The sequence below is a fragment of the Myxine glutinosa genome, chromosome 5 (genome assembly GCF_964187855.1).
Source record: "Myxine glutinosa chromosome 5, kmMyxGlut1.1, whole genome shotgun sequence".
Taxonomy (NCBI): domain Eukaryota; kingdom Metazoa; phylum Chordata; class Myxini; order Myxiniformes; family Myxinidae; genus Myxine; species Myxine glutinosa.
In genome coordinates this window covers 54790567-54849149 of record NC_136265.1, presented here as the reverse complement: position 1 = coordinate 54849149, position 58583 = coordinate 54790567, and the positions used below count along the sequence as shown (strand labels likewise).

Sequence of the window (58583 nt, the reverse complement as noted above, 5' to 3'; positions counted from 1 at the left end):
TAGAACTCGGTCCAGGTATCCCACACTTAACATTGACAAAGGGGTTACTTACCTTTATACTCCTTCATTATGCGAACCTTCCCTATGCGATGCTAACCTTCGTTAAGCGGGGGATACCTGTATTTAAATATTGTTGTGGATCTCAAACGACAGCCTTCCCCTTACCAAGGGGGGATGAATCCCCTTGTCTTTTATCTAGCCGACGCGATCCGGGGCTATGACGTTCCTTCTGGTCAGCGCTGAATAGGGTGGTAGGCCGAATTGTTCCTATTACCTAATTACCAGCGCCTCCCAGGAAGCAAGGAAATAACCCCGCCCGAACCACGGTTGTAGTGGAAACGCCGAGCGACAGCGAGCCATGATCCGGGCCGTTAACAGGTACTATACCCAATCCGAGCAGTTGTAATCGTGCCACGCTTACCCAATGGAAGAAATCACTAATACGGTCGGATTAAGAAGAAAGGAAGAACAGATTGGTTTATTAACCCAATGTACAGTGAAGAAGAAGAAGCAGAATACACAGTGCAGCCTTAAGAACAGTCTTAACTTATCCCCTGGACAAATGGGCCCGCACCCACAGACACACTCACATGGGGATGTAGATGGTCAAGGGTTGAGGGTCCAGGGATGGCGTCCACAGCTTGTCCTCCGGGTCCCCGACTCGTACGGCGGTGTAGATGATAGGACAGACGGCAGGCGCTCCCAGTGTGTCGTTGGCGCGGATCGGACAATTATAGGGTGGAATGCGGCGAAAGGTAGGCTGGCGGTTACTGGCGACCACGGTCGCGTATGTAATAAAGGCACTCAAACGCGCTGCTTGATGCGTTTGCCTCACGAGGCCTCCTGAACAGTCCTCTTGCAAAGCGCATATATTCCTTCAGTCCTTATCAATTCTTTCGCACGAGTGTCCTCTTCACCTCTTGATACCAGCACATAAGTCCTCCACACAACAATTCCAAGGCTTGGCTTCCCTCACAAGTCCTTATGCAACGCGAAAATTGTGCAAGTCCTTTGTAATGCGCGAATATCCTCAAGTCACAAGTCACAGACTGGGCAAACAAGTGGAACATGTCTTTCAATCCTGACAAATCTCACACTCTTACGATGTATCTCCAAAAAGACCGACTGGACAACCCTCCCATCTACTTTCTGAATAATCCTCTCCAAGAAGTTCTGTCACTCAAGCTTTTGGGTCTCACTATCTGCCATGATCTTTCCTGGGAAAACCACATTTCCAAGCTGGCCTCCAAAGCCAGTCGCTGACTGGGCATCCTCCGTCGTGTGGTCCTTCCTTGGCACACCTGAGCTCCTCACCACATACAAGGCTTTCATCCACAGCTCAATGGAGTACTGCTCTCCCCTCTGGGCTGGTGCTCCTGCCTCACACCTAGCTCGTCTTCACGCTGTTGAAACCAAAGCGTTCAGAATCATTGGAATCTCCCGCGATGACGCTATCTCCGAGGGCCTTTCACTTACTCACCGCAGGCAGGTTGGTGGTCTTTCCGTCTTCTACCGACTCCTCTCCGGCCTTGCTCCCCCAGCTCTCTCTGGGCTCTGTCCCCCAAATATTCCTACAGGTCGCACAAGATCTGCCTGCAACCCTCTTATGGTTAAACTGCCAAAATCAAGACTCTCTGCTCACCTTCACTCCTTCATTCCTCTTTTCTCCCGCCTCTGGAACAAACTCCCTCACTCCCTTCAATCCCACTCCTCCCTCCAGGTCTTTAAAACGGCTGTTTACCACCATCTCTTATCTTCCCCAATCCAAAACCTTGATCTTTTCTACCCCCGCTAATTTCACCCCAAATCCACTTTTTTGAGGTGACCTTTGACTTCTTTCCTGGAAGTCCTTGGTGTCCTTGCGTTTTATACCTATCCTGCCTCCCCCCAGGCCGTCTCCCTCCCACACATCTCCCGATGTCCCTGCTCTCAAATGTGTTTGTGTGCTTCCTCCCCTTCTCTCCCCATCTTGTCGACCACTCCCCTTTTTATATACTTTGTTTGCTTGTTTGTTTGATTTGTTTGTTTGATAAATGTTAGCTCTTTCACGAGCCTCGACTCTGTATACAAAAAAAAAAAGGAAAAAAAAAGGCCTTCCTGAAGGGCTTTGTCCCTTCTCCCAATAGCGCCGCCCAGCGAACCCTCTCGAATTTGCCAGACGCGCACTGACCACGCCCCTCACACCATTCCACCCGAACCCTGGTTGGTCGTTTTGGCTCTTACCGGCTCTGCCCTTGACGTCTGCTTGACGTGGCCACACCCCGACCTCGCGCTCCTCCCCCTTTTCCAGGCATACCTCGTGACATTTGGCTGGTTTGAGCATCCTAATGCGAGGGCAATAGCAGCAATGGGGCGCAGACTGGATGCTGCCCAACGAGGTAGATTTGGAGGGTGGGCCGCAAAATGAATGGGACCTAAGCTTATGATTTATTTACACAATGCAGGTATCACTATTGGGAATGGCCTACTCTTACACATACTATGACATAACTAATGTTCTAAGGTGGCCTACGTGTTGCATGTGGACTAACTATGGGGGCAAACCTTTAACCTTTATTAACCAATATGTACATTTCCCAGAACCGCAACAATATAATAAATCATGATATTCACCAAAATCCGTTATGTTAAATGTGTTCCATATTTTCATTGCATGTTCATCGGTTTCATCAGAAATATCAGTATAATTCAATTTGTTATAGAAATTATCCTTGCGTGGTAATTGTGTTTCATTGAATTTATCAAAGCTATTCTTCCTGAGGATGATAAACACCTTTTCTGCTTCATACTACTTGTTCGCCAGGTTGCTCACTTGCACACATTGCGGTTCTGTCTCTTCGTACCTCATTAAACTCTTTTTTTTATAAGTTGGAAAATGTAATTTTTTTAGCTAAATGTGATCGAGAATTTGCCATTAATTTTAAAGAATCTAAAAATCCAAATATTTGTTTTATGAATAAAATTTGATTTTGTAAAAATTAATGTTTTATTCATCTGTGGATGGAATGGCAGAGGTATAACCGAGAAAACAATGCATTCATAAATAGAGTATCACACCGAACGCTGTTATGAGAAAAGAAGAAGAACCACCTTTAGAGGCCATTTTTCCCCGCAGAGCACGGATTGGCCTTTTTCGGGCACCATGGTCCCCTTTTTGAAGCAATGTTTTATGGCCGGATGCCCTTCCTGCCGCCAACCCTGTTAGTCGCCTCTTGCGACACACAGGGAATTACCAGTGAATTGGTACTCAATTTTGCTTCAGGCCTCAGCCCCCCTTGAAGGATGACAGGAAGGATGACAGGCCTCAGCCCCCCTTGGCGTGAATTCAGCGATCAACCGGGATTCGAACCTAGGATCCCAAGCCGGCACCCTAACCGCTAAGCCGACACAGGATCCTAGGATCCCAAGCCGGCACCCTAACCGCTAAGCCAACACAGGATCCTAGGATCCCAAGCCGGCACCCTAACCGCTAAGCCAACACCAGGCTGTTATGAAACAATAAAATTTGTTTCTTATTTTTAAGACCAGGAACTACTCCTCTAAATTTTCCTGTTATAGTCAGGCAGATAGGTGTAACAATTGTGGGTTTATACGTACAAGCATGAAATTTGGCACAGTCATAGATAATAGTCTAATGAATAATTCCAGATATGGACCCACCGCGATATGGACCCACCCAGATATGGACCCACTAACACAGTCCTATGGTAGCCGTGGCGGCCATTTTACAAAATGGCCACTTTTAGCGGCCATTTTACAAAAACAACAGCCTGAAATCTCAAGCCAGGGACAAACGTGGGAAAGGCATTCGAAGGAGAGTTGACGGATCCACTGTTCTTCCAGGAAATTGGCAGCAGTTCCTGAGAATTGATGCAAACAAAACAGAACTGTTTGCCTTCTTGACAAAACACATCACACATCTTGTATCAGATAAGCAGATAGTCACCACGGATGGTTCAGATGTGACGTGCATTCCCGCACGCGACACCAGTCATCTTGCCCCATGTGACCATGAGGAGGCTGATACACGAATGATGATACATCTCGCGGATGCAGTCCGTGATGGATTTCAGAAAATTCTTCTGCGTACGGTGGATACAGATATAGTGGTATTGGCTGTGGCAGCAACAACCAAACTCAAATTCCAGGAGCTTTGGGTGGCCTTTGGGACAGGCCAGCACTTCAGGTATATTCCAGCACATGAAATTGCAGCATTCCTCGGACCAGATAAGTCACAGGCCCTCCCGATGTTCCATGCATACACAGGGTGTGACACAGTCTCGTCATTTAATACACGGGGCAAGAATACAGCCTGGGATACCTGAAAAGTATTTGACGAATTGACGCCAGCGTTAGTTCATCTCTCCACGGGGACAGCAGACATCTCTGATGACGTTGTGGCAGTGCTCGAGCGGTTCACCATTCTTCTCTACGATCGCACCAGCAATCTCGTCAACATAGACGAAGCTCGACAGGCACTCTTCACGAAGAAAGGACGAGCCATGCAAGCTATTCCCCCTACCAGAGGAGCCCTGGTACAACAAATCAAGAGGGCTGTGTACACGGGTGGCCACTGCTGGGGAAACATGCTCAAGGTTGTTATGGATCTGCCCTCACCTGGGGATTGGGGATGGATCGATCCCCACAACTGGAAACCCCTGTGGTCCATGCTTCCTGAAGCCAGCATTTCATCAAGGGAGCTGATTTGTTGTAAATGCAAAAAGGGTTGCAAGGGACGATGCAAGTGCAAACAAGCTAGTTTGAAATGTACCGCTTTGTGCCAGTGTGGTGGAGAAAATTGTGACGTATAAACAAGATCAAACTGGAACTATCTAGTAATATAAGTTACCGTTACAGTGCTTGGTGGGTTAATTGACATTGCTGGCAACACAAATGCAAATTGTGGTCATTTGGAGAATACAATTATGGCATATATGTGTATCTAGTCATTTCATTAGAACATAAAGAAGCATTTGTGTCGTCCGGTAAAAAATAATCGCGGTCAAAACGGCCATTTTGTAAAATGGCCGCCATGGCTACCATAGGACGTTTTCGCGGTGGGTCCATATCTGGAATTATTCATTAGATTATTATCTATGACTGTGCCAAATTTCATGCTTGTACGTCTAAACCCACAATTCTTATGATGGATACACCTATCTGCCTGACTATTATGTGATAATGGCCTCTAATGTCTTTTCCTAAAGGAAAAAAGGGGCCTTAAAATTTTTAAAAAAATAATATTGTTGCGGATCTCCTGAAGCCCGTTCACATTAAAATGGGGGATTAAACCCCTTTTTTCTCCTTGGGTCTTCGTGTCCACGAGGCTGAATCGCCACTTCCGCAGCGAGCGTGAAAAATGGTATCGGGTCGACGCCGCACGTACCTTTGACCCATGCTGCCATGAAAACGGGGACCGGACGTCGCACAAGCCACGCTTAATCGATTACGCCCGAGCGGTGTGCGTATCACATGACTCGTGCCGTTATTTCTATTGAACCCGATTTCTATTCCTTGAACCCGAACCCAATTTCTATTTTCAAAGCCCAGACAAGGGGCCCACTCACTCACACGGGGAAAAAAAAGGAAGGAGGTTCGCGTTCCCAAACGCGTCCTGGCGTCGTCCACTCCGGACAGCTCGCTCGGCGTGGCCCTCTGGTGGTCATGGCACGTGCAGGGAGCGCAGGCAAGGAGGTCGCGCGTCTGTGGCCCGGAGCAGGTCGTCTTCACAAGCGCGATTAATACAGGTAGCAGAGCGCAGGGCACAGGGCAAGTTCGTGTACAACGACAATAACAGGCAATTGTTCAGGGGCTGGGCGATTGACTGACTGACTCAAGCTCTCACTCAACTCGACTCATGGGCTGCGCGGCTCTCAACTCAACTCGACTCATGGGCTGCGCAGCTCTCAAATGAGGTGGGGGTACCCGGGGCAGGGTTTTATGGCTCCGCCCCGGCCTTACTCGAATGTTCCAAGCCCCACCTCTCGTCGCCGTGCTGAGCCACGCCCCTCGAGCTCTGATTGGTGGCTCACGCTTCCCGGCCACTCCCCCTGCAGCTCCTCCCTTCGGCCTTGTCAGACTTGTTCAGGCCGAGCATGTGGCATTTCAGTGCCAAAAGAACACCTAAGTTCACTGGCCTGCTCAACACAAAACTAACACAGGAAAGGAGACTACCTTACATTTACTAAGAAATAACTATACTATCGTGAGGCTACATGTTGTGGTGCGTCTACCCATGAGGGGGGTTATCCATTATTCCAAAACCACAACACTGCACCCCTCTCTCACCAGACTCGTCCCGCGTCAAACCCACCAATGGAACGACAGGTAGAGCCTGGCATGCAAAATTAACATTACGTTTAAATGTGACACATAGGTGTGGTTCCCCCTAGCATTTACTCTGACCCATGTGTGCGACATTTGTAGCACTAGATATGTCCCTCCTATTGCGTTGAGCAGCTATCTAACAGTTTCACACCCACAACTACCCGAGTATTTCCGGAATTTCAAACTACACACATAGCCGGTGGGCACATTCTTATATTTACAAGCACGTATATTTACAGTTCTATGACCCAGGACCTGTACTTTTTGGAAGAGAAGATTGGAGGGGAGAGAAAACAAACAAAACATTCAAAAATGGCACTTGCTGCTTGCATCTTGCTTCTTCCGTGTGCGGCGAACAAACCGGCTGGCCCTGACCGGCATACAGGCCATTTGAAGCATCAGGGGCATCTAAACTTACACATCTTCGTCGTCCCGAGCACACAATAATAAAAATGCTTTTATTTGCTTTTCATTGGCCAGCAGGGCCGTTCTCACGTGGTCCAACTGCGTGGCATCAATGCCACTCAACAAGTGGTCCGAAGGTGCAAGATGATTTTGCAGCAAGATGCTGCACAGCAGAGGTGCGAGGCCACAAGGCTTGTGGTCCTTAAGTGTGACAAGGTGCAGCAAAATGTGTTTGGCAGCAAAGTGCTGCACATGTCAGCTGCATTGAGGAAGCAAGGGTGCAGCAAAAGTGGTTTGGCAGCAAAGTGCTGCACAGTTCGGCTGCACAGGTGGAACAAAGGTGCAGCAAAAGGACATGGCAGCAAAGAGCTGCACAGTTCGGCTTCCAAAATGGTCCTGGGGTGGGGAGGAGAGACAAAGCACAACAAGCAAGCGGAAAAGACGCAGTGGCACATAGAAAAACAAGGTGACCAGGCACCACCATACCTGGTGCGATGCGAGGGATGCGGTAGAGCGAGCAGAGCAAACTCGTCCCTAACCGTCCGTACCCCCCACCGTTGGCTACACTACCCTAGCCCCCCTTGTATTTAGAATCCGTCTCTATGTCTTGTCTCCCATATCCCCCTCTATCTCCAAATTCGTCTCCCAATCCCTCCCAAGAAGGAAGGGATGGAACAAACACAATGTCATTTTTACGTCGTGATGCGTCTCACCACTCAATCAGTCTACAGAGCCTTGGTGTGGAGCTCGTCCTCCTCAGTGAATGGCCGTGGGTGGTGCGAAGGGATTTCTCATCCTAACTACACTACTAATGACATTACCCTTTTACACTACCCGGGGTCGTACCCTGCCAATCGGCCTCTTTAAACTATGTGGTTCTCAGAACCCGAATTCCCATTGCCCAAACTGTGGTGCCCTCCGAATTTGGGTCTCACCCCCAACGAATTTTCTTACTGTGCCCTCGCACAATTTCGGGGCTGGGTCGTGTGGCCCGACCAGCAGGTCGAACTACCTGCGCACCTCCACCACTGAAGCCGCCTCCCGAGCTTGCCTGCTCCTGTGACTACCTAACTGGGGAAGGCCCTCCCTGGCTCTTACCCCCTGATTCCCACCTTGGCATTGGGCAACCCGGGGCCTCTCCTGGGATCCTCAGGCCCCACTCGACAACTACCCTAACCGGCTCCCAGAGCCTACCTGCAGCCTCACCTGGCCGACAAACTACCAGTGGCGGAGTGCCTCAATAACCATACGCACTAAGTAAGCCACACTCCCAGCCATTCTACAGACTACTGCACCCAACAAAACACTACTATCCACGACCCGCACCACAGGTGTCAATATCCATACAATTTACCTATGCCCTCGACCTGGCTTTACACTACCCCCCAGGCTTTCGCGAATGGGTTCCACTCCTCCCCCATTCAATCCTTCGCACCATGCATTCCACACCTTTTACTCCACACTATTACTTTCACACCATTTATCTCGCACACCAAAAACACAATTCCATTTGTTCTCACACACAACTCCGGTTATTCTCAACCATAATTCATCAAACACACAGCATCATCTACCTAACTAATTCCCCTACAACTCGTGCTTCCCCGTCGTCCCTTTCCACGATGCACTCCCTTTTCTTTATCAACCACCTAAACTGTCCACGTCCCCACTATAGTTGAGGTGTCACTACTTAATTCTCATGTCCCTAAGGTCTTCTAATTCCCTATCATTATCCTAGCCCTCCCTCGGCTAGCTTCGGTGCCCCATGGAGGCAACCATTGCTGGCACCCCCATGTGCCTGTCACTGCCATCCCCCGAAACTAATGCTCATGGCCCCCCCGTGGGAGGAATGGTGACACTACCATTCCCCCATGTGGGATACACTAATCCCCCCAGTCCTCTAAACTACGAGCCCCTCCATGTGGAGGTATCTTGTCATGGCTCGGCCTCGAAGGGCCGAGCGATCCATGCAGGTGGTTGGTCGCCTGTATGGGATGTCCGTCCGGCATTTTCGATCCAAGGGGGGAGGGATGGATGGGCCCAGGTTCAGGGTTCCATCCCTGAGCGGGGCCTCGCGGTCCAACGCACGGTGACCCAGCCGGCCACGGTCGGAGCACCGCACCCGACAAGGTGCGTGGCTCCGAAAACTTCTACCTCCCCTTGAACCCGGCCGACCGGCCTTGCCGCCGAACAGCGCCAACCATACCATGCGTGGGCCGCCACGGCCCCCGCATGAGCCGCGCAGCCCATGCGGGGGCCGTTTTTTTTACACACTCAGGTGTGCACTTTTCCTCCACACAGTCCTTTACCGCACAACTAGGCGCACACGCGCCTTCCACACACTCCGGTGTCGCACACTCCGGTGCACACCTTTCTTCCATGCACTCGGCCCTCAAACACTCCGGTGCACACTCGGCCATTGCACACTCTACCCACACACTCTCCGGTGTGCATTCTCCCTCACACTTCGTACTCGTACACTCCGGTGCACACTCGTCTCACACACTCGGCCCTCGCACACTCTGCTGCACACTCGGCCATCACACACTCCAGTGCACACTCTTCCATTACACACTCGGCCCTCGCACACTCTGGTGCACACTCGGCCATCGCACACTCCGGTGCACACTCTTCCTCCACACACTCCGTGACAAACTCTCTCACCACGCGCTCAGGCACGGATTTCCTCTCACACCGCACAATGTGCCCTTCGCAAATCGTGCCACCCTCACTCGTACACCGCACAAAGGGCCCATCGCAAACGCCCCGGTCTCGCCTCTCTCCCAAGCGCGCCGTTCGCGCCAAACACATTCGCGCCATTTTGGCTACTTACCTCGGGGCCCTCCTTCTCCGCCAGCATCTGCAAACTTTTTCTTGAGTTAGCAAGCCCGGCATCACGTTGCAAATACAGACTTTGTTCAGGCTCCATTTCTTCCTTCCGTGACTTATTTTCTGTTTCTCCCGTCTTTTTAACCCCAATTATTTCTTTTTCCTCGACGATCGTCAGCGCCCTCGAAATATCCTCCTCCAACTCAACCTTCGCCGGCGCCCCCAAAATTTGATTTCCCAATGCGACGATCGCCGGCTCCTCTCCACCCCGCGACTCCCATAGCCCCGGTAAACTTGGCTGTCCTTCGCTCTACCTCGCTCCCCACGCGTTCCCCGCACTGTCACCTCGTCGCGTACCACCGCGATTTTCCCGCTCAACCTGCGCCCAATGTCCTCCCCTGCCTTCTTCATGTCCTTTTTTGACTCTGCCCTCATTTTTTCCATTTCACTCCTGGATTCTTTTATTTCGTCCCCCAATTTTTCCATTTGACCACCCATTTTGTTTTCCAACCCATTTAACCCATCTTTCATTTCTTTCATGTTATCCCCTTGGGTGTCCATTTTGCTTTCCAGTCCATCCTGCATTTCTCTCATTTCTCGGGTGGATTTGTTCCCCTCGGTATCCATTTTGCCCCCCATTTCTTTTATGTCCTCACCCGTCTTGACCATAAAGGCCCTCATTTGTGCCATAAATAGGCCCCAGTCCACTGGCACCGTGGGCTCGGCTTCCGCCATTTTTGTTACCAACTGCAGCACCCTCATCTGCTTCCCCTTTTTCTACCAACTCCTCCTGTTGGTCCTGGGCCATTAATTCTTCCTCTACTACCCCCACCGGCATTTGACCACCTTGGCCAGCCATGGTACGAATTTAATTTGGTTTTACAAAAGCTACATTTCGTCCACTCGTAATTTTAAGCACGTGAAGCGCACTCTAGGTCCAATTATCTCACTCCTAGACACCAATTTGTTGCGGATCTCCTGAAGCCCGTCCACGTTACAAAGGGGGGATTAAACCCCTTTTTTCTCCTTGGGTCTTCGTGTCCACGGGGCCGAATCGCCACTTCCACAGTGAGCGTGAAAAAGGGTATCGGGTAGACGCCGCACGTACCTTTGACCCACGCTGCCACGAAAACGGGGACCGGACCTCGCACAAGCCACGCTTAATCGATTACGCCCGAGCGGTGTGCGTATCACGTGACTCATGCCGTTATTTCTATTGAACCCGATTCGAGCGTTTCTATTCGTACTATGCTAGGCCAATGGATGGAAGGGACGGGAACAATCAAATTGAAGAGGAAGAACACGATTTATTATTTATGTACAGGATTCGAAGAGACACAGAGCAGGCACTTAAACAATGTTAACTTCCCCAGACAAAGGGCCCACTCACTCACACGGGGAAAAAGAAGGAAGGAAGTTCACGTTCCCAAACGCATCCTGGCGTCGTCCACTCCGGACAGCTCGCTCGGCGTGGCCCCTCTGGTGGTCACGGAACGTGCAGGGAGCACAGGCAAGGAGGTCGCGCGTCTGTGGCCCGGAGCGGGTCGTCTTCACAAGTGTGATTAATACAGGTAGCAGAGCGCAGGGCACGGGGCAAGTTCGTGTACGACGATAACAGGCAATTGTTCAGAGGCTGGGCGATTGACTGACTGACTCAAGCTCTCACTCCTCGACTCATGGGCTGCGCGGCTCTCAACTGTGGGGGTAGCCGGGGCAGGGTTTTATGGCTCCTCCCCGGCCTTACTCGAATGTTCCAAGCCCCACCTCTCGTCGCCGTGGTGAGCCACTCCCCTCGAGCTGATTGGCGGCTCGTGCTTACCGGCCACTCCCCCTGCAGCTCCTCCCTTCGGCCTTGCCAGACTTGTTCAGGCCGAGCACGTGGCATTTCAGCGCCAAAAGAACACCTAAGCTCAGTGGCCTGCTCAACGCAAAACTAACACAGGAAAGGAGACTACCTTACATTTATGAAGAAATAACTATACTATCGCGAGGCTACATGTTGTGGTGCGTCTACCTACGAGGGGGGTTATCCTTTATTCCAAAACTACAATGATATATTTGGGTTCATAAATATTCTGAAAAATATCTCTGACAACGGAAGAATGACATAGTTGGCAATGTCATCATATTTTTTCCCATTAGTAGTCTAGCTTTAACCCTTAATAGGTAACCTTCATCCGCAGTAACATCTGGGCAACTTGGGGTCTTTCGGACCCCACCTAGGGAAAGCAACTTTCAAAAAAAATGTTGAAATCATTTTACTGCGATAACATTAAGTACTGTACATATCAAATTGAAGTGGGATTCATTAAATTCTTGTCTATTTAATTAAATATTCATTAGTATTGATGGCCATGCAGACTATGTAGCCTTTGTATGAAGTTGACGAAGTTGTTTTATGGAGTAAGTAGTCGTATGACTATATGGTTGTGTAGTTATGAAGGTCATGTGATGATGAAATAGTGGGGGTTGGGAGAGGGAGGGTCTCCAGAACCGTCATATCTGTACGACTCCGAGGAAAGGCCAACAGGCAATATCAAAGGCCTTCTTGGTAGCATCAATGAATAATGCATCCATGTCTGAATGATGATCCCTGCAGTTTTCCTGAAACTAAATTACAGTAACTAGCAACGGTACCCGCCATACGGGCAGGGCTTCAATTGGGAGGCCCAAATGAAAAGGCAAAATATCAGATCCATGCGTTTTTGTAAAACCCTCAACTGACAAGTATGTAAATGCCTTTGTAGTTGTCACTAGTGATTTTGGATGCTTTACACTTCAAAGCTGTGATGAAGTTGGCATTCTTCAAGACATCATGAACTGCTTCTTGGTGCCAGATGTTACAGAAGATCAATGTGAGACGGTCAACGAACACATTACTACCACACATCCAAATGTCTGCAGGGATACCATCAGGCCCTGGGGCCTTCCTTACCTGCCTTCATAGCACCAAATGCTTCCAATACCTGTTCACATCAAAATGGGTAGAGACGTGTCTACATTAACATGTGTCACGTTTTCAAACAAACATAATAGAGCTGTTGATAATCCCAGCAAAATCATGCTCCAGGGCCCGTATTCATAAACGTACTTAAGTCTAAGTATAACACTTAAGTACCTCCTAAATTAGGTTTTACGAACAACTCTCCCTCCCACACATTCCCGATGTCCCTGCTCTCAAATGTTGTGTTTATGTGCTTCCTCTTCTCTCCCCATCTTGTCTACCACTCCCCTTTTTATATACTTTGTTTGTTTGTCACTTTGATTTATTTTTGTGATAAATGTTAGCTCTTTCACGAGCCTCGATTCTGTATACAAAAAAGTGGTATTCAATATGCTACTTACCTAATGTATTACACTCAACTTCATGCTTATATTTGAGACACCTCCAGGGGTGTCTTAAGTGAACGTAAGTTGGCCACACACTGTATATTCTGTCCACTTTCGACCAGACAGCGAAGAGGAATGGCTGCATTGCTTCTGATAGCACAAGAACGGCTGGTTCGACGGCATGCAATTTGTCGAGAACGAGTATTTAGTGACCGACTTCATCCACTAGATGAGTACGATGATGTCGAACTATACCAACGATACCGCCTTGACCGGCAAACGATTTTGGATGTTATTGATGTTATTGGTGATAATCTTGATCCATAGACATTGCGAAACCACGCATTGCCAAGGGAACTTAAGGTTTTGGCAGCTATACGTTTCTATGCGACCGGAGCCTTTCAGCTGACAGCAGGAGATACAGTGCATGTATCACAACCAACGATGAGTCGAGTTGTCTCTCAAGTCACCCATGTATTGCTTCCTTTACTGCAGGCTGTCATGAAATTGGATCGAGACATTCCCACCATAGTTGAAGAGTTTCATGAAATTGCAAATTTTCCCGGTGTTCTTGGCCTAGTTGACGGGACACACGTTTGGATTTTAGGTCCCACCCAGCACGAGTGGCGATATGTTAACCGAAAAAACTATTATTCAATAAACACTCAAGTAGTGATGGATGCTAGATACCGATTCAACAATGTCGTTGCCAAGTGGCCGTGAAGTACCCACGACTCAGTTATTCTGAGGGAAAGTGGACTTTCCACAATATTCGAGGAACGGAATGGTGATGAAGTGCTATTAGGTGACAGTGGGTACCCCGTGCGACCATGGTTAATGACACCATTCTCAACCCAAATACGCCGCAGCAACGTAGATACAATAGAGCTCACAAGAAAACAAGGTGTTTGGTGGAAAGAGGATGGGACAGTGGAAAAGACGCTTTCATTGTCTTCACGGGATGTTGAGATGCTCGCCACAAAAATCTTGTGAAATCATTGCAGTGTGTGCACTTCTTCACAACATTGCAATTGACAGAGCTTTGCCTGATTTTGATGAAGAGCCAATCGCACTGCGGCCGCAACCCGAAGATGACCCGGAAAATGTAATTGTTTTAACGGACAAGAACAATGGGGCTGCAAGAAGAGATCAAATTGTCAATGCTCATTTCTGATAGATGTAAGTGAAATGAAAAGCATAAAACAAATTTAATAACGCTCATTCATGCATGTATTTCACATGTTAACCTTAGTCGTTACAGTATTAAATCAAAGATTAGTGTAGACATGCGGAACCGGTACATCATTACTTCCATAGGTCGCCGGCATGAAATTTCTGGGATAGGCTAATTTTTGCTTCTTCAATTGCAATACCTCTATTTCTAACGACAGCTTGTTTTTTTCCAATCGCAGTTTTTCAATTTCTAATGTTGCTCGAGTCTTCTCAAGAGACAAAAGATCTTTGTGCATCTCTGTGATATCTCCGGCTTCATCAGCTTTCCGCTTCGTTTTCTTTTCAGTTTCCTCGGCCAAAGGCGGGCATGGATTCGGCAATGTTGCAGGCGGTTTGCAGCTTCTCGTTGCTGTGAGACGTGTCATGGAGGCGTCACTGTTTGTTGATGGACTGTAAAACAAATACCTTGTGTCAACTCGACCATCATTATAGGACATTCCATGGTATATCATATAGCCTACATCATTCTACCACTGTACATATCACCAAATAGGACAGCTACCTTGTATAAGTATACCTAATATAAGGATATTGTAATTTCTGATAAGAGGACAACCGGCAAGTGTCAGCAACACACTCTAAAGCGAGTAAGGAAGGGGGGTGGGGGGGATGATTTGTAGAATAAACAAATAAACACTCACCGGTACTTTTGAATGGTACTGGGAACAGCGGATGTCGATTTCGAAGGAGCATCCCATGTCAAAGGAGCATCCGGTGACAAAGGAGCATCCGGTGACAAAGGAGCATCCGGTGACAAAGGAGCATCTGGTGACAAAGGAGCATCCGGTGTCAAAGGAGCATCCGGTGACTTGGCGTGGTAGGCATATCCTGCATCTTTTCTTGAACTGTCCACACCACCTTCTATACCGTGTACAGTTAGTTCATCTTCTCCGAGGATCGCGCCGACCTTCTGCGATATTAGGGATGGCTCCGCTGGTGCTGGTCCACCTCCTATAAAAGGGAAAATGATTTTGTAACAATAAAAAATTATTTTGCAATTAATGTAAAATCAACTACAATACAGAAACCAACTCAATAAAAATGGCACAACGGAAGATTGAAACCATTCTCACCTGTTTCAGCAAGTTCTTTTCTGTACGCGCGGTATTCATCCTTCATAACTGAGCACATGTTCTGCCATTTTTTCAGGTAGTCCTTGTCACTCCTTACCACGGTAGGATTTCTTCTATTCATGGCCCCGGTTATCTTAACCCATGCGTCATGCTTCTTTCTGTTCGAAACGGCGGCAGAAAACTTCGATACGACGACACCAATATGCTTTTCATACTCTTCGCACAGCCGAAATTTTTCAGCATCAGTGAAATTTTTCTTTCGCTTCGAAGACGTAGAGTTCCCTGCCATGATGAAGGGTGGAAAGAATGCCTAAGGTCTTCCTAGCGACTTACAACAGCATTAAATAATAGCATTTGGTTTTGAACCCAGTTATGTAGTCCCGTCCTTATGTCATGGCACTCAGCCAAACCACAGAAACTGACACAATCGTGCAAGAAATGTGATCATTAACCCTAGCAACAGCCAGTCAAAACTGTTAGGTGTTATGCCTATATGTAGGTGTCACACTGAGTGAGGTGTAACACTTAAGGTCATTTATGAATACCGACATAAGTCTTAGTCCTAGGTAAGTGTCACACTTGGAGTTTAAGTGTACTTAACATAAGAACGTTTATGAATACGGGCCCTGGGGATTATGTAAAGTGAATGGAAAGTATCCCGAAGTTGTCACCTGCACCTTTATTTCATTCCAAAAACCACAGCAAGATTTGAGAACAGATTTGAGAAGAAAGTTTCCTTCGAAGGTAAGCCAGGTAGACAAAGAAAGAGAGAAAAAATAATGGGGAAAAGGAAACAACAATACAAAAGAATGTGGACCAAGCTCTTTTGGTTTCAACCACAAACGTTCTAGCCTGTTTTCTTCATGCTCTTTTGTTTGCGTTTGGTGGATTTTGTTTTCCTCGCTCGTTGGTTGTCATCTCCATGTCCAGTATGTGTTTTCTGATGACTTTTCAAATGTTCCAATCGACCAAAGAACTTAAGGCACACAGAACACTCGAATGGCTTCTCTCCCGTGTGTATTTTCTTATGTCGAAGCAAGTGTGAGGAACGAGTGAAAGACTTGCTGCACACAGAACACTTGTGCGTCTTCTCTCCCGTGTGTGTTTTCTGGTGGTGGTAAAGGTATGACGAATGACGAAAAAACTTGCAGCACACAGAGCACTTGAACGGTTTCTCTCCCGTGTGTATATATCGATGATTTCTTAATATTTTTTTGTCAGAAAAGGCCTTAAGACACACGGAACATTTGTATGGCTTCTCGCCAGTGTGCGTTTTCTGATGGCTCTTTAAATTTGCCAATCGAGCAAAGGCCTTAAGACACACAGAACACTTGAAAGGTTTCTCTCCCATGTGTATTTTTTTATGTCGATATAAATTTGATGAATGAGCGAAATATTTCCTGCACAAAGAACACTTGAAAGGCTTCTCGCCTGTGTGTATTTTTTGACGACGATATAGATGTGATGAATGACCAAAGGCCTTCCTTTGTTGAGGATACGTGTCGAGCTTATCTCTCGTGTGGATTCTGCGATGCCTTCTTAATGTTCTTTGATCAGCGAAAGTCTTACCGCACACAGAACAGCCGAAGGATTTCTCTCCCGTATGTATTCTTTGATGATTATTCAAATACAATCTCCGAGCAAACGTTTTACAACACACAAGGCACTTATATCGTTTTTTGCTGATGTGTATTTTTTGATGGAGTTTTAATGATGATAATGTAAAATTTTGGTTGCACAACGAACATTTGTGCGGCTTCTCAATTATTTTGATCTTCTTCATTTTCTTGACACAACTTTTGCAATTGTCATTGTTAAGCAAGCCGCTAGGTTTGTCAACGTCCTGGCAAGAGGTCTGCATCACGTACCCATTGAAATTAACTTCCATGGAGAACAACTTGGAACAGTTCGAACAAGAAACCATTTTCATTTGTTTCTCTGCAAAGACAATTCAAAAAAGCATCAATCATTGATTATACATGTGACTTAGTATTCGCACTCTAATTTGATCGAGTATTGGGTCTTATGAGGGAAGACCTATGTCTATCTCCATATTGTTTGGCTTCTGGGGATAAATAAATCAACCTTTACTAAAACGATAGTTATCTTGTAATATTTGTTCAGTTAAGCATATTGTATTGCATGTAAAAACGACAAATGCAATGGGCTGGTCACCTCTTAAGAATGAGCGATTTAAGGATCCCAAAACAGTTATTTTATGGGGAACTGGCTGTGGGCAAACGTGGCATTGGGAAACCTAGAAAGCGCTACAAGGATTGTCTAAACGCTACACTAAAAAGCTGTGATATTGACCCGGCCAAGTGGGAACCACCAGGCCACAGATCACTCATTTTGGAGAAGGATTGTCAACAAAGGCATCTCAAAATTGAGATGTGAGCATATCCACCAGGCTTGCTTGAGGAGAAAGAATTCAGACCAAGCGGCATCAACCAGATTCCAGTGCGACACATGTGGGAGACCGTGTGCAACTGTGGCTGGCCACGCTGCGCATTCTCGTGCTTGTCACAAGACATGATAACCCAACAGTCTTCGTCGGACTCGACGTGACTTCCATCATCATTGCATGTAAATGGATATGCGTTGTTAATAATGTGTTAGCTAGGTGTCCCCACACACACTGTGTATATATATATATATATATATAATTGTGAGAAATAGCAGAAACTCCACACTACAAACTACAAGTAGGGTGCCTCATTTGCATAAAATATATGACCGGAAGAAATTAATTGGGTTACGTACCAAGCTTCAGGACGATCTTTATTCGTGACAAACTTACAGCCAAATAGGCCTTCTTCCCAGTCTCAAGGAGACTGTAAGTAGGTATACAGGGAATTTAATTATTTTATTTAACCCAAAGGCATTAACTGTCCATGCTTTAAAAGAATAAAGCAACTGCATGCCGACTTTTGGCACACCCTGTATACACACACGCACACATTTTATCCTCGCATCCTCTACTCTTTAACCATTTTCACACACCTCACAGCACAGAAACTCCTTCGCGTCTTGTTGTTGTTTTTTTTGTTTGTTTGTTTTTTTTAATACTGAATCGAGGCTCGTGAAAGAGCTAACATTTATTTCACAAACAAATCAACCAGACAAACAAAATATATAAAAAGAGGGAGCGAAAGACAAGATGGGGAGAGAAGGGGAAGCACACAAACATAACATTTGAGAGCAGGGAGATGTGTGGGAGGGAGAGGGCTTGGGGGGAGGAGGCGTGGGAAGGGGGGGGGGGGAGAAGTATAAAACACAAGGACACCAAGGACTTCCAGGACAGAAGTTGGTATTTCAAAAAAGTGGATTTGGGGTGAAATTAGCAGGGGTAGAAACTGAATCCGTCCGTCTGAATCCGTCCTGAAGCTTAGAAACTGGTTCAAATCAGTCCGGGGTGCATACTGTTGACGCAGCGTGCCAAGGTGGGCAATCAATTATATAATTAAGCCCCAACAGCATGCCAAAACCCAGTATCACAACAAACCACACCACAGGGCCCATCTCAACATGCCACCAGAGATCAGGAGAAGACACCATAAAAGGGGCGCACACTAGAGGGTCATATATTGGTGGAGAGCCTGGGCTTGTTCAATTCGTCTCAAGCGATAGCTTGAGCTTGTTCTTCGAGAGCTCATCTTGGGAACTTGAGGAATATGAATGAATGATCGTTTTGAGGCCATTTTCCCCGCTAGAGCGGGGGTTAGCCTTGCGGGCCCCATGACAATCATGCTGTTTGAGGCAATGTTTTTTTTATGGCCGGATGCCCTTCCTGACGCCAACCCTTAGTCGCCTCTTACGATGCGCAGGGATACGGTGTACCTATTCTAAACCGGGGTACACACCGGGATCTTGGGAACTTGAGGGACTGGAGAAAATCAGGCCCGGGACTGGTGGAGGATCAGCACTGAAAAGTCCGGTCATCTTCAGTCCTCTTTGTCATTTTTCTATCAGTATAATGCTCTTATTTGTGTCTTTGGACTTAGTGCCATAACTTAATGGTCAGGAGTCCACACTGCGCTCACCTTCAGCCCTGGGGTGTGCGGTGCTACACCACGGCACGGACACAGCGGAGCGGAGCCAGCACTGGGTCGAGAAAGATCAAGATATAGAGACATCGAGCTAGTCATTGGGGATGTCAGCTCAGCTGAGATCACGAAAGGTGTGACAGGACTCAGATAGTCCCCTTCTTCATCTTTCTTTCTCTCTCATCTTTATCTATCATTTCATTGTCCCGGATGTGCGATTGGCACCATATGTATGGTATAAGTGATTGCTTTAGGAATCAGATGGCGGGTTTTAGGGATCAGCCACAAAGAACATAACCCTAACCCTAATCTTGCATCGAAAAAATAAAAGCCATTGTGTTTTGAAAAAAGAATAATAATAAAAGCCATATCAAGCCTCGAAATGCAGAGCTTGCACAGGAATGTACCCAAAATTGTAGCCGAATACAATGCAGTGTAAAATGACTCGAGTGTCTCAAGATTAAGGTGTACGTGAATGCAACGGTGTGCAGCTCGGTCAAATGATCTCAAACGGATTGCAACCGGATTGTGTAGCATTGTGCGATTTGATAGTCACAAATGTGACTTTCAAACTTTCACTTGTCACAGTAACAGAGGAGCGGGACATGGGTAATGAACGTAGAGCAGCAACGAAGGCTGGAAAGGGTGGAAATGCGAATGGTTCGGTGGATGTGTGGAGTATCGTTGAGAGAGAGGAAGACAAATGATGAATTGCGAAAGATGATGGGAATAGAGCCTGTGATGCATGCTGTGAAGAGAAACAGGTTGAGATGGTTTGGTCATGTGTTGAGGAAGGATGAAAGTGACTGGTTGAGAAGAGTGATGGAAATGAATGCAGAAGGAAGTAGAGGACGGGGAAGACCGAGAAAGACTTGGCTAAAGGTGATGGAAGAAGAAATGCGGGCAAGGGGGTTAACAAGGGGAGATACAGAAAATAGGGCAAAATGGAGAAGATTGTCATGGGGCCCACAAAGCTAACCCCCAGTCTAGCAGGGAGAATGGCCTTAAAATGACTGTTGTTTTGTTGTTGTACTTGTCACAGTAACCTCACCTGATGTTTGTCTTAGCTTCATTTCAATCTTAACAGCTTGGAATTAGTTAACAGAGTCTTTGTAAACTTTAGGACCAACGAGTCCTCAAAAGTAAAATGCATTATTCATTTAGGATATTTAGCAGGATTTGGAATTTCATCATTGTATCATAAAGATAACAAATTAGACAAGTAAAGTAGTGTGATATGTTCAGTACATGGCTCCACTTACTTTTTAGAGGCCAGACAGCATTGCTGGGCTCCCTCAGAGGAGAGTCACATGGTTCTTGCTTTATGTGCCAATTACTCGAAGGATCTTGAAAAGTCTGAAGAACATCATCTTGAAATTTCTCTGTTTTCAATTGATGAACGTCACCTGCAAATGATGTGATGAATCAGTTATTGGGTTGAATATACAACTGAGTGCATTGAAAAGCAAACATAGTGGATACTTTGAAGTACCACCTGGCCAAACCTCCAAAACAATACCAGCAATAATTTCGAAAAAGAGTAAAAACTAATTTCTCGGCATCAATCTAATCATCGTTTGGAAAATTAGAAATACGCTTTCCCCTGCTTTAACCGAAAACTGAAAATGCATCGTCTTTCTTTTAACATTTAAAGGTGGGACAGGTGCAGGGGTGAAAGATAATCAACAAGAGGTTACTGGTAAAGTTGGTTAAATATTCTTCTTCAGGAATATTAATATTGCTGCGGTTATGAAATGTTATGCTGCGGTTATTAAGGGAGTTACATCCAAAACGTTTTTTTTTTGTTTTGTTTTTTATACAAGATCGAGGCTCGTGTAAGAGCTAACATTGATCACAAAAAGACAAACTGACACATAAAACATGATAAAGGGAGCAGGAGAACAAGATGAAGAGCAGGGACATCGGGAGATCTGTGGGAGGGAGAGGGCTTGGGGGGAGGAAGCATGGGAAGGGGGGGTGGGGTGGCGGGGCTATTTCAGGATCCATAAAGGAACCCTGGTGTTTATATATATCCGTTGTATTATGTTTTGTTAGATAACCTCTTCCATCGTATCACTGGACAGGGAAACGCGTTGTGCTTGTGTAGCAGATTTGAATTCCCTTTGCAACACTTCTTTTTTAGATCCCACTCTCTTCTTATATCTTTTCCTATCTCTCTCCCCTTCTCCACACCTTTTTACAGCACATCCATGCACACAAACAACACGATTTACAAAACCAACATCACACCTACAAAACTCACGTTACCAATCAGACCTCGGTCCTGTGCGGCGAACTCATCATGGTGCTTGGGTGCCACTTGGTCTTGTGCGGCCCTTGCACAGATATGCAATGAGGTCAGCAATGCGATCAATGCAATGCAGCAATGCAGTGAGTATTGCAATGAGGTCAGCCTGACAACAGCAACACTCCAACGAGAAGGCAGAACCGGAAAGAAATAAGCAGCGCTTCGTCCTCAGACCACATCTCTCCGAGGGCTTTACAAGTCCAGGAATCCCAGGAATCAGAGATGTGTGCATCCAGGGAACAACGAGAGCCAGATGGGATCTGCGAGGAGCGAGCCGTGCGAACATAAGCCCCTGCAAGGACGGAATTTGCTGGGAGCGATCAAGCCAGCCGTGCAGCGAGCGGAAAAGTCACCGAGTTCTTTCCCTGGACGTGCAAGCAGACACACACTGACTTACACTATCTCCTCTTTCTGTCCCTATTTCTAACCGTTCAACTGGAAAGCACAAAAGCAATCAACAGTTGCACTCTTTACCCATTCAGGGCTGGGTTACTGATTCACATTCACGATTTCCTCCATCGCATTATGAAGCATTCACTCATATCTCTCCTCGCATGGTGCATCACACCATCATCTTCTCTTTCACGTTGGGGCCATCGTAAGCCCTCAGCCCTATGTTGGGTTGAGCAAGGAGTCACCACCAAGCCCTGCCTTCTCCTTCTTCTCTCTGGCTATCCCTCTTACTTGTCTAATTTTCCAGAGTGACTAAGGTGTCGATGTCTGTTGTTTCATGATAAGGTGACTGTCTAAAGGGCTTGTGTGTTTAAGGGTAAAACATTATTTTGTGACACTACGTTTCTTGTATATACATGCCTGTTTGTGAACATGACCAATCGTTTTCAACCTGCCCAATTGTCTCTTTCTGCAATGGTTACACATTTGTGTGCAAATTGTAGAAGGGATTTTTCCCCCACTGTTTCGCTATGGTCAGAGACTAGCAAACATTCCACTTACAGTTCTGCTCGGCCATTCTTGATTCATAGGAGTGGAGCATAGTTCCCTGTCTGGGGGGATTCATTTGCCGGGAAGGTAACGTGGGAATTGAACGCAAGGACCCCACATAAATTAATCGTCTCAGGTGGCGTCCGCCGTCAGAAGGTTCTTCATTTTCTCCTTCATGATGACCCTCCTTTTCACCTTCTTTACCTTTATCCTCGTTTCCCTATCAATCCTTGAACCTCCATCACTTTCACCACACAGTAGGTCAAACATGTTGTTATGGAAATGGTTTAGTGGTAATTGGGTTTTGTTTAAAGTAGTTCTTTCATTGTAAATGTCAGAACAAGCATGATGTAATCCTTGTAATTAACGAGACAGTGTCAAGTTAAAGTGTCGAGGAAGTTAATATCTCCCTTGCCCCCATGTTTATGTCTATGCCCCACATCTCCACCCCAATCCCTCGGTTTACATTATTTTTGAGTAAACTTCCATTCTGCAGCACCAAAAGTCCACGTGGCCCAAATGAGAGAAGGGGATAAGAGGCCACATTGGTTCATCTTTCATGGCTCGAGTGATGGAGGGACGTGCAAGTCCACGTGGGTGGGAGATCAGCCTAGGACGCCACACATCTTGGCAGAGGAGGCCACACAAGTGATATATTTTAGTTTCATTAGTAACGAACTGTATGGCTGCCTGCGGCCGTGTTCTCTTCTCTTCTCTGTTGCCCCATTTCTCATTGTAATAAATCCCTTTCTTTTCCTTTTTTATATACACTAGGGCATGCCCGTACTATATATATATCTAAAATTATATCCCCCCCCTCTATTTACATGAAATGGTTTGGTCCAAAGCGAACGGCTTGCGAGTACGGTGACAATCCCCCCCCTCTATTTACATGAAATGGTTTGGTCCAAAGCGAACGGCTTGCGAGTACGGTGTTTTTTATCGGACCCGTGGAATTATAGATAGTAGTTTTAATTAGTTTTAAAACATAGTTTAACGCCAACATAGTTTGCCAACGTGAAATAAATGAATACGCTCTCAAATGTGCCGTCCGAGGCAGAGTCTGTTCGGCACGTTCGGCACACGTGATAGCTCGCTGCTCTCTGATTGGTTGAATCGTTTTTTGGACATAGCTCGGTAACTACTTGTCCGATTAATATGAAACCTTGAAAAGGCACATCCTCGGGTCCCCAGCAATATACCTGGCAAGTTTAAAGTATATCGGACCCGTGGTTGTCGAGAAACAGCGGTCACAGACATACATACATACATACATACATACATACATACATACATACATACATACAGAGATTACTGGAATTATAGATAGATAGGCAAGGATCATGGAATAGCTGGTAAACTGAACGGATCAGGACGTAATAGGATGCAAAAGAAAATTTAGAGAGACGGGTGAAGCACCAACAGCAGAGTAGAAGGCCAGATATAGGCAGACCTTGACAAACAAAGGGTATGGAGAGGAATGGGGGGGCAGGATAGGATGCATGAGGTGGAGAAGATGGATATGGAAGGAAACTCTCATGAAGGAAAACTGGAAATTTGGAAGGAGGAGAGATTGGGGCGGGTTAGAAGGGGATTTACGAGGGTAAAAATATCATGATTTCGGATTGGGGACGATCTGAGATGGTGGTGAACAGCACTTGGAACATGTCTTTCAATCCTGACAAATCTCATACTCTCACTATCTCTCTCCGAAAGGACCGTCTGGCAAACCCTCCTATATATATATACTTTCTTAACAATCCTCTTGAGGAAATACATTCATTCATTCAAATTATTGGGTCCCACTATCAACCATGATCTTTCTTGGGCAAATCACATTTAAAAGTTGGTCTCCAAAGAAAGCCACTGTCTGGGAATCCTCCATCATACAAATTCCTGCCTTGGCACACTGGAAGAGGATGTGGAAGTTGGTTCCACAGGTGGGAAAAAGAGGAACAAATGAGTGGAGGTGAGCAGTGATCCTGGATTTTGGTAGTTTCACCAGTAGGGAGTTGATAGTGGACCGTGTGTGCCCTGAAGAAACCGAGGGGGGACACAAGGCATAGAAAGAACAGAGGGTGCAAGACCAGAAAGGAGGCTGTATAAGTCAGAGAGACCACCGACCTGTCTGTGATGGAGAAGTGATAGGCCCTTAGACTCAGCTTCAGCACGAGAGATTCCAATAATATTAACAGCCTTAGTTTCCACAGCATCAAGCTGAGCAGGTTATGAGCCAAGGGAGCCAGCCCAGAGGGGAGAACAGTACTCCATAAAGCTGCGGATGCAGGCATTGTAGGTGGATAGGAGTTCAGGTTTGCCAAGGAAGGACTTTGTACGACAGAGAATGCCGAGTTGGCAGCTACCTTCTTTTTTTTCGGTATATAAGATCGAGGGTCATGAAAGAGCTAACGTTAATGACAATAAAACAAACGGACACATAAGACGACATAAAAGGGAGCGGGAGACAAGATGGGGAGAGAGGGGGAAGCACACAAGTACAACATTTGAGAGCAGGGACATCGGGAGATTCGTCTTGGGGGCAGGGGGGAGGAGGCGTGCTTGGGGGGAGGAGGCGTGCTTGGGGGGAGGAGGCGTGGGAAGGGGGTGGGGTGGTGGAGGTATAAAACACATGGACACTGCTAGGACTTCCAGGAAAGAAGTCGGTATTTCGGAAAAGTGGATCTGGGATGAATTAACAGGGGTTGAAAAGATCAGGGTTTTGGATGGGGGAAGATAGATGGTGGTGAACAGCTGTTTTAAAGACCTTGAGGGATGAGTGGGATTGAAGAGAGTGTGGGAGTTTGTTCCAGAGGCGGGAGAAAAGAGGAATGAAAGAGTGAAGGTGAGCAGAGAGTCTTGATTTTGTCAGTTTCACCAGAAGAGGGTTGCAGGCAGATTTTGTGCAACCTGTAGGAGTATTTGTGGGACAGAGCACAGACAGGGCTGGGGGGGGGGGGGGCTAGGCCGGAGAGGAGTCGGTAGCAGGCAGTAAGACCATCAACCTGCCTGCGGTGAGTGAGTGAAAGGCCCTCACAATCGGCTTCATTGCGGGAGATTCCAATGATACTGAAAGCATTGGTTTCAACAGCGTGAAGTCGAGCGAGTTGCGAGGCAGGAGCACCAGCCCAGAGAGGAGAACAGTATTCCATAGAGCTGCGGATGAGAGCCTTGTATGTGGTGAGGAGCTCAGGTGTGCCAAGGAAGGACTTCGCACGATGAAGAATGCGCAGTCGGCGACTGGCTTTGGAGGCCAGCTTGGAAATGTGAAGCTTTGGCGGACCACTTAGTAATGAGAACCCTGTGGTCACTGTGGTCCCGGGGGCTCTGTAGCACATTACTTGGAACTTTACCAAGCCATGTTATCATTATTCTCATGAAGCCTTTTTTTATTAATGTGGTTTTAATAATTTGGTTATAAAAGGAAGAATCCCTTTAATGATGATTTTTACATCTGGTAATTACAAACTAAAAAGCATTAGTTTAGTGTATTAATCATTAATTGGATCCCAGTTACAGTTCCTCATTGGCAATGTAAGTCCACCCTGTTAAAAATTTTTACAGCTGCTTCTGCTTTTGGTTGAAATTTTTAACGAGAACGCAACCATAATAAAATAAATAATGGAGAGTGATGGGTTTGATTTACTTTCAAGCAATGGAGCAGGATCGTTGGACTTCTTTAGAGGAGAATCACACGGTTCTTGCTTTACACGGTCAGTGCTCAAAACCTCCGGGAAATTATGAAGAACATCGCTTTGGGAACATTCTGTCTTCACGGGAAGAGCTTCATCTACAAACAATATCACGTCAGTCAATTAGGGAAAGGAAACGCATCAACAAGTGAATCCCAAACAAAATAAGTAAATAAAAATTATAAAATTTGACAAGACAAGAACAAATGTTTAAAACAAAACAAAGAAGAAAGAGCAATCAGAGATTTCAGACCCTTGCCAGGATGTGTTTCTGTTCAGACCTTTGACTTGCGAAGCCAAAACATCCACAAGCTCAAACTCGGATTCCACCTTCACCTTCACGATGAAATCTGCAAACACATGAGGACGTGAAAAACTACTTGTGATAATTCCCCACTTTCACATAAAAGTAAAAATCGAAGTTGGAGGTGGCCATCCCAACTTATTAGAACGTTCCTATGCACACCCGGAGTACAACCACCACGTTTCATCTTATTTTACACATTGGTAAACGAGTGCATAAAATGAAGAGCACGAATGTAAATTGGCCAAGTGATTTTCAATGATTCAATGTATTTATACGGATATGACAATACATACCATAAACTGCTGGGCCTTGCAATACACTCTCCCACAGAGCAGACGCACGATACAAACACACAATTACATGGAGAATTTGGGGTTTTATTCTGGAGTTACATGATTTAATGACAGGATTAGAACGACGCTCTTCGACGTCACGACATCGACCGATATGCGTCCGCCCACATTATTACGTCATTATAATACTTGTACCAAGTTTGATTTAAATCCATTCAGCTGTTCTCAAGTTATCACATTTTACCTGATATGACCGCTGACCTTTGACATTTTGACCCCAAAATCGAATCATTTCATCTTTACCTCATTATACATACATGCACCAAGTTTGACCAAGATCCTTTCAGCCGTTCTCAAGTTACCGCGGTAACGAAAAGCTATCAGGACGGACGGACAGATGGACAACCTGTCCTTGTGAGGGGGCTCGGGTTATCATGGTTTGGTAATAGTCAAAGTGGGAAATTGTGAGGGGGCTCGGGTTATTGTGGTTTGGTAATCGTCAAAGTGGGAAATTGTGAGGGGCTGGCGTTTATAGTGGTTTGATAAAGCCAAAATGGAAATTGTGAGGGGCTCGGGTTATTGTGGTTTGGTAATAGTGAAAGTGGGAAATTGTGAGGGGGCTCGGGTTATCGTGATTTGGTACCAAAGTGGGATATTGTGAGGGTGCTGGGGGTTACAGTGGTTTGGTACCAAAGTGGGATATTGTGAGGGGCTGGGGGTTATAGTGGTTTGGTACCAAAGTGGGATATTGTGAGGGGCTGGGGGTTATAGTGGTTTGGTACCAAAGTGGGATATTGTGAGGGGCTGGGGGTTACAGTGGTTTGGTACCAAAGTGGGATATTGTGAGGGTGCTGGGGGTTATAGTGGTTTGGTACCAAAGTGGGATATTGTGAGGCTACAACAACAACAACAACATGCATTTTAAAAGGCCATTTTCCCTGCTAGAGCGGGGGTTAGCCTTGCGTTCCCCATGACAATCTTCTCCATTTTGCCCTATTTTCTGCATCTCTCCTTGTTAACCCCCTTGCCCGCATTTCTTCTTCCACCATCTTTAGCCAAGTCTTTCTCGGTCTTCCCCGTCTTCTACTTCCTTCTACATTCATTTCTATCACTCTTCTCAACCAGTCACTTTCATCCTTCCTCAACACATGACCAAACCATCTCAACCTGTTCCTCTTCACAGCATCAATCACAGGCTCTATTCCCATCATCTTTCGCAATTCATCATTTGTCTTCCTCTCTCTCAACGATACTCCGCACATCCGTCGAACCATTCGCATTTCCACCCTTTCCAACCTTCGTTGCTGCTCTACGTTCATTACCCATGTCTCGCTCCCATAAATCATAACACTTCTCACACATGCAGCATACACCTTTCCCTTCAGCTTCAACGACACTCCCCTCATCATCAGCACGCCACTCAATTCCCGAAACTTCTTTCATGCACATCTCACTCGAGCAACCGTTGCCGAGTCTGATCCACCTTCTCCATTCAGCATGTCTCCGAGGTAGCAAAATGTTTTCACACCTTCCAGCTTCACGCTGTCTCCAAGATCCAACTCAACATTTCCTCCATCTGCAGCTCCCTCTGTGCACACCTTACATTTGAATGGAGCTGCCACACTGGTTAAGGACCCTCTCAGACCACTACATTTTTGATGAACCCACTCAGCGCACATTGTACACTGAATGGAGTTCACTCCGACACCCTTCCTACACACAGCACAGGGCCACTTCCCAGTTCTTTCCACCTCACCACATGCTTTACCACTTGCATTTACCACTTGCTATCACCTTCGTCTTTCCGATATTCACCTTCAGACCTTTTGTCTCCATACATTCCTTCCACGTGTTCATCTTTTCCTTCAGTCCATCCATACTTTCCGCAATCAACATCAGATCATCTGCATACAACAACTCCCACGGTAAACCCTCCTTTACGTTCTGAGCCAGCACCTCCATCACAGCTACAAATAGTAGTGGACTTAATACCGACCCCTGATGCACTCCCACCTTCACCTCAAACTCACCACTGTTCCCGTCCTTCGTCCTTACAGCTGTGCGCGCTCTTTTGTACATTGCCATCACTACTCTGATCAACCATTCCTCCACTCCTAACTTCCTCAATGCCCATGTCAATACTTTGCGTGGAACCCTATCGAATGCTTTCTCCAGATCAACAAACCCAAGAAACAACTTCTTCCTCTTCTCCATGTACTTCTCGTGCAACTGCCTCACAATAAAAAGCGCGTCTGTCGTTCCTCTTCCTGGCATGAATCCAAACTGCATTTCGTCGATCTTCACCTTCTTCCTTATCCTCCTCTCCAACACCCTTTCCAATACCTTCATTCCATGCTCCAATAACTTTATCGCTCGGTACGAGCCACACTCCAGAGGGTCACCTTTCCCCTTGCATAGAGGGACGAGGGTACTCAGTTCCCAATCCACTGGAATGCGGCCTTCTTTCACCACCAGATTACAGATCTCTGTCATTCTCTTCACACCCCAACTTCCTGCTGCCTTCAACATATCTCCCACAACTCCCGTCGAGCCTCCCGCCTTTCTACCCTTCATTGCTTTTATCGCTTCCTCAACTTCCTTCTCAGTTATCTTCTCTGCCGGTCCTAAAACTGGGTTACTCTCTATGTTGCCATCCCATTCATTCTCTGTATTCAACAGCATTTCCATATATCTTTTCCATCTTCCTTTAATTCCATCTGGGTCGACAACGATTTGTCCCACTTCAGCCTTCAAGCAACTCACCCCCATCACATCACACCTCTCTTTCGCTATCTGCTTAGGATGCTGGGGGTTATAGTGGTTTTGTACCAAAGTGGGATATTGTGAGGGGCTGGGGGTTATAGTGGTTTGGTACCAAAGTGGGATATTGTGAGGGGCTGGGGGTTACAGTGGTTTGGTACCAAAGAGGGATATTGTGAGGGGCTGGGGGTTATAGTGGTTTGGTACCAAAGTGGGATATTGTGAGGAGCTGGGGGTTATAGTGGTTTGGTACCAAAGTGGGATATTGTGAGGGGCTGGGGGTTACAGTGGTTTGGTACCAAAGAGGGATATTGTGAGGGGCTGGGGGTTATAGTGGTTTGGTACCAAAGTGGGATATTGTGAGGAGCTGGGGGTTATAGTGGTTTGGTACCAAAGTGGGATATTGTGAGGAGCTGGGGGTTATAGTGGTTTGGTACCAAAGTGGGATATTGTGAGGGGCTGGGGGTTATAGTGAGTTGGTACCAAAGTGGGATATTGTGAGGAGCTGGGGGTTATAGTGGTTTGGTACCAAAGTGGGATATTGTGAGGGGCTGGGGGTTACAGTGGTTTGGTACCAAAGTGGGATATTGTGAGGGGCTGGGGGTTACAGTGGTTTGGTACCAAAGAGGGATATTGTGAGGGGCTGGGGGTTATAGTGGTTTGGTACCAAAGAGGGATATTGTGAGGGGCTGGGGGTTATAGTGGTTTGGTACCAAAGAGGGATATTGTGAGGGGCTGGGGGTTATAGTGGTTTGGTACCAAAGTGGGATATTGTGAGGGGCTGGGGGTTACAGTGGTTTGGTACCAAAGAGGGATATTGTGAGGGGCTGGGGGTTATAGTGGTTTGGTACCAAAGAGGGATATTGTGAGGAGCTGGGGGTTACAGTGGTTTGGTTCCAAAGAGGGATATTGTGAGGGGCTGGGGGTTACAGTGGTTTGGTACCAAAGAGGGATATTGTGAGGGGCTGGGGGTTACAGTGGTTTGGAACCAAAGAGGGATATTGTGAGGGGCTGGGGGTTACAGTGGTTTGGTACCAAAGAGGGATATTGTGAGGGGCTGGGGGTTACAGTGGTTTGGTACCAAAGTGGGATATTGTGAGGGTGCTGGGGGTTACAGTGGTTTGGTACCAAAGAGGGATATTGTGAGGGGCTGGGGGTTATAGTGGTTTGGTACCAAAGAGGGATATTGTGAGGGGCTGGGGGTTACAGTGGTTTGGTACCAAAGTGGGATATTGTGAGGGGCTGGGGGTTATAGTGGTTTGGTACCAAAGTGGGATATTGTGAGGGGCTGGGGGTTACAGTGCTTTGGTACCAAAGAGGGATATTGTGAGGAGCTGGGGGTTACAGTGGTTTGGTACCAAAGTGGGATATTGTGAGGGGCTGGGGGTTATAGTGGTTTGGTACCAAAGTGGGATATTGTGAGGGGCTGGGGGTTATAGTGGTTTGGTACCAAAGTGGGATATTGTGAGGGGTTGGGGGTTATAGTGGTTTGGTACCAAAGAGGGATATTGTGAGGGGCTGGGGGTTATAGTGGTTTGGTACCAAAGTGGGATATTGTGAGGGGCTGGGGGTTATAGTGGTTTGGTACCAAAGTGGGATATTGTGAGGGGCTGGGGGTTATAGTGGTTTGGTACCAAAGAGGGATATTGTGAGGGGCTGGGGGTTATAGTGGTTTGGTACCAAAGTGGGATATTGTGAGGGGCTGGGGGTTATAGTGGTTTGGTACCAAAGTGGGATATTGTGAGGGGCTGGGGGTTATAGTGGTTTGGTACGAAAGAGGGATATTGTGAGGGGTTGGGGGTTATAGTGGTTTGGTACCAAAGTGGGATATTGTGAGGAGCTGGGGGTTATAGTGGTTTGGTACCAAAGTGGGATATTGTGAGGGGCTGGGGGTTATAGTGGTTTGGTACCAAAGTGGGATATTGTGAGGGGCTGGGGGTTATAGTGGTTTGGTACCAAAGTGGGATATTGTGAGGAGCTGGGGGTTATAGTGGTTTGGTACCAAAGTGGGATATTGTGAGGGGCTGGGGGTTATAGTGGTTTGGTACCAAAGTGGGATATTGTGAGGAGCTGGGGGTTATAGTGGTTTGGTACCAAAGTGGGATATTGTGAGGAGCTGGGGGTTATAGTGGTTTGGTACCAAAGTGGGATATTGTGAGGGGCTGGGGGTTATAGTGGTTTGGTACCAAAGTGGGATATTGTGAGGGGCTGGGGGTTATAGTGGGTTGGTACCAAAGTGGGATATTGTGAGGGGCTGGGGGTTATAGTGGTTTGGTACCAAAGAGGGATATTGTGAGGGGCTGGGGGTTATAGTAGTTTGGTACCAAAGTGCGATATTGTGAGGGGCTGGGGGTTATAGTGGTTTGGTACCAAAGTGGGATATTGTGAGGATGCTGGGGGTTATAGTGGTTTGGTACCAAAGTGGGATATTGTGAGGAGCTGGGGGTTATAGTGGTTTGGTACCAAAGAGGGATATTGTGAGGGGCTGGGGGTTATAATGGTTTGGTACCAAAGTGGGATATTGTGAGGGGCTGGGGCTTATAGTGGTTTGGTACCAAAGTGGGATATTGTGAGGGGCTGGGGGTTATAGTGGTTTGGTACCAAAGTGGGATATTGTGAGGGGCTGGGGGTTATCGTGGTTTGGTACCAAAGTGGGATATTGTGAGGGGCTGGGGGTTATAGTGGTTTGGTACCAAAGAGGGATATTGTGAGGAGCTGGGGGTTATAATGGTTTGGTACCAAAGTGGGATATTGTGAGGGGCTGGGGGTTATAGTGGTTTGGTACCAAAGTGGGATATTGTGAGGGGCTGGGGGTTATAGTGGTTTGGTACCAAAGTGGGATATTGTGAGGGGCTGGGGGTTATAATGGTTTGGTACCAAAGTGGGATATTGTGAGGGGCTGGGGGTTATAGTGGTTTGGTACCAAAGTGGGATATTGTGAGGGGCTGGGGGTTATAGTGGTTTGGTACCAAAGTGGGATATTGTGAGGGGCTGGGGGTTATAGTGGTTTGGTACCAAAGTGGGATATTGTGAGGGGCTGGGGGTTATAGTGGTTTGGTACCAAAGTGGGATATTGTGAGGGGCTAGGGGTTCTAGTGGTTTGGTACCAAAGTGGGATATTGTGAGGGGCTGGGGGTTATAATGGTTTGGTACCAAAGTGGGATATTGTGAGGGGCTGGGGGTTATAGTGGTTTGGTACCAAAGTGGGATATTGTGAGGGGCTGGGGGTTATAGTGGTTTGGTACCAAAGAGGGATATTGTGAGGAGCTGGGGGTTATAATGGTTTGGTACCAAAGTGGGATATTGTGAGGGGCTGGGGGTTATAGTGGTTTGGTACCAAAGTGGGATATTGTGAGGGGCTGGGGGTTATAGTGGTTTGGTACCAAAGTGGGATATTGTGAGGGGCTGGGGGTTATAGTGGTTTGGTACCAAAGGGGGATATTGTGAGGGGCTGGGGGTTATAATGGTTTGGTACCAAAGTGGGATATTGTGAGGGGCTGGGGGTTATAGTGGTTTGGTACCAAAGTGGGATATTGTGAGGGGCTGGGGGTTATATTGGTTTGGTACCAAAGTGGGATATTGTGAGGGGCTGGGGGTTATAATGGTTTGGTACCAAAGTGGGATATTGTGAGGGGCTGGGGGTTATAGTGGTTTGGTACCAAAGTGGGATATTGTGAGGGGCTGGGGGTTATAGTGGTTTGGTACCAAAGAGGGATATTGTGAGGAGCTGGGGGTTATAATGGTTTGGTACCAAAGTGGGATATTGTGAGGGGCTGGGGGTTATAGTGGTTTGGTACCAAAGTGGGATATTGTGAGGGGCTGGGGGTTATAGTGGTTTGGTACCAAAGTGGGATATTGTGAGGGGCTGGGGGTTACAGTGGTTTGGTACCAAAGTGGGATATTGTGAGGGGCTGGGGGTTACAGTGGTTTGGTACCAAAGTGGGATATTGTGAGGGGCTGGGGGTTACAGTGGTTTGGTACCAAAGTGGGATATTGTGAGGGGCTGGGGGTTATAGTGGTTTGGTACCAAAGAGGGATATTGTGAGGGCCTGGGGGTTATAGTGGTTTGGTACCAAAGTGGGATATTGTGAGGGGCTGGGGGTTATAGTGGTTTGGTACCAAAGTGGGATATTGTGAGGAGCTGGAGGTTATAGTGGTTTGGTACCAAAGTGGGATATTGTGAGGGGCTGGGGGTTATCGTGGTTTGGTACCAAAGTGGGCTATTGTGAGGGGCTGGGGGTTAGAGTGGTTTGGTACCAAAGAGGGATATTGTGAGGAGCTGGGGGTTATAATGGTTTGGTACCAAAGTGGGATATTGTGAGGGGCTGGGGGTTATAGTGGTTTGGTACCAAAGTGGGATATTGTGAGGGGCTGGGGGTTATAGTGGTTTGGTACCAAAGTGGGATATTGTGAGGGGCTGGGGGTTACAGTGGTTTGGTACCAAAGAGGGATATTGTGAGGGGCTGGGGGTTATAGTGGTTTGGTACCAAAGAGGGATATTGTGAGGAGCTGGGGGTTATAATGGTTTGGTACCAAAGTGGGATATTGTGAGGGGCTGGGGGTTATAGTGGTTTGGTACCAAAGTGGGATATTGTGAGGGGCTGGGGTTTGTAGTGGTTTGGTACCAAAGTGGGATATTGTGAGGGGCTGGGGGTTACAGTGGTTTGGTACCAAAGTGGGATATTGTGAGGGGCTGGGGGCTACAGTGGTTTGGTACCAAAGTGGGATATTGTGAGGGGCTGGGGGTTATAGTGGTTTGGTACCAAAGAGGGATATTGTGAGGGGCTGGGGGTTATAGTGGTTTGGTACCAAAGTGGGATATTGTGAGGGGCTGGGGGTTATAGTGGTTTGGTACCAAAGTGGGATATTGTGAGGGGCTGGGGGTTATAGTGGTTTGGTACCAAAGTGGGATATTGTGAGGGGCTGGGGGTTATAGTGGTTTGGTACCAAAGTGGGATATTGTGAGGAGCTGGGGGTTATAGTGGTTTGGTACCAAAGTGGGATATTGTGAGGGGCTGGGGGTTATAGTGGGTTGGTACCAAAGTGGGATATTGTGAGGAGCTGGGGGTTATAGTGGTTTGGTACCAAAGTGGGATATTGTGAGGGGCTGGGGGTTATAGTGGGTTGGTACCAAAGTGGGATATTGTGAGGGGCTGGGGGTTATAGTGGGTTGGTACCAAAGTGGGATATTGTGAGGGGCTGGGGGTTATAGTGGTTTGGTACCAAAGTGGGATATTGTGAGGAGCTGGGGGTTACAGTGGTTTGGTACCAAAGAGGGATATTGTGAGGGGCTCTGGGTTATAGTGGGTTGGTACCAAAGTGGGATATTGTGAGGGGCTGGGGGTTATAGTGGTTTGGTACCAAAGTGGGATATTGTGAGGGGCTGGGAGTTACAGTGGTTTGGTACCAAAGAGGGATATTGTGAGGGGCTGGGGGTTACAGTGGTTTGGTACCAAAGAGGGATATTGTGAGGGGCTGGGGGTTATAGTGGTTTGGTACCAAAGTGGGATATTGTGAGGAACTGGGTGTTACAGTGGTTTGGTACCAAAGAGGGATATTGTGAGGGGCTGGGGGTTATAGTGGTTTGGTACCAAAGTGGGATATTGTGAGGGGCTGGGGGTTATAGTGGTTTGGTACCAAAGAGGGATATTGTGAGGAGCTGGGGGTTATAGTGGTTTGGTACCAAAGTGGGATATTGTGAGGGGCTGGGGGTTACAGTGGTTTGGTACCAAAGTGGGATATTGTGAGGGGCTGGGGGTTACAGTGGTTTGGTACCAAAGTGGGATATTGTGAGGGGCTGGGGGTTATAATGGTTTGGTACCAAAGTGGGATATTGTGAGGGGCTGGGGGTTATAGTGGTTTGGTACCAAAGTGGGATATTGTGAGGGGCTGGGGGTTATAATGGTTTGGTACCAAAGTGGGATATTGTGAGGGGCTGGGGGTTATAGTGGTTTGGTACCAAAGTGGGATATTGTGAGGGGCTGGGGGTTATAGTGGTTTGGTACCAAAGTGGGATATTGTGAGGGGCTGGGGGTTATAGTGGTTTGGTACCAAAGTGGGATATTGTGAGGGGCTGGGGGTTATAGTGGTTTGGTACCAAAGTGGGATATTGTGAGGGGCTGGGGGTTCTAGTGGTTTGGTACCAAAGTGGGATATTGTGAGGGGCTGGGGGTTATAATGGTTTGGTACCAAAGTGGGATATTGTGAGGGGCTGGGGGTTATAGTGGTTTGGTACCAAAGTGGGATATTGTGAGGGGCTGGGGGTTATAGTGGTTTGGTACCAAAGAGGGATATTGTGAGGAGCTGGGGGTTATAATGGTTTGGTACCAAAGTGGGATATTGTGAGGGGCTGGGGGTTATAGTGGTTTGGTACCAAAGTGGGATATTGTGAGGGGCTGGGGGTTATAGTGGTTTGGTACCAAAGTGGGATATTGTGAGGGGCTGGGGGTTATAGTGGTTTGGTACCAAAGGGGGATATTGTGAGGGGCTGGGGGTTATAATGGTTTGGTACCAAAGTGGGATATTGTGAGGGGCTGGGGGTTATAGTGGTTTGGTACCAAAGTGGGATATTGTGAGGGGCTGGGGGTTATATTGGTTTGGTACCAAAGTGGGATATTGTGAGGGGCTGGGGGTTATAATGGTTTGGTACCAAAGTGGGATATTGTGAGGGGCTGGGGGTTATAGTGGTTTGGTACCAAAGTGGGATATTGTGAGGGGCTGGGGGTTATAGTGGTTTGGTACCAAAGAGGGATATTGTGAGGAGCTGGGGGTTATAATGGTTTGGTACCAAAGTGGGATATTGTGAGGGGCTGGGGGTTATAGTGGTTTGGTACCAAAGTGGGATATTGTGAGGGGCTGGGGGTTATAGTGGTTTGGTACCAAAGTGGGATATTGTGAGGGGCTGGGGGTTACAGTGGTTTGGTACCAAAGTGGGATATTGTGAGGGGCTGGGGGTTACAGTGGTTTGGTACCAAAGTGGGATATTGTGAGGGGCTGGGGGTTACAGTGGTTTGGTACCAAAGTGGGATATTGTGAGGGGCTGGGGGTTATAGTGGTTTGGTACCAAAGAGGGATATTGTGAGGGGCTGGGGGTTATAGTGGTTTGGTACCAAAGTGGGATATTGTGAGGGGCTGGGGGTTATAGTGGTTTGGTACCAAAGTGGGATATTGTGAGGGGCTGGAGGTTATAGTGGTTTGGTACCAAAGTGGGATATTGTGAGGGGCTGGGGGTTATCGTGGTTTGGTACCAAAGTGGGCTATTGTGAGGGGCTGGGGGTTATAGTGGTTTGGTACCAAAGTGGGATATTGTGAGGGGCTGGGGGTTATCGTGGTTTGGTACCAAAGTGGGATATTGTGAGGGGCTGGGGGTTATCGTGGTTTGGTACCAAAGTGGGATATTGTGAGGGGCTGGGGGTTACAGTGGTTTGGTACCAAAGTGGGATATTGTGAGGGGCTGGGGGTTATAGTGGTTTGGTACCAAAGTGGGATATTGTGAGGGGCTGGGGGTTACAGTGGTTTGGTACCAAAGTGGGATATTGTGAGGGGCTGGGGGTTATAATGGTTTGGTACCAAAGTGGGATATTGTGAGGGGCTGGGGGTTACAGTGGTTTGGTACCAAAGTGGGATATTGTGAGGGGCTGGGGGTTATAGTGGTTTGGTACCAAAGTGGGATATTGTGAGGGGCTGGGGGTTACAGTGGTTTGGTACCAAAGTGGGATATTGTGAGGGGCTGGGGGTTACAGTGGTTTGGTACCAAAGAGGGATATTGTGAGGGGCTGGGGGTTATAATGGTTTGGTACCAAAGTGGGATATTGTGAGGGGCTGGGGGTTATAATGGTTTGGTACCAAAGTGGGATATTGTGAGGGGCTGGGGGTTATCGTGGTTTGGTACCAAAGTGGGATATTGTGAGGGGCTGGGGGTTATCGTGGTTTGGTACCAAAGTGGGATATTGTGAGGGGCTGGGGGTTACAGTGGTTTGGTACCAAAGTGGGATATTGTGAAGGGCTGGGGGTTACAGTGGTTTGGTACCAAAGTGGGATATTGTGAGGGGCTGGGGGTTACAGTGGTTTGGTACCAAAGTGGGATATTGTGAGGGGCTGGGGGTTATAGTGGTTTGGTACCAAAGTGGGATATTGTGAGGGGCTGGGGGTTATAGTGGTTTGGTACCAAAGTGGGATATTGTGAGGGGCTGGGGGTTATAGTGGTTTGGTACCAAAGTGGGATATTGTGAGGAGCTGGGGGTTTTTGTGGTTTGGTTATAGTCAAAGTGGGATATTGTGAGTAAAGACCCCCTGTGCTGTCTTTCCCTCGCGGTTGTCAGCTCTTTCACGAGCCTCGATTCACTATACAAAAAAAAAAAAAAAAAAAAAGGTTTATGAACCGACGCTCGAAACGAACATGGAGCTTTAAAAACTCCTCATGAAGTTTAAAATGTCTTTCTTTATAAAATAACCGAAACATTTACCGATTGACTCGGCATGTACCGGGAATGGAGGGTTCATCCTCGGGTGGACCGACCCTGGACCCGCGGTCTGACGCCTGGACCCGCGATCTCCGGGACACCTCGCGTCCTCCATCGGAACCGCTCGTGGATCCCGGGGGGTTCGCTCTGTGATCTTCACCGGAGAGATCTCGGTTCATGATGCACCGGACGGTACAGTAGAGTGCAGCACAGGTACAACCAGGAATCCAAATACACCACCTGGTGCTTGGATTTTGAGATTGAAGATCCGCATCCGCTCGAACTCCTCACTTCCTGGAGAGAGAGAGAGAGAGAGAGAGAGAGCGAGAAACCTCGTATTCGCGATTCCCCAATCACAGATTCGGCACAACTCAAATGGAAACTTCAGAAACGCCAATTCCGTCAAATAATTTATCGTTCACAATAATAATAATAATGCATTTATTTTATATAGCGCTTTTCAGGAAGCCCAAAGACGCTTTGACAGAGTGCAAAACATAACGCATAGCAAAACATAAAAACAATTGCAAAAAAAAGAAGAATCAATAGGGAAATATTCAAAGCACAAAGGAGGGAGAAGGAGAGGAGATAGGCAGGGGTTAGATGCTGTGGGTTAAATGTTGAATGCAGTGTTGAACAGGTGGGTCTTGAGTGATGTTTTGAATGTGGTGAGTGAGGAGGAGTCTCTGATGGTGTGAGGTAGTGAGTTCCAGAGGGTGTGAGCAGCGATGGAGAAGGCCCTGTCCCCCCAGGATCTAAATTTGGTCCGGATGGGGGGGGGTCAGGAGGTTGGTACCAGCAGAGCGGAGGTTGCGGGTGGGAGTGTGTCTGGAGAGGAGGTCAGCCAGGTAGGATGGGGCCAGGTTATGGAGGGCTTTGTAGGTCAAGAGGAGGATTTTGTACTGGATTCTCTGGGAGATGGGGAGCCAGTGAAGCTTGTAAAGGACAGGGGTGATGTGGTCACGGGTCCGGGAATGGGTGAGTAGACGGGCAGCGGAGTCTGAATGTATTGGAGTTTATTGGTGATTATTGAGGGTGAACCAAAAAGGAGGCTATTGCAGTAGTCCAGACGGGAAGTGATGAAGGCGTGGATGAGGGTTTCTGCAGCCACGGAGGAGAGGGATGGACGGAGACGGGCGATGTTTTTCAGGTGAAAGAAGGCTGTCTTTGTGATATGTTTAGTGTATTTGTCGAAGGAGAGGGTTTGGTCAAAGATGATGCCAAGATTCCGGATGTGAGGGGAAGTGGATACTGGGAAACCGTCGATGTTGAGGGCAAAGTTATGGGTGGACTTGGTGAGCGTTTTTGGGCCAATGATGATTATTTCAGATTTATCACAGTTAAGTTTGAGGAAGTTGATTTGAAGCCAGGATTTTATTTCAGTGATGCAGTTTGTCAGGATAGAGTGGGTGGCGGTGGAGATGGACTTGGTGGAGATGAAAAGCTGGATGTCATCGGCGAAGCAATGTTATTTTTATGACAATCGCAGCACATTTTCCAGTCGACCGTGGACATCTTGGTGGTATTCATCAAAAGACGGGTCACGTTTCCACGTATGAGTTGGATCCCAGGCCAGAAATAAAAACTTTTTTAATAGCCTAAAATATAGTATGATAACATAAAATAAAGTATTAATTTCCTGTATTAATAACATAAAATAAAGTATTAATTTCCTGTATTAATAACATAAAATAAAGTATTATTTTCCTGTATTAATAATATAAAATAAAGTATTAATTTCCTGTTGTGGCGGACACAAAAGCCCACTGGCGTGGTGACATCATTCCGCGCACCAAGTGGGCGGCGGCCACGCCCGAGGGGTAGGCATGGCCTGAGGATATACATGGGACGCGCAGCCCGGAGCGCGCTAGTGTTACAGTGAGCTCCTGAAATAAAGACGCTTATAAGTTACCGCTTGTCCGCTTCCTCCTTGCTCGCAAGCAGCGCGCGTAACGCCGCGCTTTACTGGTGACCCTCGACGTTGGATCTGCCGGAGCGATCCTTCCACACACGACGCCATTGCCATGGCCAACTTCATCAAACTTCCCGAATTTTGGGAGGCCCAGGCCGAAGTCTGGTTCGTCCAAGCCGAAGCCCAATTTCAGCTTCGGCGCCTCACCGGCGACGACACGCGCTACTGCCACGTCGTCACCTCCCTCGGGCCTGGCACGGCCACTCAAGTAGTGTCCGTCCTTCGCCACCCACCGGACGGCCACAAGTACGAGGCACTCAAGCGGCTACTCCTAGCCACGTTCGGCCTCACGGACGACGCACGGGCCGACCGCCTCCTGGATCTCCCCGAGCTCGGCGACACGCGCCCGTCGGTCCGAATGGACCATATGCTGTCACTGTTGGGCGACGAAGCCCCCGGTTCTCTATTCCGGGCGCTTTTCCATCGCCAACTTCCAGCGCAGGTTCGCCTTGCGTTGACCGGGACCGTGCTAACGGAACCCCGAGCATTGGCAGCCGAGGCGGACAGGTACTTCGCAGCTGCGGACACGCGGGCGAGAGTCGGTGCGGCCGTCACGGACCTCGAGGCTGATGCTGCTGATGATGCTGATCCACAGCATCAGCTTACACAGCATACGCAGCATGCTGATACGCACCTCGTGACCGCCGCCACACCCCGCCCACCACCGCGGCGAAAACCGCCACCGCGGGGAACACCGCCAACTCCACCGGCCTGGCGGAGCCAGCCGCACTCCTCCAGCTCCACCACCTGGTGCTGGTTCCACGCCAAGTTCGGCCACGAGGCTCGGCAGTGTCATCCGCCATGCTCCTTCAACAGGTCGGGAAACGCCCGGGCCGGCGCTCAATAGTGGCGATGAGCGCCGGCCGTTCGAGCAGCCTGCTGTTCATAACGGAAACCTTATCCGGGCGCCGTTACCTGTGCGACACGGGAGCGCAGGTGAGTGTCGTTCCCGCTGGTATGTCAGACAAGCACGCCGCGGGCGGGGGCCCCGCGCTGCTTGCCGCGAACGGGACGCCCATCCGTACGTACGGAAAACGCTGCCTTTCTCTGCGGTTCGGAGGGCAGGTTTTCCGATGGACGTTCGTCACCGCCGACGTGCCCATTGCACTGCTTGGCGCGGACTTCCTGTGCGCTAATGGGCTCCTGGTCGACGTAAAGCGCAGACGTCTTGTCCAGGCCGAGACGTTCAGCTCGCTCGCTTGTGCGCTGCCCAGCTCGTCGAGCAGCTCAACGAGCGGCTCGCCGAGCGGCTTGCCAAGCGGCTTGCCGAACGGTTCAGTTCCGGCCACGTTGATCTGTACGCTTCCAGCAGCGGACGAATTCACCCGCCTCCTCGCCGGCTTCCCGGCCCTCACGCGGCCCACCTTCTCGGCGGGGGCCGTCAAGCACGGGGTGGCCCATCACATCCCCACCGTCGGGCCACCTGTCTACGCCCGGGCACGCCGCCTCGAGCCGACGAAGCTGGCGGTGGCAAAAGCGGCGTTCGCTACCCTGGAGCGACTCGGCATCGTTCGGCGCTCGGAGAGTGATTGGGCGTCGCCGCTGCACATCGTGCCGAAGCCCGGCGGGGGATGGCGACCGTGCGGGGACTATCGCCGTCTCAATGACGCCACCACTCCCGACTGCTACCCCGTCCCCCACATTCAGGACTTTTCCGCCCGTTTGGCGGGCATGTCCTTCTTCTCGAAGGTGGACCTCATACGCGGCTACCATCAGGTCCCCGTCAGGCCGGAGGACGTCCCGAAGACGGCGGTCATCACGCCATTCGGACTCTTCGAGTTCCTGCGGATGCCCTTCGGTCTGAAGAATGCGGCTCAGGCGTTCCAGCGACTGATGGACAGCGTCCTGCGCGACTTGGATTTTGTCTACGTCTACCTGGATGATATCCTCGTCGCCAGCGCGTCCCGCAAAGAGCACCTACGCCACCTCCGCACGCTCTTCGAACGCCTGGGCCAGCATGGCCTGATTGTGAACCCCGCAAAGTGCCGGTTCGGCATCGCCGTAATCGATTTTCTGGCGCACCGTGTCACCAGGCACGGAGCCGTCCCCCTGCCGGCCAAGGTGGAGGCGGTGAAGGGGTTTCCGCGCCCCCGCACGACCAGAGGGCTGCAGGAGTTCCTGGGCATGGTGAACTTTTACCATCGGTTCCTGCCCCGTATCGCCCAGCTCCTGCGCCCCCTGCACGAAGCTCTCCGAGGTAAGCCGGGCAAAGGCGACGTTACCTGGACCGAGCAGATGGACATGGCGTTCACGGGCGCAAAGCTCGCCTTGGCTAACGCCACCATGCTCGCGCACCCGGCTCCCGATGCACCGATCGCCCTCACCACCGACGCCTCGGACTACGCGGTGGGCGCGGTGCACGAGCAATGGGTGCGTGGAGCTTGGCAACCGCTGGCGTTCTTTAGCCGGCAGCTTCGCCCGCCCGAACGGCGTTACAGTACCTTCGACCGCGAGTTGCTCGGGCTTCACTTGGCGGTCAGGCACTTCCGCCATCTGCTCGAGGGCCGTGCGTTCACGGCCTTCGTTGACCACAAGCCGCTGATCTTCGCGATGGGCAAGGTCACCGAGCCGTGGTCGGCCTGGCAGCAGCGTCACCTCTCGGCCGTGTCCGAGTACACGACGGACATCCAGCATGTCGCGGGGAAGGACAACCCGGTGGCGGATTGCCTTTCCCGGGCCGTCGCCCACGCAGTCCACCTCGGCATCGACTATGCCCGGATGGCAGCGGACCAGGCCGCTGACCCCGACGTCCAGGCCTTGCAGACCGCCGTCACTGGCCTCCGCATCACCGAGGTGCCGTTCGACGGCGCGGGCGCGGCCCTCTTGTGCGACGTCTCCCTCGGGCGGCCTCGCCCCATCGTGCCCGTGGGCTGGCAGCGCCAGGTGTTTGATGCCATCCATGGCCTGTCCCACCCGGGCGCGAGGGCCTCCCAAAGGTTGATCGCCGACAAGTTCGTCTGGCATGGCCTCCGGAAGGCCGTCTGCGGCTGGGCCAGGACGTGCCTCGCGTGCCAGCGCGCCAAGGTGCACCGGCACACCCAGGCCCCGTTGGCCCCGTTCACGGTGCCGGAACGCCGGTTTGACCACGTCCACGTGGACCTGGTGGGACCTCTGCCCCCCTCGCGGGGTTTCACCCACGTCCTCACCATGGTGGACCGCACCACCCGGTGGCCGGAGGCCGTGCCCTTGGCGTCGACGATGGCGGCGGACGTCACGCAGGCTTTCATCGCCACCTGGGTCGCCCGGTTCGGGGCCCCCTCAGACATCTCGTCCGACCGCGGCCCCCAGTTCACCTCGGAGCTCTGGGGGGCGGTCGCGCAGGGGCTCGGGGTCCGGCTGCACCGAACCACGGCCTACCACCCCCAGGCTAACGGCCTGTGTGAGCGATTTCACCGCTCATTGAAGGCCGCGCTCCGGGCCACCCTCCGCGACGGCGGCTGGGTCGACAGGCTCCCCTGGGTCCTGCTGGGCCTCCGGACGGCACCCAAGGAGGACCTGCGCGCATCCGCGGTGGAGTTGGTCTTCAGGCAACCGCTGCGGGTGCCGGGCGAGTTCCTCCCCGACTCCACGGCACCATGGTCCGTGGCACAGCAGCGCTCCGCTCTGCAAGAGACCGCCCAGAGGTTCGCCCCGGTGCCAACGGCATGCCACGGGCACCCACCGATGCACGTCGCCCCGGAGCTTCGCATGGCGGAGTACGTCTTCGTCCGCCACGATGCCCACCGGACACCACTGCGGCCCCCGTACGACGGGCCTTTCCGTGTGCTGGAGACCGGGGCGAAGCACTTCACCCTGGACATCGGCGGTACTCCTGACCGCGTTTCTGTAGACCGCCTCAAGCCGGCCCACCTCGACGTGGACCATCCACCGCCATTGGCCCGACCCCCGCGTCAGGGCCGCCCCCCTGCGGGCGGACCCCCGGCACCGCCCAGCCCCGCCGCCACGCCGCCCCCCGGTCCTGCACCCATCCCAGGGGCATCCCACCTGGCATCCCTGCACCCCGGATGCCGCCGATCGCCAGGGGGCGCTTCGGCCGGGTCATCCGTTTGCCCCGCAAACTGGCCCTCCAGGTGCGCGGGAATTCTGGGGGGGCGCGTGTGGCGGACACGAAAGCCCACTGGCGTGGTGACATCATTCCGCGCACCAAGTGGGCGGCGGCCACGCCCGAGGGGTAGGCGTGGCCTGAGGATATACACGGGGCGCGCAGCCCGGAGCGCGCTAGTGTTACAGTGAGCTCCTGAAATAAAAAACCACCTTTAGAGGCCATTTTTCCCCGCAAAGCAGGGGTTGGCCTTTTTCGGGAACCGTGGTTGTTGTTGTTTTTCGGTCCCCTTTTTGAAGCAATGTTTTACGGCCGGATGCCCTTCCTGACGCCAACCCTTTTTGCCGCCTTTAACGACAAACAGGGCTCCTGAACTCCTGAACGCCTGCCTGAACTCCTGAACTCAAACAGTGAGCTCCTGAAATAAAGACGCTTATAAGTTACCGCTTGTCTGCTTCCTCCTTGCTCGCAAGCAGCGTGCGTAACGCCGCGCTTTACTGTATTAATAACATAAAATAAAGTATTAATTTCCTGTATTAATAACATAAAACAAAAGCATTACTTTCTGCATTAATAACATAAAATAAAGTATTAATTTCCTGTATTAATAACATAAAATAAAGTATTCATTTCCTGTATTAATAACATAAAATAAAGTATTATTTTCCTGTATTAATAACATCAAATAAAGTATTAATTTCCTGTATTAATAACATAAAATAAAGTATTCATTTCCTGTATTAATAACATAAAATATAGTATTAATTTCCTGTGTTAATAACATAAAATAAAGTATTATTTTCCTGCATTAATAACATAAAATAAAGTATTAATTTCCTGTATTAATAACATAAAATAAAGTATTATTCTCCTGTTTTAATAACATAAAATAAAGTATTATTCTCCTGTATTAATAACATAAAATAAAGTATTATTCTCCTGTATTAATAATATAAAATAAAGTATTAATTTCCTGTGTTAATAACATAAAATAAAGTATTATTTTCCTGTATTAATAACATAAAATAAAGTATTATTCTCCTGTATTAATAACATAAAATAAAGTATTATTTACCTTTATTAATAACATAAAACAAAAGCATTACTTTCTGCATTAATAACATAAAATAAAGTATTAATTTCCTTTATTAATAACATAAAACAAAAGCATTACTTTCTGCATTAATAACATAAAATAAAGTATTAATTTCCTGTATTAATAACATAAAATAAAGTATTAATTTCCTTTATTAATAACAAAAAATGAAGTATTAATTTCCTGCATTAATAACATAAAATAAAGTATTAATTTCCTGTATTAATAACATAAAATAAAGTATTAATTTCCTGTATTAATAACATAAAATAAAGTATTAATTTCCTGTATTAATAACATAAAAGAAAGTATTATTTTCCTGTATTAATAACATTAAATAAAGTATTAATTTCCTGTATTAATAACATAAAATAAAGTATTATTTTCCTGTATTAATAACATAAAATAAAGTATTCATTTCCTGTATTAATAACATAAAATAAAGTATTAATTTCCTGTGTTAATAACATAAAATAAAGTATTATTTTCCTGTATTAATAACATAAAATAAAGTATTAATTTCCTTTATTAATAACAAAAAATGAAGTATTAATTTCCTGCATTAATAACATAAAATAAAGTATTAATTTCCTGTATTAATAACATAAAAGAAAGTATTAATTTCCTGTATTAATAACATAAAATAAAGTATTATTTTCCTGTATTAATAACATAAAATAAAGTATTAATTTCCTGTATTAATAACATAAAATAAAGTATTCATTTCCTGTATTAATAACATAAAATAAAGTATTAATTTCCTGTATTAATAACATAAAATAAAGTATTAATTTCCTTTATTAATAACAAAAAATGAAATTAATTTCCTGCATTAATAACATAAAATAAAGTATTAATTTCCTGTATTAATAACATAAAATAAAGTATTAATTTCCTGTATTAATAACATAAAATAAAGTATTAATTTCCTGTATTAATAACATAAAAGAAAGTATTATTTTCCTGTATTAATAACATTAAATAAAGTATTAATTTCCTGTATTAATAACATAAAATAAAGTATTAATTTCCTGTATTAATAACATTAAATAAAGTATTAATTTCCTGTATTAATAACATAAAATAAAGTATTAATTTCCTGTATTAATAACATAAAAGAAAGTATTATTTTCCTGTATTAATAACATTAAATAAAGTATTAATTTCCTGTATTAATAACATAAAATTAAGTATTAATTTCCTGTGTTAATAACATAAAATAAAGTATTAATTTCCTGTATTAATAACATAAAATAAAGTATTAATTTCCTGTATTAATAACATAAAAGAAAGTATTATTTTCCTGTATTAATAACATAAAATAAAGTATTAATTTCCTGTATTAATAACATAAAATAAAGTATTATTTTCCTGTATTAATAACATAAAATAAAGTATTAATTTCCTGTATTAATAACATAAAATAAAGTATTATTCTCCTGTATTAATAAGATAACATAAAGTATTATTCTCCTGTTTTAATAACATAAAATAAAGTATTATTTTCCTGTATTAATAACATGAAATAAAGTATTAATTTCCTGTATTAATAACATAAAATAAAGTATTAATTTCCTGTATTAATAACATAAAATAAAGTATTAATTTCCTGTATTAATAACATAAAATAAAGTATTAATTTCCTGTATTAATAACATAAAATAAAGTATTAATTTCCTGTATTAATAACATAAAATAAAGTATTCTTTTCCTGTATTAATAACATAAAATAAAGTATTAATTTCCTGTATTAATAACATAAAATAAAGTATTAATTTCCTGTATTAATAACATAAAATGAAGTATTAATTTCCTGTATTAATAACATAAAATAAAGTATTATTTTCCTGTATTAATAACATAAAATAAAGTATTAATTTCCTGTATTAATAACATAAAATAAAGTATTATTCTCCTGTATTAATAAGATAACATAAAGTATTATTCTCCTGTATTAATAATGTATTAATTAATTATTATTAATTATTATATGTATTAATAATAATGTATTAATGTATTAATAATTAATTAAACATTAATAATGTAAATCCCTGTTGTTGGGCTAGCGGCTAGGGTGCCAGCTTAGGATCCCAGGATCCTGGGTTCGTAATCCCGGTCGATCGCTGAATTAACGCCAGGGGGGTTGACTCAGCCTGTCGTACCTTCCGAGGTCGGCTAATTTGAGTACCAGTTCACTGGTAATTCCCTGCTTGTTGCAAAAGGCGACAAAAAGGGTTGGCGTCAGGAAGGGCATCCGGCCGTAAAACATTGCTTCAAAAAGGGGACCAAAAAAAACAACAACAACCATGGTCCCCGAAAAAGGCCAACCCCCGCTTTGCGGGGAAAAATGGCCTCTAAATGTGGTTATTTTATATATATATATATATTAATAAGATAACATAAAGTATTATTTTCCTGTTTTAATAAGATAACATAAAGTATTATTTTCCTGTATTAATAATATAAAATAAAGTAATATCTTCCTGTATTAATAAGATAACATAAAGTATTATTCTTCTGTATTAATAAGATAACATAAAGTATTATTTTCCTGTATTAATAATATAAAATAAAGTAATATTTTCCTGTATTAAGAACATAGAAGAAAGTATTATTCTGCTGTATTAATAAGATAAAATAAAGTAATATTTTCCCTTATTAATGTCAGCCAGCCAGGCCATCAGGTAAGACTTGATTAGTGATAATCAGAGCTTAATGGCATTAAATTTAGAGCTGGTAGGATAGCCTAGGTGTATGTGCTCGCCGCTAATCTGTCTCACCTGGGTTCAAACTCCGACCCAGATACAAACTAGTATCATGGAGTTTTGCAAGCAGGTACGATATACGCGTATATCGTATATCGCGTATATCGCTACTGGGGTAGTTAGTGGTAGGTGTTTGTCTATTTGGACTCATGGAAATGCACCTTTATGAGTGTGAGCAAAGAACCTGAACACTATAGAAAGTGAAGAAAACAGACTCAAATCAGTGCAGAAAATTTTATTATTAAAGAACAAAATATTATAAAACACAACTATAAAAACACAGCCACAATAAAGTATTGGCATTGACATAGAAAGAGCTTGATACAAAGTAAAAAAAACCCACAAAAACAATAAAACAATTAATGACAAAATTAATTTAAACTTATCAGCAAAAATGCCTTTTTGGTTTTGATCCCACAAGGTGTTCAAACGTTCACAGAACATCATTTATAATACGTTTTAAACTCCTGTTTTGACAGTGAAAAATCGAGTCAATGAAATTCAAGATCAAATTAAATTCATCAAAGAATCGCTTCACTTTTGAACAATCAATACAAATAGAAACTATAACGGCACTCAGTAGAGAGCATACCTCCGCCTGGTCGGCCATATCACTCAATGTTGAAGAATCACTTTAAAAATTTAATAATTCTCATTTCCGAATCCATGTTCAGATCTTCACCAAAATCGAATCGATTCTTCCTTGTCACACACACAACCTGTCCAACATGTTTCATCCAAATCCATCCATAACTTTTTGAGATATCCTGCTATGTATCGTTTTTGGCCCTATCTCCCAATGGTGAAGAATCACTTAAAAAATTCTAGTAGCCGGATCCGAATGCGGATATTCACCAAAATCAAATAATTTCGTCCTTGTCACACATGCTACATCTCTGCCAAATTTCGTCCGACTCCATCCACAACATTTGGAGATATTTTGTTCACAAACAAACAGACAGGGGTGAAAACATAACCTCCATCCACCTTTGGTGGCGGAGATAATGAACCACAAAGTAGTGAAAATGTATTCATTTTGAAGGATTCAGAAAAACCAGCTCAGTGTGCTCGATGAAGCCATCTCGATGTACGTAAGTAGGCCAGTAGTTCGTCCAGGTAAGAGCGTTTGCATGTCGCCATAAGGGGCGTGGCTTTGTGCTAATTAATTATAGGGCTTAAAGATTAATTCCCCAGTGTGTAATTTGCCTCCTATGGTCTTTCCTTCAGTTTTATTACATTCGGCCAGCCAGGAAATTGAGGGCTCAATAAAACAACGATAGCACTGTAATGGGATGAATGAACGATTGGAAAGCTAAAATGAAGAAATGAAAGCCCGAACGAAAAATATGAAAGCCCAAAGAGGACAAAATAATGTATTGGAGGCACAGGAGAGGAAATGTTTGACTGACAATGGCCTGGATGGCTATCGCACCTGTGTGGATGCTGGAATGCAACTACAGGCAGAGGAATTGGGACTTTTGCAGCACCAGGGTGGTGGTTTGGAGCAAGAGGTGGAGGAATTGGAGCGCCGTGTTACTGAACCAGAGCAAGTGGTTATAGATAAAGACCTGTGGGGGCCCAATTGATTGGGGATGGAGTGAATGAAATGGTACAAGAGCAGCCGAGCACTTTGGACAGTACCGTCAAGGTTGAGTTTGCTTGAGTCCAACAGAGTCTGGGAGATGAGGTGAGTCAGTCCGGTAAGCATACCCAGGACAAGATTAAGGTCACCCAGGGGACCCTCACCACGAACCACAATTGGGTACAGGAGGTTCCTAAATTAAGTACCCAGCTGAGGGGGTGGGGGGAGAGGTGTTTTGCCCCCGAGCTGCATTCAGACATGGGGGAGTCGGGAAATAGAGCCTTGGAAAAAGTGATCCCCATAGTGAATTTGGAACAGCTACAGAGAGGAGCAGGAAAGCCCGAAAAGGGGGTTGTAACCTGCAGCTGCGGTTGGGCACACAAGGCCAAATGTCATTAATCAAGTTTTAAATTAAATTTAAGTGGGAATTTGATTTGGAACATAGTCTAGTAGGAAGACTAGGTCCCCCTGCACCCCCCGGAGATATACTTCTAATCAGTGTTTCTAGATTGGAAAAAATGTGTAGAAAATGACTAGCTATGGCCCCAAGCTGAAAAAATGTCCCACATACCATTTTTATGCAAATTACTGCTGCCATTATCAAAAAAACGATTTTTGACATATCTCAGCCAATATTGCAGATAATTGAAAAATGAAGGTGTCTAGACCCATGTTTTGAAGGGCATAGATCATGATAGAACTATTCATAACATGATTACATGTGTCTATGGTATACTAGTATGCATATTAATGCTGTAATTACAAAATAATCAGTTTTACAAATGATAAGGATACGTTAATACTGCAGATAACTTAACATGGTACATAAGGGGTCTAAACCCAGGTATTTTCAAGGTTAAATGTCAACAAGATGCTCCTGAGTCTTGCATAGGGGCGGGACATTGGCAGTAACATTGGTACCACTCAACTTTTCTTCCCACCATTGACTTTGTATTGCGAGAGATTTTCACTTGCTTATTTAAAGGTTTCTCACCCAGCCCACGTAAAATCTACCAACTCCTGCTGTTAACTCCCAAACATATTTTTTTATGTTATCCAATCACAGTGCAGAAATGACAGACTAGAGATCCAAATTAGTGCTGCTATAGCTGCCATTTTACATTTCCATCCATGTAACATGCGCGCTCGCGCGCTCGTATCAATTGGTAATGTCGCGCGCTCGTATCAATTGGTAACGTTGATGTTATTGAATACCTCAGTTGAAAGTTCAGTCTTCCATTCCATCTGTGTGTTGTTCTTGGTATTCATCCTCCAATCTAGCCAGGTAAGATGCTAACTATAATGTTACTCACACTCTTGACTTCAGTTTCTGCATGAAATCATAAACAGGCAGAATAACAGCTGAGCCAGCTAGCACCATGTTAGCTAACGTTAAAGCTAGCCTCATCTATGTACAGTATGTTCCTAATGTCGGTGTAACTTAAACTTTTGTTAATGCCAAACATGAGACATATCTGTTGACTTCTGTATATGAATTGAACCAGAAAGAGGCACGACAGCTGAGCTAGCTACAGTAACTTAGCACAATGTTTCATTGGCCTAGATAGCTAACGTTAGTGTGGAAGAATTTAGATGTTTTAGCTATTAGCACTTTTGATGCCACTAAACATGGTTTAGTCAGCTAAAAAGTACCCTAGTGTAGAACATGACTCAGAACCTCTGTTACCTCACTGAAAACTCAGAGCCTCCTTTCACAGGCACTTTTAACATCATTCGTGATTTCTTATTTGTCATTTAACAGTGATGGTAGACATCGACAGCAAGCATGCCCAAAAGAAAACGGAGTGTAGAACCTGCAGCCCAAAGCTCTCCTCCTACATGCATCCTTCATGTACCATCCATGTCTGATCATGGGGATTTCACGCCCCTCCGTAAAATTAAAGGATCTGCTTCAGAAAAACTGCAACTGCTTCAAAAGATCCGGGATAGACGTCTCAACCAACCGCATGACTCCCCATGTCGTATGCAATCAGTATGTGATCAGATCCCGGCAACTCTTCCTGATGACCTAGAAAGAGTAGGATATCACAGCAAGTGTTATAAGCACTTTGTCCGCCACTTTCATCGTCTGGGAGATGATACAGAACCAGGGCCATCAACCTCATCATGGCATCACTCTCCTCGTAAACCAGGAGGTTCTGCTGAACCCATCTTCCCGCCAGAGTGTATATTTTGTGAGAAAGTTGAGACCAAAGATGCTCATCGCAATACTGAGAGGCCTACAACCTTCCCATCCTTTAAAAACAAAGAAAATGCATGGGAGCAAATCGAAACACGGGCTGAGAAAATGGGTCTCTATCGACTCCATCGAAAGGTGAAAAACAAAGACCTCTTTGCATGTGAGGCCAAACACCATCCGTCATGTTTTAAAGCTTTCCGCACAGCATTCTACAACTATGAGCGTGCGATTCACAGAGCCGAAGCACCAAAGGAGCAGGCTTGCATGTCAGCCGCCCATGAAAAGGCATTCAACTCAGTACTGGAACACATTCAAACCCAGGTCATCCAGCAGAATAAAGTTCTACAGCTTTCTTCCTTGCGCTTGCTCTATGTCGAGGAACTGAAACTGAATGGATATGAGAACTCAAATTATCGGTCAGAGAAACTACTGAAACGCCTACAGAATGACCCAATCAAGGAGCATATCCACTTCACGAAGGTTGATCATGACAAATGTGATGTCATTTCTTTCTGGCTTGTGCACAGCTCAAACATAACAGTTTCCAATGCTCTCGCACGAGCATTCACACTCGGAAGCACAAACAAGAACCAAAATGTTGCCCTCCAACTTCGCCAGGGTATTCTACAGGCTTTCAGAGAGTGTAAAGACCAACCATGGCCACCAACAGCTGAAGACATGGAGCTCAATCCTGAAGACATCCTACCTCCAGACCTTGTCCGCTTTCTCAGCGTGCTAATGACTGGCAAGGAGGGCATCGAGACAGAAAAGGTGAAGCGTCTGGTCTTCTCCATTGGACAAGATCTGTGCCGTGCAGTGTCAGATGGAAAATGGAAGTTACCAAAGCACATTCTCCTCTGTGTGACTGTAAGGCACCTGTTCCGAAGCAAACAGCTCACCACAATACTACACAGGCTTGGACACTCTGAGAGCTACGATTTCGCCTTGGAGTTGGAAACTGCTCTCGCCAAGGTCCTGGATGAAGTCTCAACTTATCGTACACCACAAATTGTGACAGGAGAGGGCAACCTTGTATTCCACTGTGAGTGGGACAACTTGAATAAAACCACTACCAGTGTGCACGGCAGCAACATTGTAAACAGTGCTGGAGGAATCATGGTGCAGGAGGTCAAGCCCGGGTTCGAGAGCAGCAAGGACCGAATGCTACCTACCATCAATAGGTCACAACAGCGTAGCCTGAAGGTCGACACACCAAAAACTCTCCCACCCTTGCACTTTACTCGCGTTGGCCCGAAGTTCCCTGAAGGCTCATCATTCACACCGCCAGCAGAGAATGACACAGTCTATGCCACTACGATGCAAGAGTACTACATCTGGCTCTTCATCAGATACATCGGAAGCTGTGGCCTGCAGCCTGTGCCTGGGCTAGGGGGTTTCACCTCTGCAACTGGTTCTCCCCCACCCAGCAAATCAACAGTCGACTACTGCACGCCTATCCACCAACCGATCACAGACAACGCAGTTGTTCGTGAGCTACTGAAGCGTTCCGAGGCAGCAACTGCTGAGGTGGGTCAGAGATGGGTCCTGAATACATTTGATCTGGGTGTCTGCATGAAAGCCCTTCCCATCATCTGGCGCTGGCCAAATGAATTTGCTAGTCATGTAGTAACGATTGGACCCTTCCACACATCCATGAACTACATCGGGATGCTCACACAACTTGTCAACGTCTCTGAGCTGGCAGAATCCCTGGGAGAGGACTACTGTGCCACTCTCCTGGGGTACTATGTGTTCAGCGGAGAAGACTGCACCAGTGCCTTCAAAGGGAAGGGAAAAGTCGGGCCCTTGAAAAAGCTGGAGAAGAATCCCAGGTTTCACAGGGCATTCGGTGAACTGGGTGACAACTGGGATGCCAACCCTGAGGTGGAGAGGCAGTTAGAAAAATTCACCTGTGTGATGTACGGCCAGAGTCGCGAGTCATCAGTGGACATTGTCCGTGCCAAGCTGCTACGAAAAATGGTGGGAGAGGACAAGACCCTCACATCCAAGTCCAAGGTTGATCTGGCTCGCCTTCCTCCATGCCAGTCTGCCCTGAAGCCGCACATCCAGCGTGTGAACCACCGCGTAGCATTGTACAAAAGAGCCGATCAACCTATCATCGAAAAGCCAAAACCTTATGAGGAGCAAGGATGGATAAGGACTGATGAAGGACTGTTGAAACCAATGTGGTCCAGTGGTCCCATCCTACCAACCTCACTGGTGGATCTTCTGAACACAGGAGAGCACGAAGAGGAGGAGGAAGAGGAAGGAGAAGAAGAGTTTGACTCTGACGATTTCGATGAAAATGATGATGACTGACTCAGTGTAGAATCACTAATGCTAATTATGTTTATCTAAAACAAGCAAGAGAAGAGTGGTCACATTGAGTGCTAGGACTATTTTGACAGTTGTAATATTTAGAAAAATAAAACTTTGTGTTAACGTCTGTGTAGACGGACCTTAATATGAGTCTATTATTTCGTAAAACTGTGATTATTTTGTAAATAAAGCACTAATTAGCATACTAGTATACCATAGACACATGTAATCATGTTATGAATAGTTCTATCATGATCTATGCCCTTCAAAACATGGGTCTAGACACCTTCATTTTTCAATTATCTGCAATATTGGCTGAGATATGTCAAAAATCGTTTTTTTGATAATGGCAGCAGTAATTTGCATAAAAATGGTATGTGGGCCATTTTTTCAGCTTGGGGCCATAGCTAGTCATTTTCTACACATTTTTTCCAATCTAGAAACACTGATTAGAAGTATATCTCCGGGGGGTGCAGGGGGACCTAGTCTTCCTACTAGACGAACAGGCTTGGAGGGAATTGGTCCCTGGGCTGTGGGATTTGGACCAGGAGAGGTCATTGGGGTTGGCCTCGTGGAAAATTTGCCCCTTTCAAAATTGGTTTATGTCATGCAGCTGGGGGGCTGCACTGGCGAACTTTTGGACATGGGGTCTGGCTACAGGTGTTGTCGTATGATCCGGGCCCAACAGGAAATCTGGTGCAGTGTGGCGTCTCTGGTCCATCAGGGCGCCGCCCAAGCGAGTGTCTCGGGCCGGCAGGGTCGCCGGACTCTGGAGGGGGTTGAGACCTCCGGGCGAGGGCCCGATGTGGTGATCGCCCAGGAATGCAGCCTGGCAGCCTCTCCCTGAGACTCTGGGACAGCCAGTATGTGATGACCTGCCATGCTGGTCTATGGACGTGGGTCAAACCGCATGGACATGGACGGATATAGGCCACTGGACAACCATTGGAGCATCTGTGGAACATGATGCCATGAGCATTGTCTTCCACAGATGTTCCGCTGTGATTTGTGGACTCTCGGTTTAAGAAGAGAGCCCTGGGAATAAATGCTCGGCTGGCAAGTGTATGGAGAAGCGCCCTTCTTTGGTGGAAATAGTGAATGGTGGAAAAATTGGCACCGGTAATTTGAGGGTTAGATGCAAAATTTATGGGGAATTTTGTGAAGCCGTGGTGGACACTGGGACCAGTGACACCATTATTGATCCAGGTGTGTTAGACCAAAGTGTTGGAGGCTGGGACAAAATTGATAGGTAAGCAGGACACAGCCTTCAACTGGTTACGGTGGCAACGGCTCCAATATTGGGCCGCGGGTTGTAGGTGTTTCGTTTGTGGAGTTTCAAGCAGTCTTGTAGAATTTGTAGAGTTTCGTTTGTGGAGTTTTGAGCAGAATGTAGGAGTTTCGGGCAGTCTGGAGGTCAATGTGGTGGTATGGGTGGCCGAGGTGTGTGACCAGTGTCTTCTGGGATTGAGTCTCCTGGTGGAACACGGCTGTCCACTGGAACTTAAGCAAGGTCACATGTGGTTGGGCACTGGGGGCTGCATTTGGTTGGACTGGGGGATGTGTGGAGGTGCACGGGATGTGGCTGTGTGGATGCCGCACACTGTGACCGTGCCCCCCAGGTCCGAGGCCTTGGGAATGGCGGAGTTAGCAGCAGGTGCTCATCACTTTTGCCAGCTTTGGCTAGTGGAGCCGTGGTCGTCACAGGGGGCCGAAGGATGAATGGTGGGTCGCACCCTTGTGGACACTCGTGGGCCAATTTGGCGGTTCGGCTGCTCAACTTGTCCGATAACCCTTGCACAGTAAAGGGGCGGAGTTGTCATAGCCAAATGTGGTCGTGTAGGAAAGGTCACTGGAGGAGGCAGATCCACATGCTTGCCAGTACAGTCGGATAAAAGAAAATTTTGGGGAATTGATTGGCCCCATGGGATAAATTTGGAATTCGGCAGGGTGGATGGCACTCTTGGACCCGACCAACCTGTGACAACCTGTAATTAAGGTAAGGTGCCTTGAGGTGTACTGTCCTGAGTGTTCGGTACTTGTTCACAAATTGGGACATGAGTAATTTGGAGTGGGGGCGGGTGAGAGTGATTACATGGTTGGTGAGGGGAACAGTTTGAATGCCACAAAGTGTCTTGTGGTTGATGTTTGTTATATATGTACAAGGTTTTGTGTTTTTGTGTTGTCGTGAGGATGAAAATTGAGTTGTCTTTGGAAGTGTGAATGTGGGAATTCACATGTAAGCAGGCCATGGCAGTGTAGGAACACAATAACATGGTATTTTTGCACTGCAGTTTTTGAGAATTGAATGGCAGTGGGGGGAGGGAATGTCATTTTTGGATTTTGTGGGTGGAGAAGGTGTGTGTGTGTCCGCAGGTACGGATCAAGCTCTGGAGGAGCGGTGAATGCGGCCCCCCTGAGGAATTAGGGGGGGGGTGTTTACGTTTGTGTAGGTAGGCATGAAATACCTCACAGGAAAGTTCATAATGCATAGATTTTAGTATGGACCGTGTGACATGAAGGAGAAGAAGCCATCTCGATGTACATAAGCAGGGTAAATGTTCAGGTTAGGAGTATTTACATGTCACCATTAGGGGCATGGCTTTTGTGTTAACTAGTTGTAGGGCATAAGATTAATAAACCCCAGTGTGTAATTGGCCTCCTGTGATTTTTCCCTTTGTTTTTATAAAAAGCAGCCGGCCAGGCAATGGGCTCCTTCAGCCAACCACGCCGCCAGGGCCGACAGAAACAGCATTTGCCGATCGGCAAAGGAACCCCGCCCAGCTGATCATTGCCGAAGGATGGCTGGGCTCCGCCTCGGTGAACCGGAATTGACAGGCCACGCCCTGAGCTTCGTCGTTGGGCGGCAAGAATGGCTGTGAGGCCACGCCCCGAAGGACGATTGTTTGGGACGATTCGACGGCGCTGGGCGATTGGTCAGAAGGATGATGTCATCGGGACGCCCGGAAAAAAAAAAGCAAGAGGAGACAACATTTTCTCGCTCATTTGTGCTGGCGTTCATTGGAGGCGGTCATATTCTCTCTTTTGGTGCTGGCTTTCAAAGAGAATGGCTGAGTTTGTCTTTTGCTCTTGTCCTGGTCTTGTTCGCAGCAGTCGCTTGGTTGTTTGCATGGGAGGATGACGGGCGCTCATCTGTGTGCGTCGGAGAGATCATCGGAGCCGTGTTAGTGAAAGAGGGCCGCCTGCACGGATTACCTCACGGTCGGGGTGTGACGAAAAAGTGACTCCGCGCAATTTGTGCATTTCCCATGTGGTGGTTCAAGGCGACGACCACCAAGCCCTGCGTTGCAACCAGAGCTAAGTGGCTGCACGACCAACATTATTTTATTTTATCATTCCCTTGTCTGTATACGAGTCGGAATGGAGGATCCTCAACCTAGGAATTTTGGTTTACCTCACCTTTCGTTGGCTTTTACATTTCTGTAAATAAATTTATATTGGTTGAATTTTACTTGTGTGTCTTGTTTCGTTTCTTTGTTCTGTGGGTTCGGATTAACCTCGTGTGTTTCCAATCAGATAAGGCTTCAAACCTTCCCGCGTGCACGAAAAGATAATCCCGCCAAGTTCGAAATACGCCTCGGAGTTAAAGCTCGTTTCGGTCATCCTCACCCAGGGGTATTAACCCCGGGGACGCGACAATATTCATAGTCACATGCTAATGTAGTAACATATTGAAGGAGCAGTGCTCCTGCTTGAGACGGACGAAGTGACGGACAAGACACAAACTCGTCCGAGAAGATGTTTAATGTATAATCAACTCGGGAACTCTGAAAGCCCGTTTATCGGGTTCGCATACATATAATCCAAGCCAAAAAGCATACGTCAGAACCAAAGCCACGCCTCTCAGGCGAGGCACGCTTTGGTGGTCATGTGACCGACAGGTGCAAGCAATTATAACCTCGGCGCCGCGGTTTGTCCGCCGGTTACGTCACCGGCTGGGGCAAGGAGATTATGTTGCTGGTCTCGAGCTTTGGGGGACCCATGGGTCGCTACAATATGTTCAAAGTCATCTCATCTTCCGGTACTCAGACTTGTTTACCAATCCAGTTACTCCAACGATTCATAGGTTCGATGTGCTTCGAAACAACCAATAAAATATACACCAAAGGTCATGTGTAACTTTTTCATACAAACATAATAGAGATGTTGATAATCTCAGCAAAATCATGTTTGTGGGAATAATGTAAAATGGATGAAAAGTATCCAGAAGTGGTCACCCGGACCTTTATTTCATTCCAAAAACCACAGCCAGAGGTGAAGTTTTCTTTGAAGGTAAGCCAGGTAGACAAAGAAAAAGAGAATGGGGAAAAGGAAACACAAATATAAAAACATGTGACTGTATGTATGTATAAAAAACATGTATAAAAACTCTTTTGGTTTCATCCATATCCGTTCTGGCCTGTTTTTTCCACGCTGTATTGTTCGGGATTGGTGGATTTTGTTTTCCTCCCTCCCGTATGTGTTTTTGATGACTTTTTAAATGCGCCAATCGATGAAAGACCTTACGACACACAGAACACTCAAATGGCTTCTCTCCCGTGTGTATTTTTTGATGGTGATGTCGATATGATTAATGACCAAACGT

At 46.9% G+C, this 58583-nt stretch overlaps 1 protein-coding gene across 5 annotated transcripts; it reads right to left on the bottom strand.

Moving 5' to 3' along the window:
- Positions 1 to 14075: 14075 nt before the first annotated feature.
- Positions 14076 to 38316, bottom strand: LOC137427507 (uncharacterized). Of its 5 annotated transcripts, none has more exons than XM_068117048.2 (8): positions 38027 to 38316; positions 26464 to 26532; positions 26137 to 26280; positions 20506 to 20649; positions 17066 to 17135; positions 15198 to 15355; positions 14766 to 15075; positions 14076 to 14514 (listed from the first exon to the last, which is right to left on the bottom strand). In XM_068117048.2, the coding sequence occupies exons 1-8, from the start codon at positions 38181 to 38183 to the stop codon at positions 14160 to 14162; spliced, it is 1407 nt and encodes a 468-aa protein (XP_067973149.1). In that variant the 5' UTR covers positions 38184 to 38316; the 3' UTR covers positions 14076 to 14159. The 5 variants fall into 5 exon arrangements, 3 of the variants coding, with proteins under 3 accessions (XP_067973149.1, XP_078634209.1, XP_067973148.1); XM_078778083.1 differs by having other exon boundaries at positions 38008 to 38300; XR_013623488.1 differs by having other exon boundaries at positions 15198 to 17135; positions 38008 to 38306.
- Between the last annotated feature and the right edge of the window lie 20267 nt (positions 38317 to 58583).

What these genes read in the sequence shown, in the direction of transcription:
- LOC137427507 (XM_068117047.2), bottom strand. Translation starts at nt 38,183, where the DNA reads ATGAACCGAGATCTCTCCGGTGAAGATCACAGAGCGAACCCCCCGGGA. An exon ending in TCCTGCTCCATTGCTTGAAA is followed by an intron (nt 20,650 to 26,136) that starts GTAAATCAAACC and finishes CATCATTTGCAG; the next exon opens with GTGACGTTCATCAATTGAAA. An exon ending in TGCTGTCTGGCCTCTAAAAA is followed by an intron (nt 15,480 to 20,505) that starts GTAAGTGGAGCC and finishes TCATCATGGCAG; the next exon opens with GGAACTCTACGTCTTCGAAG.